This window comes from Rhipicephalus sanguineus, chromosome 8 (assembly GCF_013339695.2).
Source record: "Rhipicephalus sanguineus isolate Rsan-2018 chromosome 8, BIME_Rsan_1.4, whole genome shotgun sequence".
NCBI classification, from domain to species: Eukaryota; Metazoa; Arthropoda; class Arachnida; order Ixodida; family Ixodidae; genus Rhipicephalus; species Rhipicephalus sanguineus.
This window is the reverse complement of record NC_051183.1, coordinates 102,641,068-102,713,156: the sequence shown is the minus strand read 5'-3', so window position 1 is coordinate 102,713,156 and position 72,089 is coordinate 102,641,068.

Genomic DNA, 72,089 nt, shown 5'->3' with positions numbered 1-72,089 from the left:
AAGCCAGAATTATTAGCATTATTTCATCAATATTCAGAATAAATTTTCCCTAACAAAAATTATGTATTCGGAATCACTTTTCTTAGTCATTAAAAAACCTGCTTATTTATTTCTTCATTTATTCCTGTCGCATGACGAAAATTCTATAGTCAGTTTAAAAAATCACTTTTCTTTTTCCCTGCCTTTGTCTAAATGTTTCCACTAACAACAACCGCCGGCTTCATGGCACATGCCCCATGTGGGTGTGATCCAGTATTACCTCAAAGGAGCCGATCGTTTAGCTAGCTAATCTATATTATTATCCTTCTGTGTCGACGCATCTATATATTTGAAGATGAGGGTTTTGATTTATTTTATTTTTGCGGTGTAGTGCCGCCATCTGTAAATGGCACGCGCACTAGAGTACGCCTTAGTGTGGAGTAATGCCAACAGATGTCGTATGTAACGGCAGAAGTGATTGCATTCAGCCAATCGCGTGTGCACTCGTTTCCGTTGTGTGTATTTCGAATAAATGGCCGCTGGCCGGCTCAATCTTTCTCGGGCTTCCGCGGGCTCCGGAGTCACTCACTACTCCCGTTCGTGTCGCGGGCCGTGCCGGCACACGTCGCTTTACGCGTCCGGGCCCTCGCGTCTGACACCGCCCGCCGACACAATTTTATTATCTATTACTAATAAAAAGAGATATGGTTTTTTTATATATATTTGACGGAGCGCCAAATTTTCTATAAAATTGGTAATGTTTGTATTCTACAACCATTCTTATTCTAAAGTACTATAACAGTACATAAAACCACTCAATTCTTGGCCAATCCCCCACAGTGGGTGCGAGCCACGTTAAAGGTGAGCAAGAACAAGAAGCAAGGAAGCAAACGCTTTGCTCCCGGTATCTCCAGGGGTGGCCATCACTTTCCTGTGGACGTCAATCCGTGTCTTACCTGCGACCTCCAGTGGTGTGCCTGGTGCGAAATCAGCTCTTTGGCGCCTATAAGAGGTAAATTCCACAATTACGTGAACAGCCTTCTTTTCCAAAAGGTGCCGCGACGTCGTCGAGGCCTAACGAACGAACGGTCTTAATTCGATACGGAGACCTTCTCTTGTTCTGGAGAAGTCTATCTCGGTGCATTCAATGCGATAACATTGTTTCTAGAATGCGCCGTGCTCACATTCGCCATTTGTCTGCTAGCCGAACACTAGAAGGCTGAAAAGCGCGGTCACTGAATGTTGTACGCCCCTTCCAGAGGTAAAAATGTGTCTCCTGCAAGCAATCGTACCTCGTTCGTGTTTTCTGTCATGTTCAGATGCATGGCATTGCTTTTATTTTACCAAGGAGTAGGCCACCCGCGGTGACCTTTTCCCTGGATGGAACATTTTGGAATTCATGAATTTCCATCTTGACGCTTAGATTTGAATTCCTGATGTGTTTTCTATAGTAATTATTCGCGCATTGTATAGCCCCACAATACAACTGTCCACAACATAGGGCAACCTTGCACTGAAGTGAACTAATGTTCGCTGTAACTAAAACCTCTCGCCAGGATAGTGGGTATGCTCAAGGCTACAAAAAAACACAGCTGTGTCGTAGCTGCATACGTGAATCTTTCATAGGTGCTGAATGCAGGGTGCCACGTAACTGCAATAATTCTTGGCCGAGTGTTCGGCAAAAAAAAAGAGGAAGCCAAGTCCTCTGATACTTGGAGGTGTTTCAAGCTATCCCAGGCGGAGAGTCGTCACATTCGGGAGTTGTTTTGTTGCTTTTGTTTCTTGGCCCATGTTTGATTACCACTTTCAGTCCTGGTAGCTCATGCGTGTATAATATTTGTGGCGCTTCAATACTATTTCGAAAACATTCCTTACAACTTCTACTTTTCAAGTAACTCCCAGGGATCAAATGTATGCACATGTCTACGTCATCGTTATGCTGAAGCGGAGTATTTTCCTGGATGTAGCAAACCTTTTTCAAAAAAAAAAATTATTTTCAAGATGCTTCATCCCCAAAGCAATTTGAGGCGGCACAAAGGACAAAGAAGAGCTAGAAGTGCTTATCCATTCCCGTCTAACATCAGTTTGGTACTAAACTTTATGGCATTCTGTTTCGCACATACGCAGGGTGCTCTACAGTCAACCTTGAACAGTAGTTTTTAAAATTACCCGTGCAGTGTACCACCATTTTACTGTCTAAGCGTGATTACTTCCATATAATGGCATTATTTGTACAAAAACTCAAAATGAACAATTTACTAATTTGCAGACTTTTACTAGGTAATTTTTCAGCTAATTACTTAGGTAACTGAACTGTAATTCACAAATTGTTGCAGGTGTTTGAACAAGTCAACTGTTAAGAACAAATTCCGAGAATAATTCCGAATATGCAATATGCATTTCTCATGTGCGTGGTGTCTCAATAATGTTTTAGGTTGTGTATGTATGATGTAACGGTTGATAAAAACGAAGTTGAAGGACAGCTCCTCCTTATCGCGTGCAAACGCTTATTTCAAAAGTTGTGTTATTTTCCTGCAATTCTTCCTAACAGAAGCACATTCAATCACGGCGCTCTAATATTAAATTGCAATATCTCCTGTGCACTGATTAGCTTAAGCAGTTTGGTCTCCGGACAACCATTATGAGCTTTAATTAGTTTTGGTAAAGCACAGGTTGCAATAATTAGTGGACTGCGTAGATACTGTACTTAGCAGTTTGTTTCCAGCTACTGTCTTTGTCAAACACGTGGGAAACTCTACCGCAGTCCAGTACGAACCGCTGCGACAACAGGGCATCACTGGAGCCGTCCGCTGCACAGAGGCCTGAGGATGGGTAAGCAACTTCCCGGCTGGAGACACGGTTAACTTCGTAATTCTATAACTAATAGAACCGCCAGCACATCAGAATAGTTCATAGGCTCCATTAAAAGCCGCCGTCTTGCGTGCAACCACAAAATGGGACTGGAGGTAAAGTTGGGCAAAAGAGGATCAGAGTAACGCTGGTGATGTATTTTGTGACTCGATAAATATATAAAAAGAAATAATCTTGCGTGGGGACTTGTAGTGTTGAATCCCGATACTAGAACTACTACATCACATACTTTGTTTTTTTTTTGTCAAGGCGTCATATGCATGTGCCTGATAATTTGAAACAGAAATTATTGAAGATTGTTTCATGTAAAAGGACGGGCCGCCATACAAGTTGGAAAATTTTCCAGAGTGCCGGGAGTTTGCCTGGTGCAAACCAGCGCATTAAGACTTTTATACCATTTGCACATCACGGACGGTTCACCATCGATTTCGCCACGGGAATGCATATTTAAGGTGCGGCGTTCGCGCCAGCACTGGCGGTTCTGTAATGTCTTTTATCCTACACAGTGCGACTGCGCGTGCCGGCTGCCCAAACCGCAAACGTAACCACGACGCCATGTTCCCACACTCATTTAGCGCTCAGTCATTAAGGACTTTTTTAAAGCAGATCGGCATATCGCAAAGACATTCCATTTGTTAGCGAGCACAAACGTATGTGCTCGAGAAATTGCACAAACCCCACTGCTTACCACTGGTAGGCTAAAAATGATGAAGCCAACTCACGGGCGGCAAACACCACTTCACACCGTGCATGCTACGCAAAGCGTGCGCGGAAAGCGAGGCAAGGCGCATGTCGCAGCAAAAAGATGTCTGCTGCTCAAATGGAAAACTTTAAAGGTTCATGCACTGAATTCAGGAGAGACTTTCTGTACAGGCATTTCGCATTTAGTTGCAGCACTTGTGAGTGACAGCCTGTGGTTCGAAATTCTGCATCACCTATGTGCCGAATGCTCAACACCTTCGCTGGCGATATACCGCTCATCTAAAAAGTGGATAAATGGTTTCTTTTTCATTTTCATTGCAAAGCGCTGTTGCAAATTCCAAATTTTACGGATGCCATCTGACAACTACATTTTCTGAATATAATTAGAAGTGTCCTTTTCCTACGTTTATATGCTTCCTTCTCTTTCAGAGGAGACTACATTCACGTCTTACGTCACGAAGTCTTCCGAGCCTGTCTCTCTGCTCTCGTGTAAGTGCTCCCCGGCTTACGCATGGTGCTTTTCAGAAAAAAATCTACAACTAGTTCCTGGCACGCCGCTTTGCTTCAAGACGCCCTATTAATGTCCGTTCTTGAATGTTTCCGAGTGCTTACCCGGGATCATAATGATTTGCTGACAGTAACTTTTCAGCCTATTTCTGTGTGGATTGTAAAATGTGGAGTTGCTACTTAGTATACTACGCGTGCCTTACGCAACCTCACTGGGCGTTTATAAAATGTGCGCACGTGTGTGGGCCTGCAACGGAGACCATTCGCTTCCTCATTATTTCTTATGTGTAGTTCCCATAGTATAACCTGCTACGACAAATATAATTACATCGTGACAATGCTATGCTTTCATTCTGCTTTCAGCTTCAGATTACCAGGATTCGTAAGTTATTGTCTTGTCAGGCGTTTAATCTTTCCCTACCAGAAGTACGCAATCTAGTCAGAATAGATCCGAATATCTTGATTAGAATTGTTCTGGTAGGCTTAACTGTGCTTATATATACACCCTTCGTTTATTTCATCATAAAAGCGATTGTCATAGCTTTGGTCTCTTAATAACTGTTCTTAAGAAACGCTACATGCGTGTACAGTAGCAGTGGGCAATAACAGTCACCATGTGTAAACAGCAGTGTTGGACCTCTAAGCCTTCCAACTGCGGCGCGGTTAACATCGAGCCAAAAACACGTCTTGCAAGATGAACCGCTTTAATGGAACTAGAAACAAAAGAGAAAAGAAGAGGGCGAGCCAGCGCTGCTACGTGAGCACGCGTCAGCTCGTGAGGAGCATCCATAATGATGATGTTTGGTCATTTGTAGACGAATGACAAAGAAAAGGAAGTCACAACAGTCTCCCGCGCCGACAGATGACGTTAGTTGGCTTCCAACGGGTAAAGTAGCTGTACGGGCCGCTTCACAACAGAGCCGTCGGGCAAGCATAAAGAGCAGGTCCTGACAATGCTGTCGCGTCCGCTGATCAGTTCCTCTATGCGGGCCAAACTCCACAGTTGCCTTGGAAGCTGTTTATCCCCGAGTAGAACTACGTTGCCTTTCTTCAAATAGTCATTTCTTTTGGCTTGGTTGGATGTAAAGTTCCTGAGTTCATTAAGGTACTCTTTATACCAACGAGACCAAAATGCTTGCAAATCATCTTCTCGCTTGCTCCAAAGTTTCTTCAGTGCATCGTTGGTAGACTCGGTGTTGATTTTCAGTTCGTAATGTGGTAGCGTTGTCAGTCTCCTTCCAACGAGAAAATCTGCTGCAGATAGGGGGTACGGTTCATCCACGTCGTTGAACACGTAAGTCAAAGGTCGAGAATTCACCACGGCCTCCACTTCTGTCAGTAGAGTAACTAGCTCTGTCCGACTGACAAGCCGTCGCCCAAGCATCTTCTTCAAGCAGGTTTTTACAGAACGAACGAGTCTCTCGTAGAACCCGCCCCACCAAGGAGCGTTCGGGCAAATGAATTTCCATTGGATCTTCGAGGAGGAAAAGAAGGCGAGTACGTCGGGGTGTCTTATCGTTCGCCAAAGCTTCTGTAGGTCCTTGGACGCTTTGACGAATGTTCGTGCATTGTCGCTGTACATAGTGTGACAGAGGCCCCGCCGTGATACGAATCTCCGTAGGGCGCAAAGAATATTCACTGTGGTCAAGTCTTCAACCAGTTCCAAGTGAACAGCTCTTGTCACCGCACACGTAAAAAGAGCGATATAGGAGCGCTCGTGGGGATGCCCTTTGATGTATAGTGGCCCCGCAAAGTCAACTCCACTCACGAGGAACGGAGGGGCTTGAGTAGCACGATCCTGAGGCATACAAGGTGAAGATTGCTCAACAGGTTTACTCTGTAGGCGTTGGCAGATGACACACCGTCTTATCGTTTTCTTTACAGACTGTCGTGCTTGAAGAATCCAAAATCGTTCTCGAACTTGAGTCAGAGTGTCTCGAACTCCCCCGTGGAAGACCTTTGCGTGAGCATGATTGATTATCAGCGTACTGAGGTGTGAGTCTTTTGGTAGGAGGATGGGATGGCGGGAACCGTACGAGTCGTCAGCCCTGGGAGCTTTTCCTTGTATCCGAAGAAGCCCGTTTTCGTCTATGAACAGTCTTAACTGCCCAAGTGGGTTTTGTAGAGGGAGCGGTTCCTTGTTCGCGACGCAGTCTGCTTCTTTACCGAAGTGAGCTCTCTGTTCCTCTCGAAGCAAATAGCACTCCGCTTGCTGAATTTCCTCAGCAGACAGCTCCTCAGACCTATGATTTTCCTTCTTCAACCTTTTGGCATAACGGAAGACCCATGCCGTTACTCTTAAAAGTTTGGTGAGGCTGCTGAATCGTTCAATTTCAATCAGCGATGGCAGCAATGGTCTCGTATTAGCAGCATGGGTACTGACCTTTAGTTCAGTCTCAGCTGCCTCGAGCTTTCCGTTTTCGATGTCAATCCTTCCCCCGTACATGGGCCAGCACGTATCAGACATTGCAAGCCATGTAGGCCCAAACCACCACAACTGCGGCTGCCTAAGTTTGAGTGCAGACAAGCCTCGAGTGAGCAAATCCGCGGGGTTTTCTTTCCAGGACAAAATCGCCATCTGGTATACTCAGTCAAAGTTCTGATTTCTTGCGTCCGGTTCCGCACAAACTCCTTCCAGGTAACGGGATCCTTGTTAATCCAGCAAAGTGTAATCTGGGAATCGGACCAAAATGTTGCTTCACCAATTCCAAGGTCGCAATTCTTCACGATGTAGGCGTACATTCGGGCTGCAAGCAATGCTGCCATCAATTTCAGCCTCGCTAGAGTGACCATCTTTAACGGCGCAACTCTGGTCTTTGCCATCAGTAGCATGGTCCGGACGGTGCCACTGTAGTCGGCCGTACGAAGGTAGGCTGCAGCCCCGTATGCCGACTCGCTTGCATCAGAAAAGATGTGGAGTGCTGCCTTTTGGTACGGGCCTTCTCCGCCGGCTGCTAGGAACCTTGGAATACTGAGGTCACTAAGCATGGTTACCTCCTTGCTCCATTTCAGCCAGACAGCCGACAATTTACGTGGCAATGTCTCATCCCAGTCGAGGTTTTCCTTTAATTGTCTTGTAAGAAGATTTTCGCCCGTACTAAGAAATGTGAAAGAAACCCCAAAGGGTCGTAGATTCTTGAAACAGCCTGAAGCACAAAGCGTTTTGTAATCCGATGCTCCTGTATGAACTGGAGGATATCCTGGTGCTTGAACGAAAAGGTATCCGTCTTCTTGTTCCAATGAAGTCCCAGTACTTTCAGAGGTCCAGAAGGTGAGCAAAGAGATTTTTCTTGTGAAGTGATTCCTTGTTCGAAGGCGGCAGATACTAGAGGATCGTTGCTGGCCCACTTGCAAATGTTCATGGAAGCTTGCCTGAAGATCTCAATTATTTCTTTGTGCATCTGGATAGCTTCTTCAGCTGTGTCGGCTCCAATCAGAAGATCGTCCATATATATGGAGCTTTGCAATCGTCGAGCTGTCACAGGATAGAGGGTTTCTACGGACCTGAAGTGGTGTTTCAAAGTAGCAGTCAGTAAGAAAGGACTTGAAGTAGCTCCGAAGGGCACTCTAGTCATTCTCCAAACTTCTATTTCCGGCATTGGGCTGTTCACTTGTGGGGAAGTTTTGAACCACAAAAAGCGGAGCGCATCTCTGTCTGGTTCTCTCAGGCCAATCTGTAGGAACGCCTTCTCGACATCGGCATTCATCGCTACCTTGTAGCGTCGGAAACGAAGCAGTAGGGTCACTACGTCAGGATTTAGATTTGGGCCAGCTTCCAGGTTATCATTCAAGGACTTCGAACCAGATTCGTGAGAGGATGCGTCGAATACGATGCGTACCTTCGTAGTAGATCGGTCCTCTCGTATTACAGCTTGATGTGGCATATAATACAGGGGTCCAAGTGGATGCTTTTCTGTTTCCGGTGCTCTTTCAGCAGATCCTTCATCGAGGTACAGTCTAATAGTCTCATCGTATCTTTTCAAGAGCTCGCTGTCCTTGTTAAGTTTCTTCATCAAACTATGCAGACGTTTGGTTGCAACTGCATAGTTATCTGCCAGGTCAACCCTTTCCTTCCACGGTAGCGCGACTTCGTACCGATTGTCTTTCTTCTTGATGTTGTTCTCGAAGTTTTCCAGCACTGAATCGGCGACCTTCGTTTCTTCGTGTTCTGCCTTGATCCCGATACTTTCAAGATCCCAAAACCGAGTCAGAAGTTTCGAGATGTCTTGCTCTGTCACCGTGGCTCGAAGGACTACGACACTGGCACTCTGTATTACGTTGGTTGTACCAGACAACGGCCCGTGAACAGTCCATCCCAGTCTTGTCTCGACAGCTTTCAGCTTTTCGTGCACAGGCTTCACGGTACCAGTTACTAGATCCCAATAATAGTCTGAACCAATGAGGACCGCAATCTGTTTGTCTTCAACTCCTTGCAGAGAGAAAGCTTGCGTATCCAATTGCATCTTGTTCATTTCTCTCAAAACGTTTTCTTCTGGTACCGGAATGCATTCACTGCATATTGTGTCCACCACCAGCGCATCGATTGAAATCGGAATTTCCTCTTTCGCAGGGAGAATCGATACTCGCACCCTCTGCATGGTTTTCCGCGCGTTTTCACCACCGAACACGCCTACGGTCAACGTCTCCTCTTCTATTACTTCGCAGCCAAGTCTTTGGGAAGCTTTCGCCATAATGAAGCTCCGCTGACTTCCGCCATCGAAAAGGACTCGGTAGCGACCAGATGTTTTGGTTCCTGATATGGTGGCCGTCAGAGTCTGCAGCATTACGACTGAGCTTGGCTGCTTGGAGATTAGATTGACCGATGCAGATAGCACCTTCTCCTTGTCGCTTCTGATCTCTTCCGATGCGCAAACGGATGTTGCGTGCCTTCTCGCACACTTTCTACATTTCAGCCGGCTTCTGCAATCTTTCGCCAAATGGCCCTGCTTTAGACAACGGAAGCATCTTCCGGCTTTGGTAAGCATCTCCTTTTTGAGCGAGAGGCTGATCTCCTTTTTATCACAAATTTCAGCAGAAAGTTTTTCGGAACGGCAAAACAGGCACTTCTGCGGACTACTAGCTGAGCTTTGTAGAGCAGCTGTCATGGAAACGTCTCGTGGATGGCTGGGCTTTAATCCTCCTTTCTCTGGTGTGCGACGACTTCTGTGTATCTCTTGTTCGTCCACAGCTTCCCGACAAGTCAGTTGAAGGTCGAAGAATTCCAAAAGCATTTGAAGCTCGTTATCTTCTGTATTCGAAGAAGCTGCAGCTGATGATGATGCCTTGCGCGCCTCATGAAACCGAAGTACCATGTCAGTCGGGAGAACTCTTAACAGGATTTCTCGCAGCATGGTGCAATAAGTTGTCGAGTTCGTGCCAAGCGCCTTGAGGCTTCGAATATGAACCTGTACATTGTCGTAGAGTTTCCTCAGCTGATGGACGTCTGCTGATGATGACACCGGTTTGAGGTCCAGCAAACCTGGTAGATGATCTTGAACGATGATCTGTTCATCTCCAAAACGCTTCTTTAAAATTTCAATGGCGTCTGCATAGCACTCTTCCGTAGCTTGCAATCCCGATATAGCTGAGGCGGCTGCTCCGGTCACCAGACTGCTCAAGTAGTTGAACTTGTCAGCTGTGCTCAGCTCGCTGTTGTCGTGAACTGCTGATGTAAACTGGGTCCAAAATCGCGGCCACTGTCTGCGGTTCCCGTCAAATTTTAGGAGTTCTAGCTGCGGACGCTTGCTCTTGCCGGAAGGTAACGGGTGAACGTTAGTAGGGCGTGGGGTTGGAGGCGACAGACATTCATTCAGTTTGACGCGTAGGTTCGCTGTCAGGATAACAACCTTGTCGCGGTATTTTCCAGCGTCTAACGTCTCGCTGTCTAACAGGTCGTCTGGCGTCTCTTCAAAAATCGCCTCATCAACTTTCTCTATCTGTCCGTAAAAGGAGCTGATTCGATCGAGGAGTACACTTACAGTAGCGTTCGTGACCTCTCGGTTCTCTCGCAAGTTGCCTTCCGCCTCGGCCAACAGGACATCGAGTTGAGACCGCAGGCTGTTGCGTCGTCTAAGCTGTCGTTCCATTCTGTCGCACGCAGTCGGGGAATCTCGCCGAGATCGCAGGCGCCGCGTCTTCTTAGATGTCGCGGCTCCGTACGTCGATGATGTCAGCGGTGTCTAAAGGTCCCGGGTTTTCGGCACCATGTGTTGGACCTCTAAGCCTTCCAACTGCGGCGCGGTTAACATCGAGCCAAAAACACGTCTTGCAAGATGAACCGCTTTAATGGAACTAGAAACAAAAGAGAAAAGAAGAGGGCGAGCCAGCGCTGCTACGTGAGCACGCGTCAGCTCGTGAGGAGCATCCATAATGATGATGTTTGGTCATTTGTAGACGAATGACAAAGAAAAGGAAGTCACAACAAGCAGTAACCGTAGTAGTGCTCCTTTCTAGTCGACCTCTTGGTCACATTAGTCCGTTTTGAATATTAGACTCAGGTAAAGAAAATAAGCAATGCCCTTGCTGAATATACAAGATACTTTTTTCTCGATATCTCATTCTCATTTGTACATACCAGTTGTACAAAGGACATCATGAGGCGAAGAAGTTGTTATCCTCTAGACATATATTGTTGCACGAATAACTATAGGATTACTGGGAGATAACATAACTGAAACCATGTATTGAGTAGGCAATTACGAGTCATATCATTAGTACTCTCCATGCTCCAGTATGAACGCATAGAAAATTTCGGGCATCCTAGTTTGTGTTGATGTGTAGGTATGCGTGTTCAGAAATAACTAAATCTGTTTCGGTATATTTCCGTAATGCAATTTATCCGTGATTGTACAAAGTGGTACATCAGCTAATATCGAAATGAGCATTTCTTCAGTTATTGTGGCACAGTACTTGTTTCTACATTTCGCATAGTGCACCAACTGCAAGATATGATAGTGGCCATAAGTAACCTCACTTGTTCATTAGGAGCTCAGACGTAATCAATGGGTGCTATGAAAGAAGCAACGGCTTGTGCGCTCTATAAGTATGCTGTTACAAACCTCTCTATTTCTGTTACAGGATTATTAAAAACCGCATTTTTAGAAGTGCGCATCTACATGCTTCTTTAGTGAACTGACTTTCCGAATGTACAGCACTAGTTGAGGCTTATACAGGGTCTCCCAGCTATCACGCAGTACGACTGAAAAAAAGAGGGACGGCGTTACGCGAAGCAAACGTACTGCATATTGTTCCTTGTACACTGGAGTAGCCACTGCTATTTTTTTGCGTTATTCAAGTTTAATTAATTAGTCATAACAATTTGTAACTCGGCAACTACTCAACTAATTGTCAAAATGTCAATGAGGCGTATGTAGGCATATTCAAAGGACACCTAACTGCGCAATTTTTAACGACGTACTAATTACGTGATCATTTTTTCAGGCTGACAAAAACGCCCGCGAAATATAAAAAATAACACGTGAGCACGCTCCCACCCGCAAAAGGAAACCATCGCCCTCAAATATGCTTACTGCAAAAAAAAAACGATTTGCCTGTTCTCCGTTGCCAGAGACAGCGTTCCGCATTTTGGCAAGGGTACAGGTCGGGCGCCAACGATATGCGTGCAATTTCGCTGGGATTCATTCAGTTCGAGAGTACGCCACAATCACTATTCATATCTCACGGCCGACTGTTCTCATTGATAACGCGGCAGGTGCTCTGATTACGGCCTGACTCTGTAAAACCAAGCGGTGCGTTCCTTATGCCGGGGAGTGGCAGATAGGGCAATGCATTTTTTTTCTGCAATTTTTTCCTTGATACTGTCTACCTCATAGGGAGCCTGTTTGACGGCGCTGGTTTCCGACGCGCGCAACAGTCTAGTCACGTGTCACTTTTCATATTTCGCGGGCTTTCTAGATCAACCGCAATAAAATGAGCGCGCAATTAGCACGTTGTTGAAAGTGGCTCAGTTAGTAAACATTTCAACATGCCTACATACGCCTCATTGACATTTTGACAAGACGCGAGTACTTGTTGAGTTACAAATATAATTATGCCTAATTAATGAAACCTCATTAACAAAAAAAAATACCAGTGGCTACTCCAGTGTACAAGAAACAATATGCAGTAGGTGTGCTTCGCGTAGCGCATTTCCTCTTTTTTTTTAAATTGTGCTGCGTGATAGCTAGGACATCATGTATATACACTTTAGGAAGTGAAATGTTGCAAAAAAAATTCACCGCCATATCCACGAAGTAAATGATGTTAGAGGAGCTTGCTCGGAGATGATCGGGTAACCCGCGAAGGCTCCGTACACATTCCTCTACCGTCATATATAGACGTGACAACGTTGTTATATACATTACATCCACAATGCTTATTAATTCACGGCTGGATGCACTATATACATTTTGATGAAATATATATACATTTGGATGAACTATAAACATTATATATACACAAAAGATGTTGTTTTACCAAGTTCAAACAGATTCCTCTACCATTGTATATAAACGTGACAACGTTGTTATATATGCACTACATACACAATGTTTATTAATGTAAGGCTTGATGCTCTATATACATTTTGATGAAGTATATATACATTTCGATGAACTATAAACATTATATATACACAAGAGATGTTGTTTTACCAAGTTCAAGAAGGGCGTCCCTCGATGAGTTCGGGGACTGGTTTCCCTTTAAAGATGATTGCTTTATGATGGATGAACTATATGCATTACATATATAGAAGAGATGTTATTTTACAAAGTACAAGAAGGGCGTCCCTCGATGAGCTTGGTGACTCGTTTCCCTTTAAAGATGATTGCTTTATGATCAATATAGTATGTTACCAAGGGATCATCGACGATGGGACGCAATAGAAAGTTCGAGAAGGCAACGTCGATACAGGTGCCCCTGATGGTGGTGGGATGTTTGCAGTCGTACGATACGCATCGGAGAGCGCAACGTGACATCATCTGTTGGCTGGTTATTGGCAAGGCGAGGTCTTCCCAAGCTGCTGCTGCGTTGCGAGCCCGTCGCGCTGCTGCCGTTCATGCTGCGGAGCGGCAACGAAGAGTGTTTACTTAGTGAGCTCCCGGCGAAGAGAAAGGAAGCCAGCGAAACGAGAGGTGCGGCCCTCGAACAGTCGCGCTTGCGCCGAGCGTGGTGTGTGCCGCCTTGAGCGGCGGCGCCATCTAGTGAGCATTCTTGAAACCACGAGAGAGAGCGCAGCTGCGCCGAGCGTGGTGTTTGCCGCCGCGCCGACGGTCACATAGGTGAGGACAAGGCGCGAGCATAAGAAGCTTGGCGGGCAAGCTCCTAAAAGTGTGTGCAGCTACGCTCGTCATTACATATGGGGGTTTTTATAGCGCCGCATGCTCTTATTCAGCGGTACGGTTGACGTAGTGCAGCATTGTTTGCTCCACATTGTTCATATCTGATCGACATATCCAGACAGGCCAATGAAGGCTGATGAAGAACCAGTCAGCTTCATTACAAAATTCAAAAATATAACTCGACAGAAGTTGCTAGGGAATCTCGGCCATTAGTTATTTGTATGGTGGGCCCCTACGTGGACAATCATTTCTTACTAGCGCTGGGGAAAAATCTCCTGGTATTTGCAGTATTTCGCGCTCTTGCGAGTTTACAGATGTGTGTAGAGTTTAATAAAAGCGCAAAGATTTCTTTCCTCAAGCGTGCCCCTGATCAAACCTATGGTGTGTCGGTTAGTTGTCTACTGTGTTGGCATCTCATTATTACTGGGGCGGCGAAGGGGAAGGGGAGACCTAATTTTGGTTTTCCTGACGAGCGGTTTAAAGCTGGTGGTTACTTTGGAGCCTTGCATGTTCATTATGTGAGAATGGCAATAAGCAACATTGCCCAATAGCTGCGGCCTCGTTATTAGGAGGTGTGCGAGCAATACTTAACCAAGATGAGGGAGTATATACTGAACCAATGAATCTTTGGTACATATTATTGACAAGTGAACTCATTACGCTTGGCATAATAAACGAGAAATTATGGAGTATAATTCTGTTCCTTGGCATGCGCACGTTTTGGCGCTCTTTCTTTTTCAAATTACGTGCAAGTTTAGTTATGCTTTAAAAAAAGAAACGAAGCATAAACTTCTGTGCAGTCACCGCGAACCTAGGGAAATCCTGCTGGCAATTATCATGTGCCTGTGCCTGCTGCTCCTGATAGGCCTACTGGTCGTCCTCGCGATTACTGCCACCGATCTTGGTGAGTACTTGTTTCTCACTCTGCTTGTACGAAATGCACGTGGAAGCTAAGGAGTACAGAAATTGAAGGGACATGGCCTTATGACTACTGATTTATGATTACTCAATTGGACAGAGAAAGCAGAACGGCATGTCTGAAAATTATTATGCAGATACCTAATGTTCATCAGTCTCGGAAGAGAACAAAACGCTTTTCGATAGGTAGCGAGGCGCAGGAAGTGGCAAAGGAATAAGTCTACCTAGCACAAGTAGTGACCGCAGAGCCAAACCATGAGAATGAAGTAACTAGAAGGGTGAAGGGCACATGGGAGGCATTCACAAATCGTCAATAGTAGTTTGCAACTACTCTCAACAGAAAGGAATAAAACCGCTGCATCTTACCGGTAATTACCTACTGCGTGGATATCTGGGGGTTCACGACAACGGTTCAAATTTACTTGTGGGCGACGCTGTGAGTCATTGAAAAGGAAATGATGGGTGTAACCTTAAGGGACAAGAAAAGCCGAGAGGGTCAGAGAACGAAAGGGTGTTGAGGACATCTTAGTCGAAATAAGAAGAAACGGGAGTAGATTGGCCATATAGCAAGAACGGGCTTCTGTGCTGGGGCACTCGGACGGGAGTATAGGCAGTGCTATCGAGAAATTCATATGCGAATGAAATTATCTTATTCGACATATCAACCGCTTATAATTTTTAAATTGTCAAAATGACATAATCATTCTGGCCATTTGGGACGTCCTGAACACGGTCTAATCTAAAACTGGAATTCATTAAAAAAAACGTTAAACAGCATATCCACGGAGTGAATGATGATGAGTGGGCGATACAGGCGTCATGTCAGTTTGACGTCTGTGGTTCCAGTGTTGGATCCACACTTATAGCAGTCACTAAACGTTACATTTGTGTTGCTATAAGGGTGTCGGAAAGACATTTTTTTTTCATTTCGGTTTTAGTTTCGTTTAGCCGCAAAAAGTTCCGTTCCGTTTCTGTTCCGGAGCGGAAAAAATATGTTCCGTAACGGTTCGTAACGGTTTTTACGCAAAAATTTGAAGTTAAGGTAATCATAAAAAAATTGGATTTGCGATATAGCTACTTGCCCTTCTCTTTATACAGTGGAACAGGGGTCAAACACGTTCTTCCCACGTTCAGAGGAGAGGAAGTAACTATACCACGAATTCCGACCAACTAGCACAAACCTGTATACCTTTAAATGTCATAGTATTTATTTTCTCAAAAGTCGATTACGATTTTTTTACCAGGCCCAATACTTTGTGTCAAGGCAGTGAGCATGATCTCAGAAGCAGCACGTCTTGAGTGTACTCTCTGATGTGCGAGACCGCGGTTCTAAAAAAGACATCGCCAGGCCTGCGCGGAACACGCAGCACAGTCACAGCGAAAGCTGAAAGAGCGGTCTATCCAGAGCTCGTTGTAGACTCTCTTGAGGCAACTATACAAGTACACATGCAAGGTACCCAGTACGCCGTAAATCATCGTAACTTTTTTGAAGTGGGGAAGCACCCACTATGCCATTTTCGTCATTCTTCGGAGAATAGGGGGGTGGGGGGTGGGGAGGGGGTACCCGCTGCACATCTGTAAGGAATTAAGTGCACTTTGTGCTGTGACTGATGACGATGAAGGATTATAGCTGAGCCCTTTTTGATGGGTTGGAAGCATTCAACGACCGCCTTGTTGCGCAATTCGCATTTTGTGAAGCCAGCTTGTTATTTTCCTCTTCTGCCACGCTATATTACATATGTTAACACGATTCCCTGCCCGACATGACACCTGTATAGAGTATATTTGCGAAGGAGTGTCAAGCACCACCGTGGTTCTGTGGTAGAATGCTCGGTACAAATCCAATTCTATCCTAGAAAGTTGTTCCTTATATCATTTTTTTTCTTGTTTCACGCGATAGCGGTTACACACACCGGCATGGTGGCGGACGACTATGGCGCCAAACTCGGCTGTTGTGATCTCTCAACAGCTTTCGCTGTAACAAACTTCAGCGCCGAGAATGCGCTCTCCGCGCTGCCTGCCTGAGGTACACGCTCATAGCGTGCCCTGAGATATGCATAACTGCTCACGTTGCACGACCTCAGTTGTGCCGGATTGCCCAGTTTTCTCTTGAACCGAAAAACGATTTAAGAAATTTCGGTTTCAAAAATAATAGATAAAGTTTCGGTTACGTTTTTGTTCCGGTCAAACATATCCATTTTTTGCGTTTTTTTGTTTTTGGTTTTCCTTCCGTTCCGACACACTGATTTCTATGATTCAGCAAGCTATATTCAAGCGTTACTGGACCCTGGATGAATACGCTAAGTTACCTATGATATTTACATCATCGCACCGTAAAGTGCACTTCCCTGCGATGATACCGACGCATGTGCTCTAATGTGAGTGCTGACGTTACGTCAGTCCATAAGTTGCCCTTTAAACGCCAGTGTTGTCGACGTGCCTACCAAGCCCACGATGTGCACACAACACTTACAAAAGCACGTCGATCCAGCTCGTAACGCTTGGCTCGGAGCCAAAAAATGCAGCATATAGACAACTACTCGCTGACGGCTTCGCAAGAAACCGATTCCCACAAAGCGTGGGATCTGCCGAATTTCTAGATGTCAGCAGCGTTTCTTCGTTATTCTTTCATTCATTACTTTCGTCGTTAGTAAGAAAGAGTAATATATTGCCCCTGAACAATCCAAAATTTTGAAGAATCTATTCTTTGGAATCGATGACAAGCCATTATTTGAGAGGAAGATGACGGCGGAAAGTGATGAAATATTGCTTAATAAAGAATGTCGATGGAGGCAATCTTTCGACAAGAGGAGTCCCTCTGAAGAAGACAAGCCCCCTTCTCAGAATATTGGTTGTATCGACAATCTCTGTTCAACCTAGAGCATTGAATGTGTCCTTGTGCCACATGGCTTGCGCGAGTGAAGAGAGCGAAAATGAGAATATCATGGCACGCAACCAATTTTTGCATTTTTTGTTGCAGTTCGTGTTGACTCGGGCGTCACCTCTGCGGGGGACGTTGATAAGGTCATGAAACCCTCCTCATTTCCTCCTGTGGCCAACGAAATCCAACAAACTGTCTCAGCGTCGCGGCGAATGGGAGGCAGTCCAAGGGTCACGGTACAGCCGATGTCTACTGTAACGCCCAAAGGTAAGTACACCTTTTGCGAGTTGCGTTACAGATATTCCAGTATTTACAGGGCACATTGCCGACCAAGCACCCGCCGGCCGTCTTCATCGTCCGAGAGGTGCCTGGAGAGGTAGTGAAGGGGGAGAGGAGGGCTTGCGTGCATCTGTCAGCCACTAACGTACTTTGACCTGTAACCTGCCGGGCATGGTCGCCCATCGTCGCACCCGCCGTATCATTAGAGGGAATCGGCAGATGGCTGATACCTTTGCATGTGTTGTGTTCTCACCGCTCAGTTTGAGCTAAAATGACTGCAAGAAGGTAGTTTCTCTCGTAACCACCACGTTTCCTTACGCCAGCGTTTTGTTAAGCCGGGTCGCATGCTATAGGAGCGAGCTGCTAGCCTTACTTCGTACAATATTCCGATCTGTTGGTATGAGATTCATTTTCTCGCTCTTCCGACGAAACTTCGTCTACGTCTTCCTGTATCACCTTTATCATTACCTCGGCGTTTCAACAGCCAGAAAACTTGCGGTGTCGTGTTATTAAGCCAAACGCGACTGAAGCTGCCCAATTTTTTATGTTTTATCGGAACCTCGCTCAAGGTCTTTCACAAGTCGAGAACAGCTGAGGTCACTGGTGGCGCGAGATGGACATTATCCTTAACTTCAACAACGAGTATCCTTGGTCAGAAAACGTAAAACCGTGAGAAATTCTGGAAACTCATTCATGACAGCAGCGCAGAGTTGAGAGAATGAGTGTGGCGCTGTTCTCTATAAACCTTTGAACTTGGTCTAGCTCTTCACTACACGCGCTGCATGCAGCTCATGGCTAGGTCCGAGTATTCTGCGCCAATTATTTACGTGTTCACAAAAGCAAGATTGATGAGAAAAAAATTTTGGTTGCGTTAATTTTTTTCGTTGCGGTTTTTGTTCTAGCCTACCTGCAGAGGCTTCAGCCATATGCTGAGGATATCCGCGACACGTACGAGGTCTGCTAGCACTGCTTTGCGCGACTCAAGAAAAAAGCCGTCTACATATGTGAACCGCGATGAGGTAGACCAGGCATTTCTTCAGGACGAAGAAGCGATTGATATCTTGAACAGGTGCATCTACCTTTCTGCTGATGCTTGTAGGCGGGGTTGCAGACTGCGAACTGTTAGCCCTTCCGAGAGCATAATCAGCCCGCCGCCACGCACGCCACACAAAAATAAAACCAGAGAACACATTTTTCCTGAATACAAACCGCCACAGCAAAGCTTTTCTGCAGCAGAATAATTAAAACTGCATATTTACGCACAATGCAAGCTGATAACAACCAGCGAGCACACACAGCCAGCGCCATTTTGGCCCGGTACATCTCGTGAACAAAACAAATGAGGACATATGATATTCAAACTGTGTTTTCACTCACATAAGCGCTCTTTGACAAAAGTTTTCGTCAATATTGAGACCGGAGATTTTATTTATTTTTTGAAAATGACCTTCCTAAAAAACTTGATTTTTTAAGTATATTTTTCTCTTTTTACGCCACCTGGAGGAAAACGGTCTTTCGCAGAAATGTTTAAAATGACTTTTTCTATATTTGACAATGTGTTAGAGTTTCTGTGTGAAATCGGAAATGTGCAAAGGCGCTTCGAAGTTAGCAAACTTTGTTTATTTGGGCCGAGTTTGCTATTTTGCAGATACTTTTGTTCCCTTTTGAGGACACCATAAACAAAGCATTGATGTAATTCACAGTAATGCGTGTTAAAACAAGCAGCAAAAATGTTTGAGAGAACGTTTATGGTTCGGGTTAAAGTCGTCCATGAAATCCGAAAATATTGCGGCCAGCAAAAACAGTACGCCCGCGCCGCCACCTTCAATTATTTGTTTATGGTGCGCTGACAGCGGTTTTTTTCTTGTAAGTGAACTTTTTGGTTCCGTGCACTTTGAATATGCCCACATAACACATACAAAGCCCAGACGACACAAACATATCGACAGGACACGCATGTTCGATCTCTCGTGGAATAACCCATCTGGCAACTCTGCAAGAGAATAGTTGCACAATCTACCTCGGGCTTACTGAAAAGCGGACCGCATGGGGAACTAAAGCACCACGTAACTGCGCTGATGGACAACGCAAAATGCACTGAATATTGTGTTCCGTCCGTGTAACAAAGTCGCTTTGTATTTATATTCGGAGTAAGAAGAAATTGAAATATTTGCATTAATATCGGCACTGCAGCAGCGCCTGTTTGTCCAGAAATGTACGGACGTGTAATGTTTGATATGCAATTAACGCTGCATGTTTCGTGTTACGACCCGATTAAGCCTAAGCTTCGAACTGCGAAACACAATACACGCTGCTTATACTTAAATTTTTCGCAGCACATACGATTCCTCTGACAAGCCCCAAAACGATAGCGACTACAACAAAAACAACTACAACGACAGCAGCTGCGACCGCAACAACCGCGATGACCGCGACCTCGACTACAACTACCACGACTACAACTACTACGACGATTGCAACCCCGACTACTACCACGACAACTACTACCACGACGACTACATCCACAACGACTACAACCACAACGACTACAACGACTACGACGTCAACTACAACGCCAAAGCCGACCCCAGGTAAGCAGACTTTTCCGTTGCTTCTACACCTAACTTCTTTTTCACGGTATATTTTTTTCCAAGGCGGACTGCAGTACTATTATTAAACTGCTCAGCGCAAAAAACTGCTGCGCTTGTCCTCGTCGTTTGTATGTGTACCGTGTTAAATTTTTGCGCTGAGCAGTTTAATAATGGAATACCAACTAGCCCAATCCCACACTTTACTTCAGGACTGCAGTACGGATTGAAGCCTTCGAATGAGTGAGGGATACGCGCAGTAGTAGGCAAACAATAATTTCGTTCATTTAAAAGAGCGCATAGCCAGGATCATCCGACAGACTCAGAAATTAGCCACGAGTAGCAAGTATTGTCATTATACGTGTGAATGTGGTAGAATGTAAGATAGGAGAATTCGGGACTCTTACGCACTTTTAACGAGAATGCGTTACTTCGGTATGTTCGCTACCTTCGGCGCGCAACATCGGCTTCCCCTCACGGCCTCTCCCCGAGAAGTGCTTCTTCTTGTGTTAACGCACGCATACATTTTCCGTACACACCAGTCTGCTTCTGACTGGCCTAAGCACACCTCATGTTCGCTGTGGCCTTTGCCTCTCTTTATAAAGACAGGAAGCTATGCTACTTGTTGGGATCGCAAACACAGACAAAAGAGAGAAGTCGGGAAAACCCTAAGACAAAAGAGAGAACAGGAGTCCACTAAAGTGCACACACCACGGTGTCTTATGTGCTCCTACTGCTACCCTGTCTCGACTTCTGCCCTTTCTTCTTTCTCTCGATCCTATTTCCTGCTCACTTGCCCCGTGGGTATTTCTGGTGAGGTGCTCTCATTGAGGGGCAGTTGCTGCGCCCACCGAGCCCCGTTTCCCCCGTCTACAAGAATTACTCTGAAATCCCTGCAGAATAAAGGGAAGTCGTGAATCGAAGGCGAGACGGAAACCGCATATTGGAATAATGGACGAGCTGCGCAAGCACGTTATTGTCTTCATCAGATGGCCATCGGCGTAGGATATTTGAAGGCCGCGTCGAAGTTGTGATTGTGCTCTCATTGAAAGAATCACCACTCAGACACTCAGGCGAGCAGAGCGTAACGGAAAGAAGCGCTTTGTTCCGCTAACCTTTGTGCGTCTGAGTGCCTTTTCCGTTGTGATTGTTTCAATCAGCGCATAAAAAACCTTAAAATGAACCAACTATCCCCAGTCGTCGCTTTAAAGGGAGCGCGCTCTTGTCCGCCGGATCAATTATCCTTCAGCACAACACAGTGAAACCACTTTGCAGCAGAACTCCGTAAGAAGAACCTAGCCCAAAGTAACGATTTCGTGCTCACATTTCATAAGATGGCTTAGGGATCTTGTGCAAATTATTTTTTTATTTTGTAATGTCTTGTTTTCTTCATGTCAAGCATGTCGCCAGCTCGATGTAGGTGGAACTTAATGTCAGCGTACGCGTCTCAATGAACGTCCTCCCGCTTTTTCAACGGTGGCCGTGGATACTCGGAAGATACCGCCATCTATTGGTTCTGGAAAGACTCAATCTGGGGGATACGTGTGCCTGCGGGCAACGAAGTGCGCCAAGTACGAAGCTCTGGGGGATACGTGTGCCTGCGGGCAACGAAGTGCGCCAAGTACGAAGCGGCGAAGGCAGCTTGACAGGCCTGGATACTCAGTCCCGGCTATGTCTGCCACAGCCAATGCTATGAGCTGTAAGACTACATGCATCCTGAGTAGTCAGCCCGTTTCCCATCGTTAATCTGCACCACCAGACGTCTTCACCGTTGCATGTCCACAAGACTCGTACTATCTTTTCTCTTCTTTAGGTAAGCCCGATTGTCAATATGCACAAGACACACGGCGTAATTTTTCTAGCTGAAGTGCACATGGTTTCCAATCAGAATCCTTGAAGCATTTTCAAGGTTTCGGGAAGGGCTGCCAAGGAACGTTATTCAGCCGGTTGAACTCCCGAAATAACCGTTTATTAACATTAACTCACAAAGCGTTGTGAAAAGGCTACTTCAAACAATACCCGCGGCCACACGCACTGGCCCCTAACCTTCGCCCCTAAGGGCCGAGCCCCTCACGCGCACACAGCGGTCCGTCGCCGACTGTCAGGGCAGCGCCACGGCTGCCGCTTTTGAAGCCTGCGAGTGGGCCTTGCGCATCGCCACTGCGCAGAACGGCGCACTATGATAGCCGCCTCGCGATGAGCGTGGCTCCCGCAATTTTAAAATATATCCATTGCCTATCAATGTATCACTAGATGTCCTTATAATCAATGCCTGATATAATTGTTCTCGGATGTTCAAATTATCTGGTACTGTTCCTTCATTGTTATTGTGAGAACTCTCGAAAAGCTGTAGTGCTGTTTAGCATATCTATAAATGGGAATCTGATCCATGTGACGCTCTTCGTAGAAATATTTTTCTGGCTATTCTTCTCTCTTTTGTAACAGTGTCCTGCAGTAGGAAGTCACAGTAACGTTGAATGTTTGTGCGCGTTTGGTTCTTGACCGCCCCTGCGAAATTCCACATGGCTGCGTTACCCGTAACAAAATAAAATAAATAGGCAATACGTATCCAGAAGGGTTGTATGTTTTCTATTGTTTGCAGTGAAGGCAATCATCTGCACCGTAGGCGAGGGAGCCATCTTAGAAGACATGTACCCGCCAGACAAGTACTGCGACTACCTCTTCTACACCAACGTGATCACATCATATGGCCGAATTCACGCCGAAAAGGATCCCGGCAGTTGGCATGTCTTCCGGAGGACTCTCCCGAAGTACAAGCTTATGGAGCTGGGAATTTCATTCAGCTTGCAGTAAGTCATCAACGTCGTTCATTCTTGAAGAAAAGCCCAAAAGTCGTGGTTTCAAACGGGCATATTTGCATTTGTATGAATAGAAACAATGAACGTAGCTGGAGTAAAACAGTTATTCAGTTTAAATGACAAACTTTTCTTACAGAATAGCATTGCAGGTAATTACTTGGTCACAGAAAGAGTATTCTAAAAGGCAGGTTAATATTGCGTTCTTCAATTTCCCTCCACAACGCCACTCCTTAATATTAGTATTTTACATATTTCAAATTGTTTTGTTGCATTATTTTGCTTCAGTTGCTCGAAATCATATTACAAACTAGCAATGTTAGTTGTCAGTTTGCAATAGTTTGCAAGTATATTGCCACGCCCACTTCTTGTCTTGTTTTGATGTGTTCGGGTTTGACCGGCAGAGACGGTTATCAACGCTCGACGCTGTCCGCGAAGTAGTGTTCTAGAAGCATCGCGATTGTAGTAGATCGGTTTGTTAAGATTGCGCCCCGCACGCGAATGTTCCAGCTTTGTCTAGAGATTATGCCGCCACCAGCGATATTGCTGGAAAGTTCGATAGCGACTGTATAAAAGCCGACGCGCGTGACCGCTTGTCAGTTGATCGACGGACGACGCCCTGTTCGCCGCTATCATTGTACAGCGTGCATTGCTGTAGTTCTAGTTCTCATTTTCCGGCCACAAGTTCGGCCAAATAAACAGTTTCATCCTACAAACGCCGACTGCTGTGTTCGTCGACGTCACGACCACGTGACATCTGGTGGAGGCGCTGCTTCATGATCCGGACGCCACCGCGGAGCGCTGACCCAAGCCTAAGCCGCGAAGAAGACGACTCTAAGGACAACCCGGAACCTCGAGCCAGCCGCCGGCAGAAAAACTACCCCCCCCCCAATACGGACTCCTACCGGATAAGCCAAAAGCCACGGCGACAAGAACAACAGGCACGATGACGGCCGCAGCGAACCCTGCCGTGATAGTGATGCAGCCGCCCAGGGAGCCGCCGACATTTCGTGGTTCGCCATGTGAAGACCCCGAAACCTGGCTGGAAACGTTCGAAAGGGTCGCAACATTTAACAACTGGAACGCCGACGACAAGCTGCGTCACGTGTACCTCTACCTGGAAGAAGCAGCAAGGACATGGCTCGAGAACCGGGAGTCCACGCTTCGAACCTGGGATCTCTTTCGTAGTGCTTTTTTGGAGACGTTCACGAGCGTCGTTCGAAAGGAAAGGGCCGCATCCTTGCTGGAGACACGGGTTGAGCTCCCGAACGAAAACGTGAGCATCTTCGCGGAAGAAATGACCCGGCTGTTCCGCCACGCTGACCCCAACATGCCTGAAGAAAAGAAGGTTCGTTTCCTCATGCGAGGAGTAAAGGAACAGCTCTTCGCTGGCCTTATGAGGAATATGCCGAATACCGTCCGAGAATTTGTCTCCGAAGCAGCAACAATCGAGAAAACGCTTGAGATGCGAACACGGCAATACAACCGCAGCCTCTCGACCACAAGCTACGCCGACGTTCAAGCGCTAGGATCCGCCGACCTGCGTGAGACGATTCGAGCAATCGTGCAAGAGGAGCTGCGAAAACTTCTACCTTCGTCGCAACCTCAAGTAGATTCCATCGCCGACCTCGTGCGCCAGGAGATCCAGCATTCACTCGGTGCGCCTCAGCTAGTAGAGCCGCAGCCGCAAGCTATGAGCTATGCTGCTGCAGCCCGCCGTCATGCTCCTCCTCCACGGCCACGCCAAGACGATACACCGCCGCAGTACCGTCGCCAGACGCCGCCGCCGCCACCGATGCCCTACCGTCCACCTGTCGGCCATACGCCGCCGCCGCCACCGACGCCCTACCGCCCACCTGTCGGCCAGCGCTACACCCCGAGGAAAACCGATGTCTGGCGCGCCCCTGACAACCGCCCGCTCTGCTACCATTGCGGGGAGGCCGGCCACACGTACCGCCGCTGCCAGTACCGACAGATGGGACTACGAGGATTCGCCATCAACGCGCCGCGACCGCAGCCAGGCGAACGGCCTCGCGACATCGACGACTACCTCAACGGAACACAGTGGCAAGAACGACGTCCTTCACGCTCGCCGTCGCCCGGCCGCTACATGTCACCGCACCGCCGGCCGTACACTGGCCCAAACCGGGGCCGGTCGCCTAGCCCGTATCCGGAAAACTAAGGGCAGCAACCGATGGAGGTGCGGTTGCTGTACGACGAACTACCGAAGATCCTCCGCCGACGACGACGACGTCGCGACGAAACCTTGAGAACACGACGCGAACCAGACAGACCCCTGACGACGAGATCTTGCGGACCAAAGAAGACCCGACGACGCAACATGGAAGCAGCGGAACAAACCGACGCGGCCGTGACCCGACGCCGAGACCCAACCGCAACGCAAGACGACGAACTAGCGACCTCGACGTTCTCATCGACGGCCACAACGTCACCGCTCTCGTCGATACTGGAGCCGACTATTGCGTCATCAGTGGGCTCTTCGCCACGAAGTTGAAGAAAGTTAAGACCGCTTGGGAAGGCCCCGAAATCCGCACCGCTGGAGGCCATCTGATAACGCCGATTGGTGTTTGCACGGCGAGAGTCACCATCAATAACCGGACTTATCCTGCGATCTTTGTAATCCTACAAAACTGCTCCAGGGATGCAATACTTGGAATGGACTTCCTAAGTGAACACGGCGCCGTCATCGACCTGAGGTCCGAGTCGATAACACTAACCCCAGATAAAGCGCTCCCGCCCCGCGCGACGCCAGGGAACCATGCATTGAATGTGATAGAAGAGCAGGTGACCATTCCGCCGCGTTCCAGCGTCATTATTTTCGTCGGCACCGAAAAAGCTGAAGACATCGAAGGTGTCATCGAGAGCGATCAGCGTTTGCTGCTAGACCGTGACATTTGCGTCGCAAGGGGCATTGCTCGGTTGCATGAAGGAAAAGGAAGCGTGATGCTAACGAACTTCAGCCAGGAATACAGACACCTGAGCAGGGGCACGACGATTGCATACATCGAAGAAATCTTGGCCGTCAGCGATGCGTTTGCCTTTTCAGATTCTGACGAAGCTACGACGACGATCCCTGAGCTACCCTTCGACATAAACCCAAGTCTTCCCGCTCGCCAACAGCAACAGCTCCGACGCCTTCTGCAGGACTACAGGGACTGTTTCTCGTCGTCATCGCGGGTCCGACAAACGCCCCTTGCTAAGCACCGCATCATAACAGAAGAAAATGCTCGACCACTCCGTCAGAGTCCCTACCGGGTTTCGACGCGGGAACGGGAGGCCGTTAAGAAACAAGTCGATGAAATGCTACGCGACGACATCATCCAGCCGTCCAACAGCCCGTGGGCGTCTCCCGTGGTGTTAGTGAAGAAGAAGGATGGGACCCTACGTTTCTGCGTCGATTATCGTCGCCTGAACAAAATCACAAAGAAGGACGTATACCCTCTCCCACGGATAGACGACACCCTGGATCGACTCCACAACGCGAATTACTTTTCGTCGATGGACCTCAAGACCGGCTACTGGCAAATTGAAGTCGACGAGAGAGACCGAGAAAAGACCGCCTTTATAACACCGGACGGCCTGTTCGAGTTCAAGGTCATGCCTTTCGGTCTTTGCTCGGCGCCTGCGACTTTCCAACGAGTCATGGATACTGTGTTAGCTGGCTTGAAGTGGCAGACTTGCCTTGTTTACTTGGACGACGTCGTTGTGTATTCCTCGAACTTCGACGAACACCTCCAGCGACTTCAATCCGTACTTCAAGCAATCAAAAACTCCGGGCTCACCCTGAAGCCAGAAAAGTGCCGCTTCGCGTACGAGGAGCTCTTGTTTTTCGGTCACGTGATCAGCAAGACTGGAGTGCTCCCAGACCCGCAGAAAACAGCTGCCATCGCCGCTTTCCCGCCACCCACCGACAAGAAGGCCGTGCGCCGATTTCTCAGCTTGTGCGCCTATTACAGACGCTTTGTCAAAGACTTTTCACGGATCGCCGAGCCACTAACGCAGCTCACGAAGACCGACGTCGAATTCAGGTGGCAAACAGCGCAAGTCGAAGCATTTCATGAACTTAAACGACGCCTGCAGACACCTCCGATACTTGCGCATTTCGAAGAATACGCCGATACGGAGATTCACACCGATGCAAGCAGCATAGGACTCGGCGCCGTCCTTGTGCAGCGGACGGGCGAACTGGAAAGGGTTATCAGTTATGCTAGCCGGTCGCTGTCTAAAGCAGAGGTCAACTATTCCACAACAGAAAAGGAGTGCCTCGCCATCATCTGGGCTACGTCAAAGTTTCGCCCCTACCTCTACGGCAGGCCCTTCAAAGTTGTGAGCGACCATCACGCCTTGTGTTGGCTAGCTAACTTGAAGGACCCTTCAGGTCGCCTCGCACGGTGGAGCCTAAGACTTCAAGAATTCAACATTACTGTCGTCTACAAGTCCGGAAGGAAACACTCCGACGCCTACTGCTTGTCTCGTGCCCCCGTCGACCCACCAACGCCCGACGACCAGGATGATGACAGCTTCTTGGGAGCCATAAGTACCGAAGACTTCGCCGAACGACAGCGAGCCGACCCGGAACTGAAGGGTCTAGTGGAATACCTGGAGGGCAGGACCGTCGTTGTCCCAAAAGTATCAGGCGAGGATTGGCATCATTTTCCTTGAAAAACAACGTCCTCGTAAAGAAAAACTTCACTCCGGCCCGAGCCAGCTACCTTATCGTTGTACCTTCGGGACTGCGACCAGAAATTTTGCATGCCCTGCACGACGACCCAACGGCTGGACACCTCGGACTTTCCCGAACGCTCGCACGAGTACAAGAAAAGTACTACTGGCCGCGCCTTGCCACCGACGTCACTCGCTACGTAAGGACGTGCCGAGACTGTCAGCGACGGAAGACACCGCCCACAAGACCAGCAGGCTTCCTTCAGCCGATCGAGCCTCCTCGGCGACCATTCTAGCAGATCGGGATGGACCTCCTGGGGCCGTTCCCAACGTCGACTTGCGGAAATAAATAGATCGTCGTGGCTACCGACTACCTCACCCGCTACGCCAAAACAAAAGCCCTGCCCAAAGGCAGTGCCGCTGAGGTAGCCAAGTTCTTCGTTGAGAACATCGTCCTTCGACACGGCGCCCCGGAGATTCTCATCACCGACAGAGATACGGCGTTCACGGCTGACCTGACTCAGGCGATCTTTGAATACAGCCACACAAGCCACCGCCGCACCACCGCGTACCACCCACAGACCAACGGCCTCACCGAGCGTCTAAATAAGACCATCGACGACATGCTGGCCATGTACGTCGACGTCGAACACAAGACGTGGGACGCCATCCTTCCGTACGTGACCTTCGCGTACAACATGGCCGTACAGGAAACGACGCAGATGACGCCATACAAGTTGGTCTACGGACGGAGCCCGGCAACGACGCTCGACGCCATGCTACCAAACGTGACCGACGAGGATAACATCGACGTGACCACGTACCTACAGCGCGCCGAAGAAGCACGACAGCTCGCCCGCCTACGGATCAAGAACCAGCAGACGACTGACAGCCGCCGCTACAACCTTCGACGACGCCACATGGAATACCAACCCGGTGACCGTGTATGGGTATGGACGCCAATACGCCGACGAGGACTTAGTGAGAAGCTTCTTCGACGATACTTCGGACCGTACAGGGTACTTCGACGCCTGGGCACACTCGACTATGAGGTTGTCCCAGACGGCATTACGAACTCTCAGCGGCGCCGTGCGTGACCTGAAGTCGTCCATGTCGTGCGCCTTAAGCCGTTTTTCGCGCGTTAGCGAGCCTAGGGACTATTTTTTTCCCTTTGTTATTGTAATTTATTTGTGTATACACTTGTCTTTTTTCTTCTATGTTCTTTCACAAGCATCGGGACGATGCTTTTTCAGAGGGGGGCATTGCCACGCCCACTTCTTGTCTTGTTTTGATGTATTCGGGTTTGACCGGCAGAGACGGTTATCAACGCTCGACGCTGTCCGTGAAGTAGTGTTCTAGAAGCATCGCGATTGTAGTAGATCGGTTTGTTAAGATTGCGCCCCGCACGCGAATGTTCCTGCTTTGTCTAGAGATTATGCCGCCACCAGCGATATTGCTGGAAAGTTCGATAGCGCCTGTATAAAAGCCGACGCGCGTGACCGCTTGTCAGTTGATCGACGGACGACGCCCTGTTCGCCGCTATCATTGTACAGCGTGCATTGCTGTAGTTCTAGTTCTCATTTTCCGGCCACAAGTTCGGCCAAATAAACAGTTTCATCCTACAAACGCCGACTGCTGTGTTCGTCGACGTCACGACCACGTGACAATATATAGCTTGCCAGTTTGCATGCTGAATTTGAATTCCACCAATAAAAAGTCACAGTTTTGCCTCAAGTGCGAAGCAATGAATGCGATAGCAACAAATCGGAGTGTCACATGATAAAATGGCGTTCAGATCAAAACTTGAAGCGCGCTGCTCAAGCACAAAGGGCTCACGAAAAGAATACACACAAAAAGAGCGCGAACTAACTACTCTAAAAGCTCGACACTTGCTGCGCGCTCTTCAAACACGAAGACGAACGCACGAAAAGTTATATACAGTTATATACAGGACGCACAGGTATATACAGGACGAGCGCGAACTAACAACTGTCACAGATGTTACTTCTTTGTGCTTGAGCAGTGCACTGTAAGTGTCGACTATGCACAACCAACTAGCTCCTACTTTGGCTCTTTAGCTGGAGGCTCACTAATTTTTAAGACGCGGCCGCAGCAACGAGCGATAAGACCATCCTGCGCTGTGTAACTACAAAGGTATCTTTGCGGTGAAAAAAAAAAAAGATGGTTTTACAAACCGCCCCCTCGCGACATAAGCGCGCGCGCACGGGTGACCGCGCCCTGTAGGGCAAAGTACAGGTGGTACAGGTAGCAGGCTAGCGCGCATTGCAACTCCGGCGACAAACGAGTGGGGCGAGCAGGGCGACCACCTCTAAAGCGCGCCCTTCGCGCCATCTCCCTGGGGATAAAGAGAGCACGCTGAAGGGCCTCCAAGCTCTGCGTACCGCGTACCATGCAGCGTTAAATGGTGCTTATGAATAGCTCGCCGTTAGTATGCTAATGGGCATATATGCTCCGTGGCATAGTCATGTAGCGCGTCACGCTGCGGAGCCAGCTGTCGCAGGTTCGAATCCCTGGTCATGCGCTTTGAAAAACATTTATTCTTAATAGTTTTTGTGGCCTTACATATATACATACATGTACATATACGGAACATGACGGTGACGGCAATGTCGACGTCAAAAGCCTGCCGAGAGTGTCCATAAAATTGCGTACGGCCTGGGAGCCTCCTGGAAGTTTGCGACGAACATGCGAAAAGATTTCATGCGGTTGTCACCACCAGCATTTACGTTTCGTGCCCCTTCTTGCCGCAGAATTTGTGTGATGGGTAATAGGTTCCCCATTTACTGCCAAATAAAAGAACAGTCAGTTAAACGTGAGGGATTATCGGTGACGCAATCAGTTGCGCTTGCTTTGGTGCTTTGTAACATGCGCCGTCATGCAATTTCTTCATAAGGAGTGCGATGGCTATATGAAATTTGATATTTGTTTACGAACTACGCAAGCCGATGGATCATCCTTACGAGGAAAGATGAGGATATGCTATCGCAGGGACAAGCTCGGAATATATGATATAACGTGATTATTTTGATCATGCAGTGCCACAGTTGGTTGCATAAAGCAATTAAGGAGGGCTCATGCGCAATCAGTAAATGAAAAACTCACGGGGCCCTTATGCAATCACTTCAGACGACTCGAAGGCGAAAGCCATCGTTTTTAAGTGCGGAGCACTTTAGGGTTCCGGCCTGTCGTATGCTGTCATCGATTGCTGTCGTAGCTTGGCGTACCGCAGCCAAAATCACGAATAGCATAGCCATCTGTAGCATATTGAGCGCGCGCTCACGCCAAAAGAAAAGTCTCCTTCCCCTTGTTCTTCGAACGCCTGGTGATGATATGTGCTGAGCACTTTAGGGGCCCGGGCTGTCGTTCGCTGTCGTATGATGTCATTGCGTGGCGTAACGCGGGCAAAACCACGTATAAAAATAGAAAAAGAAAGGAAGCAATCGATAAATAGAAAGAGGGAGAAAAAGAGGGAAAAAATGGGCAGAAAAATAAAAACGAGCAAGAAAAGTCAGCAGTTGTCCGTGTACGAATACAACCGATGAGCGAAGCTCCTTAAAAATATGGCGCAAAGCACTATGTACGTTTTGAAACTGTTTATTGCGCGGCGCGCCTTGTTTTTTGCGCAACGCGCCCCGAACGCTGCAGGCCTTGTTTGTTTTCTTCTTTTATTTTCTTTTTCTGCGCCGGCGCCGCATCTATGTTGCAGGGAGCTTCGAGGGCGACGGCAGGGTGCGGGCCTAAAGAGCTTCGCTCCTAAAAAGAAATAGAAAAAGAGCGAGGAAGAAATAAACATAAATAAAGAGAGAAAAAAAGGCAAGAATAAAGCGCATCAAAAGAAAAAGAAAGAAAGAGAAAACCAAATAGAAAAAAAGCAGGCAGACCAGCTCCACACTTCATTCAGGCATAGCACTCATAGTGCAAAGCTGCCTTAATTTTTTAACGGTCGCCTTGTAATCCGTGTTTTAGCGCCGCTGTTCCTACCGCTGACATGTACAAGGTGCTCTAACTCGCTACTTTAATATAGACTGATAATGACGTGACTTGTGCAAGGTACTAGTTTTTTGTGATTTATACGCTTATCAGCTCGTTCTTCGATGCCCAGCGTGGTAAAAGCTATAAGTGACGACCGTTCGTTCGCCTTTAAAGGAGCCCTGCAACACCTTTCTTAGTTATATTGGAATAGTCTCATTATTGACGTATGACTCTTCACGAGTCATATGCCGCAAAAATTTTTTTGAATCCGTCAAGTCTAATTGGTGTTACCAAATTATAGAGATCACGTTACGCAGCTTTCTCCCTCAACTCAACGCAGCGAGCGCGCGGAAAGCTGCGCGCGGCGTGAAGGGAGGGAGGGAGGGCGGAGGTGCGAGGAGGCGACGTCAGCGCCGGCGGCATTTTTTTCATTTTTTTCTCTCTGGCGTCTCGGCGCAACCACGTGGTCTGTGGCGCCACTTCCGGTCGGCTCGCGCGGTCGTCGTCGAGCGGCGGAGCCCATGGCACCGTGTATCGCGCGTGCTTGAAAACTGCGAGTCGGTTTGGTAATGTTGGGTGTGCACCTCGAACTGCCGTAGTGTTTTCATCGCTCTGCCAACCATGGACGCAAACTTGCGTGCGCGTTTGGAACGAATGAAGGTGAGATGGGTTTCGACCCACACTCCGATACACCGCCTCGTCGCACTGCTCGCGCTTGAATCGTATTCAACACGGCAAAGCTGCGTGCACCCTTCTCCCAGTGGCGGTACTTCGATGCTGTTTGCTCTTCGAATGCGGGCGCACAGCGAGTGCGGCTGACAACAAAGAACTAAAGACTAGAAGAAAGGATCGTGGGGCATCGGGCCGGCGCGGACCCATCCCCCGGCTGTCTGCAGCTACCGTGAAAATGCGAGTCTGCTTCGGTTGCTGTGTCGCGTTTTCTCGGGAACCTGAGACTACGGGGAGGATACGCCGAGGTACGGCTCGATGACATACTGAACAGACAGCGAACGGGACTCTCGCCATACAGCGAACACAGGTATCCTAAGCTAGCCGGCGCCAGCATCGTTATCGGAAAAATGCTGCACCGCTGCCTCGGTCGGTCGTGAGAACGTGCCGACGATGCAGTTTCCAGCTGACGAGGCAACACTCGAACGGCTGCCACTCTCAACGGCAACCGGCGATGGTCAAAAGCACAGAAATATTCACGATTTCGGCACTGCACGTGGTGAAGAAAACGCAACAACGCAACTACGAGCAGACGAGCTGTCGGTGAGACCGGAAGTGCTAATATTAATGTTTGTTCGGTGTTTTCACGGCATAACACAATATAAACATACATATCTACTTATTGAACTCAAAATCAACAATTAAGGTAATAATGAGGGTGTTATCGTGATTATAACATCAGCCAATGGTGGAACTGCCGACAATCGCGTCATATATTGCGGACTAATACATCATTTGTCGAGAGAAGAGGGAGCGATTTTCAGCTGATTTTGAGAATTTATTGTAAATTCCAGGCCTCTCGCTTCGCTATAATATTTGGCTGGCGTGTTCTCGGGAGCCTCTACTACCGATTGGCAGCGCTTTTTGACCCTGCTCAAAAAGTGTTGCAGGGCCCCTTTAAGGGATGCGGAGGCGCCAGCAATGTTTTTTCGTGATGATGTGTTTGCTCTTCTAATATGCAATTTCGGTAGATCTGTGCACATAAGTTTGTTTACTTCACTTTCTTTATAAACCAATACCAATACTTTAGGAATCTAAATATCTAATTTTGGCGAGAACGTTAAAGGATGTTGACGAAAGTGAAAAATATTTATTACGCTTCATTCATTTCTAATTCATTCTTCAATATTGAAACCAGGCTCCTCTAGGGGAACCGAAACGTCAGTGAATATTTTGCACCTCGGTCGGTGTCTTTTAATGTTTTCCACACTGTTTCAGGCGGACTTTACCCATACCCTCGAATTTGTCGTTCTTCGATCTGGTCCAGATATTCATCACTTCATGCTTGTCACTGCACTGGCAGAATATGGATAGACTGTTTTATATGCGCAGTTCCTTAGGCGTGGAGTAGCGCCGTTTGTCGACCGCGCAAAACTTGCCAAGCTGGCAACGAAGCTAAGAGAGAAGGAAAACAGAATACTGCTATGCCGTGCGACAGTAGGATAGGTGGGCAGGGTGAACGTATAGTAGAGCATAGTGTAGTATATCAAGATGGTGCCAGTAGCGATATGAAGCTGAGGAGGAAGGAGGAGAGACGAGGGTAAAACATGCCCTAGTGATGTAAAGTATAGTACACAAAGGGGGTGGGAAGAGAAATTCAGGGTGAGGAGGAACAATGTAAGGGTGAGGAAGGAAAAGAGCAGAGGAGAAAGCACGTTCATGTATGGTATACTATATCAAGAGGTAGGGAAGGAAAGTGAGGGTGAGGAGGTGGGAAATAAAGAGAGGGGAAGGTAAAGCACAACTTAGCTTTGTATATTATAGTAAGGAAACAGGAAAGGGAATTGCAGGTGAGGCGGTGACGTGAGAGTGAGGAGGGAAAAGTAGAAGTAAAGTATGAGGGGAGAGGGCAGAGCATAGAAATGTATAATATAGTAAATAAAAAAATTTGGAACGAGAAGTACAGGTGAGGAGGAGGGAAAGGCGGATGGGCGAGAGCATAGAATAGCCGAGCATAGTAAAGTATAGAAATGGGGTGGGAAAGACAAGTGAGGGTGACGAGGAGGCAAAAACGTGAGGGGGTACAGCATAGCTTAGCCATGTATAGTGAGAGGGAGTGAAGTGAGGGTGAAGAGCGATAGACGAGATGAAAAAAATTCGGCAGATCCCACGTGCCGTTACATTTGCGTTACATTTGTTACACCTCACTTATCCGCTATGACGGAGAACGCACGCACACTTTACGAACCCGTTTGCATGTGTGGAAGGAATTCTCGGGAGCTCTTGAATTAGGTCATCATCACCGTGATCAGTGAGTACCAGCAGGTGGACAGGACTTGTTACAGCATTCATTCGTGATCGCGGCTACGAATGGTCTAAGCGTACTGAAGTGCGAGGTATAGTAGAGGCTGGTGGAAACCGCGGATGGCTTTTACGAAGAATTATCTCTGGTGCCTTCTGTCCTGGAGGGGGCACTGAGATCTTGTGATGCCATGTCCACATCCAAGCCGTCTCTCATGCCGTCTAAGAACCAGGCGTTTTTGAGTTTTGATAAATCAATGCTGAAGTCACCGGTAATCATGAGGGACATGGTCCTCGTGGCAGAGTTATTGTAGGAAGCATTGGCCCCAGTTTTTGCGTAATCCACATGGTCGACATTGCGGACCACGTGGATGAGTGCATGGTAGCCCAGCGTCTTCCAAGGGTCCTCTGTCTTCAGCTGCCTAACTTTCCTTGTGCCGGCCACTGTGGTGTAGTGGTTACGGTGCTCGGCTGCTCACCCGACGGTCGCGGGTTTGATCCCGGCCGCGGCGGTCGCATTTCGATGGAGGCGAAATGCTAGAGGCCCTTGTATTGTGCGATGTCAGTGCACGTTAAAGAACACCAGATCGTCAAAATTTCCGGATCCTTTCTCTATGGTGTCTCTCATAATCATATCGTGGTTCTGGGACGTAAAATCCCAACAATTACTATAATGATCACTTTTGTACCGTATCAATGTATATGTTCGCGGTTACTGCGTTGACTGAGACTCTGTTATCACCTGTGGCACATACCCGAATAACGGGAACTCTGGTATGCGGGTATGTGCCACACGTGACTGAGGGAAAGGGTTTCTTGACGTACGCGACAGGGATTTTGCGTTATTCATGCCATCACCAGTGCATCGTATTCGTCATACACTCATCCTATGCTATGCAAATTTTTGTATATTACAATCTATGGAGACGACCGGGAGAGCGCCCAGACGTAGGCGGCTAGATAGATAGATAGATAGATAGATAGATAGATAGATAGATAGATAGATAGATAGATAGATAGATAGATAGATAGATAGATAGATAGATAGATAGATAGATAGATAGATAGATAGATAGATAGATAGATAGATAGATAGATACGCCCAAAGTGCCTGAGACTCGCTAAGAAATGCTTCGCATTGAAAAGAGGAGGAGAAAGGGTAAAGCATCTCGTAGCCATGTATAGTATAGCACGGCATAGCATAGCATAGCATAGCATAGCATAGCATAGCATAGCAAGTAGTGTGAAAGGCAAGTGAGGGTGTGGGAAATAATGTGAAGGTGAAGAGGAACGAATGGAGGAGGGAGGGTATAGCATGCTTTAGCTGAGGCCAGTGAAGGAGGGAGGCGAGTTGGAGGTTGCAGATATGCTAGGGAAGGCCCATCAGCACGGCTGTTTCCTCATTCTACGCACCAGTAGTGCGTAGGTGCTCCTATTCACATTTTTTATATATATATATTGTGCTTTCGTACGTCACGCCTGTGCACGAAATTCTATGGGACAAGTGCGAAAAATGAAGACATTATGTCATGCCACAGTCACTGTATTTCACGTTTAAATGCGTCTTATCCCTCAGCACACCGGCCTTTCTCGTTATACCATTAATCGTAGAAGAAAAACACCTCGTGAAAAATAAATAGGCATTGTGTAGGAAAATATTTTACGCCGTTTCACAATTTATACAATTTCAAAAATCGGATCAAGGAGATAGGTAGGTTATTGCCAGCGTGACGAGTGATTAATGAGAAAAAGGTTGGGCTCGAATTCTCGAAGCGCTGCACTAAGCAGGTTTCATTGCCACTGAACAACGGTATTATATCCGTACCAGGGTTATAATATTATCTGGTGTTTAATGTCCCAAAACCATGATACGATTATGTGAGACGCCGTAGTGGAAGATTCCGGAAATTTCGACCATCTGGTGTTCTTTAACGTGCACTGACATCGCACAGTACACGGTGCTCTAGCACTTCGCCTCCATCGAAATACGACATCCGCGGCCGGGTTCGAACCCTTCACCTTCGGGTCAGCAGCCGAGCGCCCTAAACGCTACACCACCGTAGCGGACTCCTTATCAGGGTCAGATTATTTTTTTCTATGAATAATACATTCGTCTGACACATTAATTAATCCGAGACCTGAAGAACAACGCAGAATATCAATGTGAAGTGCGTGGCATTGCTGAATTAATTATGTGCTGTTTCTATGAATACGCAGAAAAGTCACGATTTGATATACCGATCCTTGGGATTCAGTGAAGTTTTCTCTTAAAAATATCTTTAGCAGCGGAACTTTGTTGGAATAGGGACCCTCTCAGCGTGTGTATACACAAAGCTTACTGTTAGTGTGCGGTATTCGCTGTTGGTCTGCCGGATCTGCTAAACATACGTTAATTGTCAACCGTTTGTTGAAGTCTTCTCCATGTAACAATTCTAGCGTATGACCTTTTCCTGAATATGAACCCTGCCCGACAGTTAACAAAGTGAACTATTCTTATGCTCAATTCGTTATTGGCCAGCCGTCTCTGGGAATGATATCCCAGTCATCAGCATTGTATTGAGCTTTTTCTTAAGAAGATACTAACGTAAGACATTCTTTTAAATTGCGGCGCTGGCAATGGTTTCAGAATGCGCTCTGTCTGCAAGTGCATGTTCTTAGGAGGCTTGCTACAATTTCAATTACTATGTGAAAGACGCCTTTGGCTGGCGTCGTTTATTACGGACAGATTTAACGTAAGAACATTCTTGTGAATTCTTATGTTAAGGAAAACTCGATGCACGATTACAAAGAGATCTAACATTTATTTCGTGTAAACAAAGCCCTATGTTGAAGTAGCATCTATCAATGCCGTATTACAGCTCAAACTTCCAATGCAGGAATGTTACGCCGAACGATTTGGACGACGCCTCTAGCGACCTGGACGCACTGCGTAGGGAAGGCATGAGGCACTACGGACTCCTTACCGTGCTTGCGTCTCAAAAAGAATTCAACTTTACAATTTGGTCCATGAAACCTGTGATTAAGGTGCGAATGAGAGGCATCGCTCTTTATTTGTCCATAGTTTGCGCACCTGCAGTAGCTCTACTACACATAAGCTTACAATTTTCTTACCGCAAACGTACTGCCGTCAATTTGCCGTGTAGTAGATAACACTTAACACCGCATCTTCAGGTAGTGTAAATACTGTAACAAATTGCTAATCGATTCATTTACAGGCGCCCCTTGATGAGTTACAAAAGTTAAGGCGGTTATGACATGAACTTTATATTATAGCGTTTTCATCACTCGCCGTAAGGCAACCTGTATCTCAAAAAGAAGAAATAGCACTTAAATTCTCCTCCATTCTTACATACGTAAGGAGGGTCTCGTTCCGACAGACCTAGTGCCGTCAGACAGTATGCGATGGTTTATTGGCCAGCGGCCAGCTCGTAAAAAGATCACGTAATACGTGACGCTAGCCGTCAAAATGTGCCACACTCGCCTTCACGGCTGCCAGCGGTACTGACTAGCACTGCAGGATTTACATGAACAGAAATACTCGATAGAATGAACGGAGGACAACCGCCACTGTAGCTCAATTGGTGGATCATCGAACGCGCCATTCGAAGGTCGCAGGTTCGGCCCCAGCCGGCGGCATGTTCTCTTTTCGTCCACATTATATTTCTTCACATTTGTATCATAATTACCTATACAGAGTTACAAGACTACAACTAACGTCTCCTTACATACGTTGGCATGTCTGTTTATTTTCATTAAGGTTGTGTCTGATAGAAAACATTGTTTCACTTTATTTTTTTATGTTGCAGAGACTGAAGGAGATCCAAGGCGGGGACCCAACCGCGAAGACCATACTCGCCATCGGATCTTACGACTATGCTGGGGGTTTTATCGACAAATTCAGAGATCATTTCATTAACGTGGCGAAGTAAGTATTCTGAAGCGCCCTTCTCTCTCTCCTCCTTCTCGATACTGAGTGCGTAGGACATACACAAGTCACTGTTTGCGAAGAGTTTTACGTACCATGCAGCGTACAACATATGTTACATGAGTAAATTTTCGTACTTAGCGCTATATTTGTGCATACCCCTTCCTAAGATGCGCTCACGAAGAGCAGGGATAAAAGAATAGCGACGCTCTAAACGGAACTAGTTGGTGATGTTTAGGACCCTGCGCTTTGTTTTTTATTGTCATAGATACTATATGGCTACTCTCGGCAGGTTTTTGCCGTTGCCGCCATGTCCCGTATGAAGTCTAAGTCGATAGCATCGCCCCGGGCATTGTATGTTCCACGTGCACGTAAAAGCACGCGAGCGCTGCCGACGAACGCGGCTGAAGCAGAGATGAAGCGAGCCGACCATCTCCGTCGCGCGAAGGGCATATTCGCAAACATCGGCTCCTGTGCGAGGTCTGCCGTCGATACTTCCTCTTGCAGAGTGGAAACACCCCGTCCGTCTTTCGTCGCGCGAAGAATCATGACGGGGTGCTGGTGTGCGGCTGTGTCTCTGAGGTATAAACTGTGGACTTTCATGAAAAGGGCGCGGTCCCGTGCGCTCTATCACAACAGACATTAGCGGAAGGCCCCTATACCCTCGTACATGACGTGCTCTCAACGCTTACTTAGCGTTGAGATGACAGGCAACACGAAAACCACTTCACTCCGGGAGCGGCCGTATTCCTTGACACAAGCGTTTTTGCAGAGTTACACCGCATTCGATCCTAAATTATTTAAGTGTTAGACATTTTTCGTATAATATTCAACTTTGTCGCATTCACATTCATTGTTCCGCCCTTTCGGCTAAACTGAGTTTTCTGCTAACGAAATGTTAACGAAATGTATAGATAGTGTGCAACCAATAACGCATTTGACAGACAAACACTTGTCTGAGGTGAAGTTAAGGCATTCAGATTAACTTAACACAAAAACACAGCTGGTGCGCAAACTCACAGCTGGTTTATTCACACCTTGCGAAGTGTCAAATAGTGTTTATTAATAAGAGAGGTCGGAGAAGGTGAACGGCGGGACGTAGCTAAAAGCAGACTAACAGAAAAAGTAAAACAGAAGTGATGCAAAACTATAACATGTGCCTTCGCAAGCAAGGGTACAATTTCATCTCGTAATATGAAGCGCAAGAAACCAAGTAGCCTAATTCACCGCTCTGCTATCTGCTACGCTTCATTTAGTGGTGGTGAACCAGTTTAGTTTAAATCGTTGGCACATGTGCAAACGTGTGTAACACCCACACGCATATATATATATATATATATATATATATATGTATATATATATATATATATATATATATATATATATATATATATATATATATATATATATACGACTTTCGTTGGTTTGGCACTGTCTATTTTCACTAACGTTTCGTCTGGTGGACAAAGTCTCTTTGACAAAGTCTGGTCCACCAGACAGAACGTTAGTGAAAGTATACAGTGCCAAACCAACAAAAGTCGTAGTCTGTTTCTTTATTCCTGATATATATATATATATATATATATATATATATATATATATATATATATATATATATATATATATATATATATATATGTATATATATATATATATATATATATATATATATATATATATATATATATATATATATATATATATATATATATATATCGTATTTGTGCACAATTGCACTTGGAAGAATTGTTTTAGCAAGTCTGTGACCCGAGTTGTCCCGCTGCAAAGTTAAATTGCCGTTTGCATGATTACGCACGCAAGGCACTGAGCACTGCCGCAAAGCTCCTCCCTGATGTGATGAGCAGTCATTGCTTGCTATCGCCAGCCGGTAGCAAAAGGATAACCGTTATCATCGTTGTCTATGCCTTCGACCCGTTGTCAGATTAAACGCCGCACGCAACTGTCGCGGCACATCGGGGAGGAGCTTTGCGCTAGTGTTCACTATCTTGCCCGCGTAATCATACAAACTGCAATTAAACTTTGCAGCTGGATATCTCGGGGCACAGACATGCTAGAACAATTCTTCCAAGTGGAACTGTGTAGAAACGCGCCTGCCTCCAACTTTCCAATACAAACATGCCCGCTTGCTGCACTTACAAAAGAGTTAATTATTCAATTTTAGTTATTTGGGCTGCTGACAGCGATAATTATTGTCTCACTTTTTGTCCCCCTGGATGCATAACTTATCTGCAAATGCGGATTTCACGTTCTTCCCAGTGCTTAATTTTAACAAAACCATAAATCTTAACTTGAACACCCGGTATATATATGCGAGGATGAAGTTCAATGGGTTCCGTGGGAAATGCAGTTCAGAAAGGACGACACACGTGCGAAACAAGCTTTACTAACGTTTCGGCAGGAGGGCCTGACTTCGTCAGAGTGAAGGCAGGCCTCATTCACGCTGACGAAGGGAGGCCCTCCTGCAGAAACGTTAGTAGTAAAGCTTCTTTCGCACGTTTGTCGTCTTTTATATATATATATATATATATATATATATATATATATATATATATATATATATATATATATATATATATATATATATATATATATATATATATATATATACCGGTTGTTCGAAAGTAAGCTTTTTGGTTTTCTAAAATTCAACACTGGGAGGTACTACGTGAAAACCACCTTTGCAGAGAAGTTATGTATCCAGGGGGACACAAAGTGAGACAATAATGTTCGCTGTCAGCAGCCCAGTTAACTAACATTCAATAATGGACTTTTTAATGAGTGCAGCAAGTGGGCATGTTTCTATTGAAAAGTTGGAGGCGCAGTCGCGTTTCTACGCCGTTCTAGTAGGAAGAATTCTTCTAGCATGTCTGTGCCCCGAGATATATGCCGCTGCAAAGTTCAATTGCGTTTGCATGATTACGCATGCAAGACAGTGAGCACTGGCGCAAAGCTCCTCCCTGATGTGCCGCGGCAGTTGCGTGCGGTATTTAATCTGACAACAGGTCCAATGCATAGGCAAAGATGATAACGGATACCCTTTTGCTACCGGCTGGCGATAGCAAGCAATGACTGCTCGTCTCATCAGGGCGGAACATTGCGCCGATCCTCACGCTCTTGTATGCGTAATCAAGCAAACCGCAATTAACGTTTGCAGCGGGATATTTCAGGCCACAGACATGCTAGAAGATTTCTTCCAAGTGGAACTGCGTAGAAACGCGACTACCTCCAACTTTTCAATACAAACATGCCAGCTTGCTGCACTCATTAAAAAGTTCATTATTGAATCTTTGTTAATTGGGCGGCTCACAGCGATAATTATTGCCTCACTTTGTGTCCTCCTGGATACATAACTTATCTGCAAGAGTGGTTTTCACGTGCTTCCTAGTGCTGAATTTTGACTTTGAGCTTAACTTTGAACACCCGGTATATGTGGTGGTGCTAGCCCTACCTACTGCCTATCAAAACATACATAGATTAGTGTCGTATTCTTTGGGGTGAGTGCATGCGCCTACAACTGCTATATTTTACTCGGTTATTCTAGTATCAAAAGTTGCTGCCAAGGCATGATGTCGCATTCATCCTTCTCTCGTAACAGCACTTTCATGGCTGATATATACATTTCCATAATTTCGACAGGATGGATCGGTTCCAATGTACCTTGTATAGCAGCACCCCCCAGTATGATAACAACCTTTAACCCACATTTCACTGGACTGGTAAGTTTTCTTGTGCCATGTAAGAAGTCACCTTCGCAGCTTATGTTACCATGCTGCTGTATGATAGCGCTGTTGGCTTGTCACATCAATTCTATTGAGCGTCGTATTCAACTGCATAGTGTCCACAATTTGGCAATCTGCATTGTTACTCTCGGTGATTGGCCTCGGTGATCGTACCTCAGTACCCCGTAATTTGGCCTACCCCATATTTCATGTAGCTCCACATAATAATTTTCAAATTGTCATGCACCCAACTCATGCAATTTGTATTGCCCAATAACCTTTTCATTTCGGCCCACACAAGGCTGTTTAGGTGTTCCACCTAAAGCTTTTTCATATTGTTCTTCAGGAACACAAATAACATTCCCCACCCACAAATGTCCAAATCGGCACGGCCCTAACTAGCCAACTGCCAAGATAGAAAGCTTTCCCGCCCAAAATATTTCCTCTTACCTTTCTCCAGCTTTCAAGCAAACCCACCATGAAATTGCTTACTTTCGTCACAAACATACTTTCTGCTTGCACTACAAAAAATTACAAGGTGGTTCATTGCACAAATTTTTATTCCGGCACAAGGGCGAATGTTCAATATTAGCCCTGGTCATTATTTATCTATTGAAACTGCTCCACATTTGTTTCGTAGTGGACTACCGTTAACTTCGCCAGCAGACATATGGCTGAGATTTGTGTATATGTACCACCCCGAAATTTTTGTTTTGTCAGACATTCAAGCCTGTGTTTGTCCACCCCGATGTTTCCGAGTTCACAAAGTATGTGTAATTTTTATTTGAGGAGCCTCAGAATTTTCGGTAGCCGTCACCCTAATTATTTACTTCACGTGGCTTCCACGGTTTAAGTTAGCCTTAACTAAATCGTGATGTTGGCTCATCGCAAACTGAGTCATTTAGCCTAATGCCCATTATGAAATTTCGCCCATCCCAACGTTGTTACTTCCACCTATCTCGAAACTTTGGTATTTAGCCCACTGTACAAGTCTATATTAAGTCCATCCTCAAGTACAAGTTGGCACACCCTCAAAATAATTACTTTGACTGAAACCCAAGTTTAGTAAAATGACCATTTACGAATTTTTTATACTGGCCCACCTCCCAATTCTTTTGTTAGCTTAGCACTACTTTTCATAAATACCGACCCTAAAATATCTAGGCTGGCCGACATCCTTATCCTTCTGTTTGGCCCCACAACCAAATTCTGTATATTTGGACATCCCAACATGTCAAGTCGACACAGCCGCATATTTGGTTTTGGCTCAACTGCAAATTTCATTTGCCAACCAAACAATTTTCGAGTGGTCACACTCTAAATTATATCCAAATTTCAAGTTGGCCAACCCGGAATAATGGCCTCGTCATGCATTTTCAATGGACTGCTACGTAATTCTAGGTGATACGTCTCATGCTTTTCGCTTGACAGGCATGACTTTTGCTATGACATTGCTGTGTGCATGTGAAGTAATCGATGCGCATTAAAGCAATAAGAGAAGAACTCGTAATTTTATGTATCTGAAGAAGTGGAACTGGATTGTTACAATGATTTGGCGCTGTTGTTTTTTCTCCAATATACTTCATTCGTTAAAATCATGATACTTCGATCCGTGTCTTCCTGCGAGCTCTCCAAAATGGACACTCTTTCTCAAAGCTAAAATACGAAATTTCTTATTGCATTGCTGAGTCTAGCAGGATGTTTAGATGGACATATACATGAGAAATGGGTAATTTTTACAGGGGTGCGTTCTCCCTACGCTTGAATTTCTTTGCCTTCGTCTGCACATATTTTCACTTCTATTTTCAGGTGCATAATTGGTTCTCGGTGTCACCGCAAACAGAATTCACGAATCCGTCGATAATAACAGGCCTGTCTTTCGAACTGTCCGTCCTGCAGTACGTCTTGAACAGTACCGCAGTGTCATTACAAGACGCCGTTTACAAGCCATGCGTGTCCGTAAGGAAGGTAGAAAGACGAGTGGTGGGTGCCTTTCAAATTTGTCTGTATTCACTTCTTCCAGCGAGTGTAACAATGAATTGAAGACCGTAATACGGAACGAATTGCATGAACACAATGCATCGCTGCATCTAGGTTTCTGCAGAAACGGACAAAAATGTTGTCCCTTAGCATTTTCAGTTAAACTTCAGTAGAACGTAGTCGTTAAATTGCAGAATTCGCCTGGTTATATTGAAATTTTATTAAATAGAAATTTGACCCTTTTATTTGCCAAGACTGCTTCTTTTTGCATCAGAGGTGCCAGGAGAGTGTTTGAGCATTACGGCAGATTAAAACCTAATTTCAATAGCTTGAAAAATAAATAATTTATTTTATTCTAAGAATCAGTGAAGACTGCCTTATGCTGCGCCAGCGAAGACCTGGTCACAGCGCAGAGCGTCATACGTGAATCGAAAAAAAATACAAGCGAATTGCAATGTTGTAATATGCAATAAGTGAAGCCGTCGTGCAGTTTCTGCCACCATGGCTGGTCATGAAACCCTTAGGTGTTGCCCGAACTAGAGCGACACCGAGGCTATCACGTTCGCATCAATAGCTGTAACCGTGGCCCCTCGTCAATGTAAACTGTGTTGCGCTCACTGCTGAAAATGTGAAACACTATCATGAACGTTAATGTTACTAACAGGACGAGGGACCAGGAAGAATCACAGACAAGCGCTGACTTACAACTGAAGTCTGTTTTGTCTGTTTTGCGCTGTTAGTAACATTATGGATCACCAACTTGCCCAACGAATCGCTCTCCTAAGCTACACTATCATGAAGTTAGAATAAATTTATTTCCCTTCATAAATAGTCCACTCATTCATGTCATGTGACGACCGAACACGCTGTAGCTGCATGACATGCTGCTGTCCCTCTGACAAAGTAGCGATTAGTTTATTGCGATAGCAAAAATATAGACAGTCGAGACGGGTTTTTGCTGTCGCCGTCGCCGTCATGTTCCTCCTGTATGAAGTCCAAATTGTTAAGATCCCCCGCGCATCGCACGTTCTAACGCGGGCAAAAGCGCGCGAGAGGGGGCGACGAACACGGCCGAAGCAGAGATCAAATGAGCTGGCCCATTTCCATCGCTCGGAGGGTGCATGCTATAACATCACCCCGCTCGGGAGGCCTGCCGTCGTAAGCAGACAGGAAACGCCACGCTCTTTTTTAACGAGCATGAAAAGACACATGAAACCTCCGCGCACGGAAGGTGCATTAGGTTAGGAGGTGGGAGGGAGGTGTGTCGCGCGAGCAGCGCAAATTGAACTTTGAATCTAAGGGCGCGGTCGGATCGCTGGCGCGCGCGCTATCTCCACAGCCATCACAGCAGGCGGCTCGTATACCCTTCTACGTGCTGCGCTCTCAACACGAAGTGACTATCCGAAGAGCATCTCTCTCTAGAGCGACCGTATTCTCTTACACCAGCGTTTTGTAGTTACGCGAGATCGGATACAAAACAGTTAGCTGCCAGCCTCACTTCGTATAACACTACAATTTGTTTCTATCGCATTCATTGCTTCGCCCTTGTGGTGAAACTGCGACTTTTTCATTAACACTAGTATGTCATTTACTAAAGGTATACGAAGGTGTTTTAGTGAAACTTTTTTATGTCCATTTCTTTCAGCTTTGCGACCAAACGAATTTCACCGGTGGCCCCGATAACTACCTCGCCTATCCAATAGTCGCGTATGGTGCTACTTCTAATGCATCGAAAGTCCTCGCACTGAGCGAGTTCGATACTTCGTTGGCTGTAAAGGTGAGTACACGCCTAGGATCTTTATATTACTAGAGAAAATACAACATATTTGCAATGATTATTGTGTCGCTGCTTTTATTCTGCAATTTAATATCACCTGCGGTAGATCCTGCCATGGACGAGCATTTTGACGGACAAGTCCTACAGGGTTTTAGATAACCTCACATTTTTTCATTGTTTAGATGCAGCTTGCCTAATAACATATCAACGCATTGTGAATAGTCTGTTAGCATCCTTTTTTCGCTTTTACAAGGACCTGGTTTTCAGGTGTGAGGTGCCTTCCTAAAAAAATGCGCAACTTTCACCAACGAGACAGCTCGACAGGACGATCACACCTACCAGTTCTGCACGGCAGAATACTGCCATTGATATATCGGTGGTATTTTTTGCTGCGCATGAATGGATTGATTCTGAAGGCTTTCGCAAAATAGAAGGATTGTTCCATGCAATGACAGGACGAACGCATGTTGTAACTCACTCTGTGGCCAATCTTTAGCCTGTTTTGAAAACGTTATTCAATCCATGCTGCTTTATTCAGGAGGAAGCGCGTTGTTCGAATTGGCATATGTGCATAAATCACAGAATAAAGAAATATATTTACGGCTTCAATAAGGTAATCTATCAGTTGGTCATTATTTACTGGGACTGCCTTTCAACATGTCTGAAAATAACCTATTTTTTATAAGACCCGCAGTGTGATTACAAGGGAAATATAATGAGGATTTTCCGGTTCTGGTATTAAAATAAATATTGTGCATGCCTGATTAGTTGCGATCTGAAAAATAGGTAAAATTTCTTGATTCGCCCACATAACGGCTGCAAGGTCAGTTTTCACTCTGCCCGGAGACACACGTACGCTTTTCCATATGTAACACTTAATGTCCATATTAATGCACATGTTTATCGTTTCGTACAAAATAAAATATCTCACTCTAGAGTAAACCCAAAAAAAGAAGGCAGAACTCAGAGGAAGGTAGAATCTTCTGATGAAAAATTCGTAGACAGGAGCAGTGCTGGAGCAGACATTTCGACAAGCGGATTTGCTTTCTTCAAGGCTGCAACACAGTTGCAGTCTTGAAAAAGACAAGTACGCTTGTCGAAACGTCCGCTCCAGTACTCTTGTTTACGAATTCTTCAACCCTTAAGAGTAGCGTTTTGTGTGTGCCTGTTCTTTTTTCTTTGGTTTCTTTATTTACGCTTACAGAACCTCGTAATAAAGGCACTAGAATTATATGCACAGAATTTCATCACTCGCAGTTCAGCAAGACCGTAAGGATCAGCGGAGTCTACCGTGCACGTACGGCGTGGCTTCTCTACAATGTTCACAATGTGGGCAGCGGCAACCAATGCGGCGATCCTCCGTTCAACGTCATCAGGCATTTCTGCAGTGACTTGAAAGGCTTTCGGGAACCGATGTGCCAACGCTGATGTGTTTTTTGTCAATTAGAATTACCCAGCTTCCTAATATTATACTACCGAGAAAAAGAAAATATCCAATGAACGTGATGTCGATGGTACTGCTGCAATGAAAGTGTTAGTGGGTTTTACGCCAATGGGGTGGAATTCAAGCTGACAGCGCAAGGGCGCTTTCAGTTTGATATAGATATGTTGCGAATAGTAATCCCAAATTTTCCACGCACCCTGTACGCTCTCGTTGAGTTACGGACCTGCTTAGCATGTTCTGGACTCGAACACATCAAAACTATAACGCTAGGTAGCGCGCATTTTCTGCACAAACCATGAAAGACAAGTCGCGAATGCTTATCGCCTAAGCAATACAATCGATCGAGAAGAAAAAGAACCTGTCTTTCGCCTTGCAACCGTCTTAGGCGAATGCATTAGGGACAGCGGGACTCTTTAGCACTGGGGCATTGTTGTACGTCGTGGCGTCTGCCTACCACGTCTGCTGATAACCACATAGGTGTATTTAGATTGTTGTTTCTTAAAGTATAATTTTATTGATCCAGTATTCTGCTTACTTGGTTGTGACGAAAAATCACAGGGTCCCTTGTGCATTCACCTAAGAAAACTTGAAAGCGAAAGCCTTCTTCTTTTTCTTCTAAATCGTTGTATTAGGGCACCTACATAAACGGCCTGCCATGTAGGCTCCCTAATGTATTTATCCTTTGGAGGGAACACTGCGCAAAAGAACACGGGTACAAGGAAGGCGACGAACACAAAGCACTGTGTGTGCGTCGCCTTCCTTGTATCCGTCCTTGACGCTGTGTTACCTCCAATGTTACACCAACATGCCCAAGCTTCGATGCCAAGTCTTTATCCTGCCTCGCCGCCATTCGAAAGCTTTGTGCACCCTAGCATCGTTTCGCACTGCCTCCAGCATCGGAGGCACCTCACCTGGTTTTGCACTGCCTCCGTGATCAGCCCACCTTTCAACAAGCTACGATTTCATGTGATGACGGTCTATCCTTATGCTACAGGAGCGAAGGAACGAGACTGCTGAACTAGAATCGACACCAGCAGGGAACACGAGGCGCGGGTTGACGTGCCACTGCGAAACACCATCTCTCTTTCCTCCCCGGTTTTGTACGCCGCCCAAAGGAGGGCGCTAACAATGGCATTATGTGGTGTTACGTCACAGGACGCCACGCGAGAATTTGTGACCTCATGATAACGTAACAAATTTTTTTTTCGATCTGTGACTCCATGATGACGTCATACGGTGATATCACGTGATTATGATGATTTTTGTACCACTTGTCCCGACCCCGCAGGACAAGAGACGCCGCCTACGACTCGGGAAGCCGGCAGTCATATTTCCTGTTTACTCAGGCATCTGAAGCTTTCGCCTTAAAAATCGCTCCAGAGGCCTGTTCCAGAACACTCACCTGCTTGACGCCCTCATTTTTGCATTATCGGTTGAAACATGGGGTTCTGCTGAGAATATTTTTTTCCATGGCATTACCAATCAATCGAAATATTTCGAGATTTTCCTAACAGACCAATAATCACTACTCAGGTGCTTGAATGTAACCGCACGTTGCTTCTCCAGTGTACTCCAGCAAGGAAAGTTACCTGCGCCAGAGTATTCCCAGAAGCAAAAATTGCCTGCTCAAATGTACTCCAAGAAGGAAATTTTTGCTGCTCCAAAGTGCTGAAAAGTGAAAATTTTGCTGCTTCAAAAATTTCTCCAAATCTGAAGTCCTCGCTAGCACCATTGTATATTCGTTTTCAGCGAACAGATACTGCTAATGAAACCGCTCAGAAACGAGTATTTGTACGAATAATAGGAAGATCTTTTGCAAATGTAATCCTTCTGGTGGCATGTGTTACCCAGGGCTCACCGTGGGTAATGATGCCCCCAGTAAGCCTTCGCGCCCCAGTAAGCCGCAAGCTACTTGAGAAGCTTTCCGCGGGATATGAACGTTTTTTAATGTTGAGCAGTTGCAGTGATCCACGCGAATTATCACTTCAGCGCACGAAACGCATGCAGTGACGTGCCTCGACCAGTTTTGGGTGCTATCTAGAGCAACTAGCGAAACAGTATGTAAGCTTCTGAACGGGTGAGTCGCTAGTTACGCCAAAGTGTTAAACGTAGGCTAGGGTATAACGAATGTTCGAAGCTTCATATGCTTGATTCGAGTGATCGTGTACATTTTTCAATTCGAAAAAAAAATTTCATTTGATGTATTCGTACAGCCCTAAATTTCAACACATATTGAAAACGTGCTTGTAGAAGGCTGAAGATTACAATCAAAATGTGTTATGAGCCTAGGCGGTGAATAATTTCTTGGAAATAACCCGCAAAACTGCACTTTTTTTGTTATTTATTCTGGTATGGCCTTGGACTTCAGAAAGGCTTCCGCGATGGCCCCGATGACCTCTGCTGCCGTCGAGATCTTAGTCTGACCGGAAAGCGCATTTCTCCGAGTTGAAAACGCGGATACCCTATACTGAAATTATAATTGGTGTTGCACTCACATGTCGCTCGTGTAGGGTCTTTTTCCTATGAAGTTCGACGCAGTGGCGTTGCTCTACTGTAGAATACTCGGTTGTCATGCAGAATGCCTGGCTTCAACTTCCGGCTTTGGCTGTGATTTTTATTCTCTCCTTCCATCGAGACTTTTCACTCATCGTCAAAGCCGTCAACGTGGGCACAGGGTTTTCCGGGACAGAGGTTTCTTAACGCTCTTGCGTTAAGATTTACGAAGTCTATTCTCGCTGTTCTGGGTCACTGCTGGGCAGTATTGAAGATACATGTATCTTAGATACTATCTTAGATACTCGTTGGGTATCTTGCATCTGTATTGCGACACGTCGCGCAAGACTTGTATCAGTATCTGTAATTCCGATACATTCAACAATGTGTCGTGTATCTTAAGATACAAGATACTGCATCGCAACACCACCATGCTAAACAACAAACGTTGGGTGAACTCAGCTTCTCAACCTGACACTGCTTCCACTATAGGCCAGATGATTAAAACTAGATGCAGTGACATTGTCTGATCTTTCCACCAGAGTCCTCTAGGGAGGCCAGGCGACAAGGTCTCCGCGTCCTAGTGAGGCACAGTCACACGGTGGTGCTCGCGCTGTCTCGAAAAAATTAAGCGCGCGAACGTCTACGCCGTGCTTACCTTTGTGTTCCCGTCATTTTTTTTTTCATTTTAGTTGTGTCAGTGCCGTGCTGTGCACTCCACTGCGTGCGGCGTCTTTCGGACAAATTTTGATACCACTGTACAGTCTTTATCGAGGTTTTTCTTGCGTGGTGCTTCTATACAATGTCTGAAGAATCGAGGAATGGGGTTTCTCTGCGTTTCGTGACTTTCACACTTCAGCGATCTGAAGGATCTCGCAGGTGTGATTTTGACTTACATATTAAATACTATTGACTTATATGCAAATGAGATCCTAACAACTCTCGCATCACCGATGGCGGTGCTAGATGTAATAAAAGAAGCGTTTACCTAACAAGGTATATTGGCGTACCGTATTTCTTTCTTCCCGCTATCATTATTCATATAATTTTTATAACCATTAGTGCTTTTTTAGCTATGCTTCTTCTGAATGACACACACTACTTAGGTCTCTCTATTTTTACCGTTTGTTTATGGTAATATGTCTTTTGTTACGTGCTGCCGAAATAAGCTCTCGGCTTTATGCTTACTTTTCACTGTCTGCGCCATTTCTACTTCTGTTTGATTATTTATATTCCACTCAAGTTTATTGCTATGTGAAGGCGATGTTGAGGACAGATGCACAGTAATACGGGGGTACCTGGAGTATACAGTAACAAAAATTCTGGTTGCTACTTTGTAACATAGCGAAATTGAGTTTCCATTGCACTAACGGAAATCATTATAAACCCATCTTGAAGATTTTCGGGGGAAGATTCGAGAAGCGGTGTATACCACATGCACCGCTTTTCTCATGAGAGTCCCAACGAGCTTTTTTGTGATATTTTCCATAGTCAATGAGTTTTTTTCTCGTCTATCCTTGGCAGCTAAGTTGGCGATAATAGATTCCTACTTGTCATACCTATTAGGTTTGCTGCTTCTATCGCGTTTATGTTCTTATTCATTGTGATTGTTTGGTAACCGCCTTTCTATTTTACTTAGATATATATTTGTTTTTCTTTTTAGGTCTGCTCAATTGTTTTGCGGTTAATAATCACCATGTCATGGGAGCTGTAAGTAGCAATAGTGTGAATAGCGGCGGTGTCCTGCGATGCTTTGTGCAACTATACAATACGTTTGGGACATTTCTTGGCTGCACATCTTATGTCGTAAAATAATAAATGTCAAAAGGTTACACGTTAGCGAGTATGTCGCTAACTAGTGTTTTACGGCAATAGATAACTAGAATATGAAAAGGGAGGGCAGTGTTATGTATTTTACGTACACACAATGCGTCACAATAAATATCGTTACCAGCATTGTTGCTGCTGTACACTCTAAATCAAGTAACCCTTAAGTATACCTATAAACGTGAGTAACCGATAAAATAGAGGTTACATCGTTCGTACTTTTGATGTTTTCATTGTTTCGTCTCGTTCTACAGGCTATATTGCCGAAATTGAATCCGAATTGGTGCGTTTATCGGTTACCTCCACTGCTGCCGGCATGTAACTTCTATATTGTAACCCATATGTAACCCATAGATTTTTCTTGTAACCCCTAACCGAGATTCCAAGGAGTCCTAATGAAGGGAGTGGAAGTTCGCAATTTACACATGATCAAAATGCAGGATAAGTTGCCTTCATGCCCGCATGGTTAATCCAGTTGATAAGCACGTGCACGGCTGCAAAGTCACAGATTACGCCTCAAGGTAACTTACTCCTTGAGCCAGCAGGGCGTTATATCGAAACTAGCCAGCAGTAAAATGCTCTCTATGCATAATGACAATTCTTGCAGGGCGATGAATCACAACTCTACAAATAGAAAGCTATAACTCTTTTTCTACGGCATCGTATTTGCTGCCTACACACATTTCGGTTGCTTGTAGTATTTCTAATTACCACATAAGCCGACGCATGCTACCGCAGCTACATATAAAATATTACAAGAAATTTGGTTGGTGCTTGTTCTTATCCCCATATTCAAATCCTGGAAACCGCTTTTCAATTTAGTTTGTTTCGTGACAAACCTAAAGCTCCTTTGGCACATCCGACTTCTTGCTCTAGCCAAAAAGAAAGCATCATTGTTGTTTTGGTTTAGATGCTATGAACTTGGAGATCCCCTTTGCTTTGTTTAATAAGTGCCTGTGTATTCATGGAGTGAGCCCAACCACACAGACTATAATGTACACAAAGTTTCCAGAGGTACAATGCCACTTTGCCTAAAAGCTCCCAAGAAAATTAGTGTGCGCCCAACAGAAGACACCTTTGATTAGCATTTTGTGCAAAGAGCCCTGTAGCCAAGTAGGAAATTTGGAGCAATCGAAATGCAATGATTTATCCGCTGGGCACGTTTCTGGAATGAAATAAAGTTAATTACAAAGCGTCTGCAGCACGTGGTATTTCTCTATATTGTGCAATAACTCGGTTGCCCATTGCGTTCATTCTCGCCAACGCCGCCTTGATGCGCGTAAAAAACCGCATACAGCCACTCCATTGCTACGGGTCCGCTAGACTGATGAAATACCCTATGGTGTGAAGTGGGAGCAAGCACTATTTTAGCGTCCTGTGTGCAATAAAGAGTAATTGTGTTCAGTGTAGTAACACTTGTTCCAAGAGCGCACTCCGTCCTCAAGCTTAGTTTAACTCTCTCGCCGTGTTGTTGTTTAAATATCTCCAGCCGGATCGGAAAGTCCGAATCGTGCTTCAGGGCAGAAGCAGCGGCCATGTTTGAATGTCATCTCTTCGCGTATCCTTATTGGCCTTGAGATCTCTGAGCGGCGCCCTCTCGCTTGTGACGTCAGACAGGGGACTCGGGTGCCGCTCTTGGCGCGCGCTGAGCGAAGGCTAGTCGACGCTACAGCCAGTCTGTCCTGCTCGAGTTATTTAAACATGAATGGGAAAGTTCATAAAGCAATTTGTACTGAATGTTCAAGCAAAATGCCCAGCGAAATCGAGCAGAGCTGCCGTCAGGAGCACGTTCAGTGTCGATTGCTCCTGGTGTCGTCTGCTAGCCATTAATGTGTACATCTGCATGTATGGCGACCATTTCTTTTCGCGACTGTTGAATGGCCGTGGCGCACTCAAAATGAGGTTCCGGCCGGTTTTCAATCACTGATTTCAGCGTTCGGGCTTCGGCTACCGCGTGTGCGTTGAAGCGCAATATACGTATTCCGCGTGCTGCACGTGTTCTGTTGCCAAGCCTGCTCCTTCAATTCGATTCCTTTATTCGGAGTTTTAAACGCGTGACAACCGACGTGTGATGTCATTCAAATCAAATAAATGGTCGTTACAGGCAACAACTTTTAATTAAATCCAAGTTTTCAGCAGCTGCCGTGTAAGCGTGTTGTAAGTAGTTGAAGTTTAAACAAGAAATGAAAAGGTTGAGAGCACGTGTCAAAAGGGGATGCACGGCGGTGATATGAAATATATCTTAGGTTGTGCGGAGTTGTCTTTTCTTTGTTTCTGCAGCATATTTTAATCCCTACGTTAATAAATCAACGTTTCCTGGCTCGTTCACGGCCGTTTGAAAGCATGCTGAACAGAATTAGTGTAATCTCACTAACGCAGATAAATACAAAGCTTTCGCATCAAAAATCGTAGCAAGATGTATTTTCTATAAAATAGTGTAATTTACCCTCAACGATCGACTCCTGATAGGGCGTGATGCGGTCACTGTACTAAAAATACTCGCATGTTTCCCTTATGCGTTTGCCTTAGACGATTCGAAGGCGAAATCCATCTTCTCTTTTTGTTCTGTCGATGTATTCTTCCTTCCCCGCCCCCTTCCCAATGCCTTTTTTACGTAACGTGGTTTTGCACTGCCTCCAGGATCGGAGGCATTGCAAGTTTTCTATACATCACCTAGTTTTGCATTGCCTCCGTGATCGAAGCACCGATCACGGAGGAAATTCAAACCGACGATGTCATCTGATGACGTAATCATGTGACGTGGCGTTATGACGTCACAAATTTGGGCGGTCTGTGACGTCATGAGGACGTCATAAGGTGACGTCATCGTGTGAGGATTTTTTTGCATCACTCGTGTTCACGCTGCCGACTAGTGTCGCCGACGGTGCATTTTCGCGTTTGATAAGGAATCCAAAGCTTTCATCGTAAAATATGTAACCTTGTTACAGCGCGGTAAAAATAGCAATAACCAGCCAAAGGGGACAAAAGAATGATGGGAAAGAGCTCTCTTGCTCCTCTTCCGGGACATATTCGCCAATTTTTCATACTGTTTATCAAGCTGTATTATCGGTTGCAAATGAAACACGAACAGCGAGGAGCGTTCCTCAAGCATTAGGAACTGTATAACGCGCGCCTTCCTGACATCAGTCACTGACAGGCACTCACACCCGATTAGGCAGCACTGCGCAAACGGAAGCATGAATCTGGTTCACGAGCGGCAAACCGCAAGAGCGTATACCTATCTCTAATAATAAGGGTGCGAACTGTACCACGCGCACCACTGCTGGCGCTTGATTGGGAGGCGATAGTACGTGTAACAAGTTTTAATGCGCATCCAACTCGCCCAATCTACGCTAGTTGTCCGCAATAACCCGCTGGTCGATAAATTTATCCATTTAATTTTGTCGGCAAACGTTTTCTGTACTTACTGCGATTGGGACTGTGAACTTTCGTTGAAGTCTGTTTACATGACGCTAACTTTTGCGAATAAGCCGTGAAATTGATTGCGCTTCGTTCCAAAGCAGCGTAGACTCTCTTTAAGTCGATTGGCGGGACGTTCGTGCTTTCAGGTAAGCTATTTCAACGCCATCCAGCCCAGTCAGTGACGCTACGAACTCGGCGGCATGATCCTGACTGCGATGGCTCTGTGTATATAGAAGATACGTTAAATGTCAACATTTCTTAACCTCCAGTAACGCTAGCAGCCATCTAAAGAACTATCATTAGACGAAAATACAGCTAGTAGTCGAGGAACGCCGTGCGACGCGAGCGAACTATAACGAAAATGCTGCTGTTCTAGCAGCAGCCTAGCAGACGACAAAAGCAGAATCCTCGCATTTGCGTCACCGATGGATGGATGGATGGATGCTACGAGCGTCCCCTTTATAACGGAGCGGTGACAAGAGTGCCACCTGGCTCGACAAAAAAATCTTTCCTGTTTTCTTTTTTTTTGTTGGCCTAATGCCTTTACATCGATAAAATCTATCTTACTACCGGAAAAAAATGTAAATTCTCAGCCCAGTTCTCTGCCCTTTACGTCAGATTGTCCTCGGTGGCTCAGCAGGCCAGCGCCGCCATAGGTGGCTCACCAGGCCAATAGCTACAGTACTGCGTGTCGGCAAGTATTGCAAAGATGGCGTCGTGAGCGGTGTGTTTTGTGGGTTGTTCGTGTTTCCTGCATGATTTCGCGGCCAAATTTGTGCCGTTTGTGTTGCGTGCGCGTCCGATCGTGGCAGTGACGAACCGTGAAGAACCGTGACTTTTTCGGAACAGCGCGATGCCGTTACAAGGATGCATTTTTTTAACTGTGAGCGCTTTGTTCTCAATTCAACAAACATGCGGTGCACGGAAGAATTGACGAACTTGGTAAGTACTTTCGTTTCATTTCGCGTTCGTTCTTTGTATAGACGGACTTCTTTTACTGCGAAAGCACTTTGTACCCTACCTATCGAGATTTTGCAGATATCAGGAAAGAACATGGCGCTTCAGCTGGACTCACTAGAGGAATTAGTCGCCGGTGGTATTCGGACCCTTCGTCGTTTCTACGCATGTGCCTAGGTCACTCGGGCTTCGCGTTCGTTGCGAGTGTCGGCAGCGTGCTTGTCACGCTTGTATGTGCGTAGCGATCTTTGACATTCCAACCGCTTTTCGGCGTTGTCCGCGACCTTCGAACGTGCTTTCGGATAATGCCACGGTGTTTGGTGGAGCCAAACCGTATCATTTTTTAGGGGCGAAACTCCTTACGCCGTGGGTCAGTCCCTCCTCCGTCGTAGCCACCTCGTCTAAATCGTGAAGTGATCACTAGATGGCATTGGTGGCGCTCGCTCCATAGAGATACAGTAAAACCTCGGTATACAATCACGGCTCCTACAAATTTTGGGGTGATACGAATTTTTGTGTGGTCCCGACCAAGGCCCATTTGCCTGCAATGTATTGAGTACGGTTGTTGCGAACTCAATTTCACCCCGCGACGTTTGATACGAACGCACTGCTACAGCAGAGCTACGAACAGGTGCTGTCTGCGATATCGCAGAAGACGCGGCAATTCGCGCGGTCGCGGCAACCCAAGCGTGGGCTAGCGCGGGCATGCGCGTCGCGCCGCTAGCTGACCATCAGCGGCACGTCGTAGCCTCCGAGATTGTGCGCGCAAATCTTAAGGCCTTAATGCGCCTTCGTGTGTGTTCACGTTTACATTACAGATAACGTTGGCGCAGCGTTTCAGGGGCGAAGCTCCTTAAATCGGCACCCGTCCATCCCCGTCGTAGTACGTAACCAGTCTTAACGCTAGTACCAGATCTTGACCTCCAAGGTGATGCCGGTGGGAGATTTCTCCTGTGCGTTGTTGAACAATAAAAAATTCGCAGCGTGCGCGTTAGCTAAAAGCCGACTTCTTCTGTCTCTCATTCTCCATTAGCAGCCATTGGCATGTTCCAGTAGGAAACGTTAGCAGAAGTAGAAGTGTAAGTGTTAGCTAAAAGCCGACTTCTTCTGTCATTCCCCATTAGCAGCCATTGTTTACCTCGAAGGTATTGCCTGGTGAGATTTCTCCTGTGCGTGATTAAACAATAAAAATTCACAGCGTACATGTAAAATTAAAGTGAGCTGCAAGTCGCCATGACTCTCATCGACCCTTTAGTATAAACCGGCCCGATCTCACGTCGTTGATGATGTACTGGGCGTGAAGCTGCGCGACGCCGCCGCCAAGATCCTGCCGTAAGAGAGCTTCGCCCCACTCATCTTCATTCACCCCGTGTATATGCTGTGGAATTTTTTTTAGGGGCGAAGCTCCTTATAGCGGCACCCCTTTCGTCCCATCGTAGTGTGTAACCAGTCTTAAAAACGGAAGGGGCGTGCACACATGAAGGATCCCTAAATACAATGCGCTGCGACAGTACGTGATATGTATCGCCCTCTCCTGTCCTACGCTTCCCCCTCTTTCTCCCCTCCTACGGTCCCCCCCCCCCTATCTTGCCTCGCGGCGCCGACGCAGGCAGCGTCGCGAGGAAGCGTCGCGGCAGCGTCTTGACTGAAAAAACCGACCGCTCGCGCTGCACAACCGTTCACTGACCACCCCGCATATATAGGCACTGGATTTTGACCTCCAAGGTAGTGCGTGTGTGCGATTTCTCCTGTGCGTGATTAAACAATGAAAATTCACAGCGTACATGTAAAATTAAAGTGGCCTGCAAGTCGTCATAACTCTCTTCGAACCTTTAGTATAAACGCGCCAGATCTCACGTCGGTGATGATATACAGGGCAGAATTCACGGAAGATTCACGGTTTACCGATGAACCTCCGCAGCTTCGCCCACTCATCATCATTCACTCCGTGGATATGCTGTGATTTTTTAGGGGCGAAGCTCCTTAAGGCGGCACCCGTTCGTCCCTCGTAGTCGTAGTCGTAGTCCGTAACCAGTCTTACGCTTTGACCTCCAAGGTGGTGCCGGTGGGAGATTTTTTCTGTGCGTTGTTGAACAATAAAAAATTCGCAGCGGTAGCTAAAAGCCGACTTCTTCTGTCTCTCATTCCCATTAGCAGCCATTCTTTACCTCCAAGGTAGTGCCTGGTGAGATTTCTCCTGTGCGTGATTAAACAATAAAAATTTTGTTCAAAACGCCGTTTATTGATGAAATAAACCAACGAAAGACGCCAGATGTTTTGTAAAAGCAAAACGGAAGAACGCCAGATGTTTCTAAAGCAAAAGGAAAAGACGCCAGCTGCTTAACGAAAGACGCCAGATGTTTTCTAAAGCAATGGCTTTCTAAACAATGAAAATTCGCAGCGTACATGTAAAATTAAAGTGAGCTGCAAGTCGTCATAACTCATCGAACCTTTAGTATAAACGTGCCCTATCTCACGTCGGTGATGATGTACTGGGCAGAATTCACGGAAGATTCACGGTTTACCGATGAACCTCCGCAGCTTCGCCCACTCATCATCATTCACTCCGTAGATATGCTGTGATTTTTTTCTGCTTCACCGCGTCGTCACATGCTGCTGTGCTCGAGGTAGCGTGGTGGTACTTTGCTTACACACGCCTGCCACATAGATGCGAGCCATTTCCTCGGAATTAAACATTTTATGAAAGGGACCGAAAAAAGAAGCGGAGGGTCTTGGCAAAGGAGTTAGGCCTCGCAGCGTCAACATGCACCATTGTTCGGGACGCGGACACCTGCCAACACTCCGATTTGCACGGGAGACTGCCGAATTTTGCGCAAACCTCCCAGTTGTGCGGGAACGGCCGTAAATCTGTCGAAAAACATCCCCAACACCAACGAGATAAGAAAAAAAAAACTTCATCTATCGCATGCAAAACGCTCCTTAAGTGGCTTTCGCCGCCGTACTTTTATATTATGCGGAAAAGCGTAATATTATTTGGAAGGGGCTACTTGTTCATTAATATACACGTGCGCACGCGCCTATATTTACCAGTACAATTATGGTCGTTGAGCTCCAAAAACTTTACTTTCAATCATGGAAATAAAATTGACGCGGCCCTTAGACAATAAATGCAAGTGTACGCCAGCTGTCTATTGTTGCATACTAATTTTTCATGTTTTCTGGTGATACGAATTGCGGATGATACGAATATGTTTGGTGACCCCGCGAGATTCGTGTCACCGAGGTTTTACTGTACATGGTAAAGGCTAGTGTGACGGTATATCCCTGGATGGCGCTAGCGCAGCATAGTTGACGAATTAAAATACCAGATGGCGCTGCGGCGCTCGCTCCATTCAGATATATGGGAGCGCATAGTGTGATGAGCGATCACTAGACCATTGGATGGAGGCGATCGTTCGATATGTTTCAATGCAGTGCGATGGGAGACCGCTAGGGGCGAGAGCTATAAATTGCGCTCGCTCTTGGCGCGCTTCCTCTTTCGCTCGGAGTCGCTGCGCCTTATGGAAGACAAGGTGGCGGAGCGGAGGGCACTGAAAGCGGCAGGGGCGTAGCCAAGGGGGGGGGGTTGGGGGGTTCAAACCCCCTCTGAAATTTTTCAATCTTGCTTGTGCATATATACACGCACACATACAAACGCACGCACGAACATACATAAAGTATGGTTGAACCCCCCCCCCCCCCCGAAAGAAATGTCTGGCTACGCCCCTGGAAAGCGCCTGCAGCGGCTGGAAAGCGCTCGCAGACAGAACCCGGAAGTGAGAGCCCGAGAAGCCAAAGCTGCATGGAGGTGCCGAGAAACGGATCCCGACGTTCGAGCCCGCGAAGCAGAAGGTGCACGGCGACGCCGAGAAGCGGATCCAGAAACTGTCGCTTAAAGCCGCCATTTGGAAGGGACAACGGAAGCCAAACCTCATCTAAGAAAATGAATAAAAGTTATTACATAACCTCACACACTGGTTCTCACGTCTTTTATGATGATGTAATGGGCGAATTTTCACGGAAGAGGCGTGAACCTCCGAGGCTTCGCCCACTCATCATCATTCACCCGTGGATATGCTGTGATTTTTTTCTTTCGCAGTCCTCCCCATCGCCCAAATGTGTCGAGGCTTGTCAGCGTAATATAAGTGCTGCTATTCGTGCGTTAGTGGAGGACGTGCGCTTCACAGGGAAGGTGTTTTATGTACTGAAACTGGGGCTCCCTCGCGGTCCCAGCAATGTGAACATTGCCATTCTTATTAGTCTTTGTAGCAACAGTGCTTTAGGTGACCCTTATACACAGACGTGAAGAAGATGGGATAAACCACGCAACTAGTGCTTTCGAGAAAAGGGGTTAACTAAAGTGCAGCTTGCCGTTCACTAGGGGAGAAGGAAGCGGCGAAAAAAGCGCGGCACATACCACGCACCGTGGGAATCGATGTAATGCGAAGCAGGTGATGGGAAGGTGGCTATGCCGCATTTCCTACATTCAGCCAAACGTTAATAGGCGGGCAGGCGCGTGGACAGACGGCGGCAACTGCGTAATAGCATCAGTGACACGCAATATCCTGCAATCACTCATAGATACTGATCGTCTAGAACTAGTCACAGGCATGTTACATCATAGGGAAACTCGGTCTGTCACTACCGTTGTGCGCGGCCTTTGATTTGCTGCAGAGATGTGCGGGCATCAATGCAAGATTGTCCAGTCCTGTAACGATGTAAATTATCGTGAAATTTGGCAGCATCGTTTCATACTACAGGCGGCAACCGTGCTTGCCGCGTCGTCCTTGCACTAATGTAAGAAATCTCAGCCAGCGACAGCGGCGCACGGCGAGGGCCAGAGCGCTGTTTAAGGACCGCCGTCGCGCATGCATTGTAGGGCTTTTGTGCTCTGCACGAGAGGAAGCTGCGAAGTCAAATTCATCGGTTACATGCATTTTTCCTCGCTCATCCCTCTCCCGCCCGCTGTTTAAATGGGTACCGCATTTCGCTGGGTAATCGAGTGGCCTCCATTCCCACTTGTAGACGGAGTATTTGTCCGCGTTGCACGAGCTCAGACATGTCGACCACGCCTTGACGTAACCAACAGTTGCGCTATCGGTCTCGGTTTTATTCAAGTAAATACTGTCCAGAAAATGTCTCTATTGTAGATGTGTAGGGATGTTTTGCAACAATGTACTGTCCTTATTTCAGGAATTCGTCAAGTGGCTCCCAATTTGCCGGCATTTTCGGCACGTCTACAACCGCTTCTTGAGGGGGCACCGCTTTCACAAAGACAGCACAAACAGCTATGTCGCCAGCTCCCGGGTGGAAATGACACTCTTTCTAGCATGAGTTCTCTTGCTCGCTGACGCTAAACCTACCTCAAAATGTGACATGTTTGTGTAGTTCACGAGCTTTTAACGAAAAAGCAGTTCTGTGCATACTGATACAAAATGAAGTGCACGCATACTTCAGTCATTCACCTGCAGTGAGAATGTTAATCACCAAAAGCAGCACGGCCCAGTATCATTGAATGTGCAAGGCCCTTGGTGATGCTCTTCTGAAGATTTAACATCTGACGTGGGATGAGCCAAAGCCTGAAGAAAACAAGAAGCCAGGTTTATATAGGTGTACTCATATTTATAGCAGCGAATTAGTGAGCACTTTTTCATCTTATATGTCTTACATGTCTATGAGGTGTCAGGTGTTTATATATCTATATATATATATATATATATATATATATATATATATATTCAATGTTGCGTATTGGAGAGTGCATTCATAAGGAGGCTATCATATTCAAAGAAGGTTCGCAAGCACAGCGCAAGAAGCGCAGACTTAATTGTGTCAACACCCTAACCATCTATCACAAAGGAAAACGCTGCCTCTAATCTCCAGGTTTGTTTCTGAGCACATTTTAATTGATCATCAAAAGGAATGTCATGCAAAGACATCTCGTTACATCCGATTTCCAGGGAGGGGCACCACCATTTATGCATATAATTAAAATCTTTCCAGGGCCTAAGCTTTTTCAGTATGATTGGTACATCACTTGATATGAAAAGAGTAAGCACCCTCCTCATGGAGACATTCCCACAGCACCGCTATTAACTCATGGACCCTGCCTTGCAGTACTACTTAGTGGAGGCAATAGTCAGTTGAATTTACTAATCTACCAAAGTTATCTAAGCACAAAACATGGTTGTATGAAAAGAAGCAGGGTGCAGCGTCTTGCTAAGAAGCCAACATTTTGTACGACGATTGGCCTTGCAAAGGCAACGTCCACTTCGGTTCCTTAGCCTAGGCACTCCCCTTCAACTTACAGTGTGTTGCTATTTGTGCCATTTTGGGATGGAGCACCTTGCAAGGCACTGCAGGTGTATTTCTCTTAAGGAATCTTATGGTCGGTCAAAGTGCACATTTACGAAATGATACACATAAAGCAGAGGGTCTCCATTAGAACTGCAAAAGAATGAGAGACCGGACGGGTGGTTAAGGAAGCACAGGACAAAGAAGGTGGTATGCAAATGCACAAACATAAATTATAACCTTCATTTCTATAGGCAGAAGACAAAATCCGGAAGCAATAAAAGCGGTGTAGAATTGGAACATGAAGCACATTTTGTTAACAGATTTCACTGAACTTTGATGTGATTGCTATTTCATGTCCGGAGTTTTTGTGAAAAAATTGCGCAAAATTTTTTTCGTGAAATTATCAAGTGAATTTTAAAATTTCCGAATTGAAAATAGGCCATTATGTTCTATGGAAGTTTTTGTAATGACGATTGCTTAATAGTTTTTGGTGTATGAGCTATTGTATTTATTTCTCAATGTTTGCACCTGTACAGCTGATGTTTGTGAGGTCAAATATCGATTCAACCATCCCTTGCTCAATGTTATATTTCCTAATTTTCTAAATTGCTCTCTTGCATTTGTGCATGGTGGTGTAAATGCGGTTTGGAGCTAAAATAGTAGAACTTAAAAGCAAGCTGACTGTGGTGGTGCAAGTTGACTGGTGTGGAGAAGTTGACTTCTGTAGGGAGCAGGAATGCAATGCTTCTCTTGCGCAAAAAGTTGCGCTATTTGTCGAGAGGGTATCAAAAGGACTGCTTTCTGCCCTTCTGAATCATCTCTTGAGGATTCTAAGCAAGAGAAATGTCATTTTGGTAGAGTGCGTTTCACGCTGCTTTCGGTGTTTTCAGGGATAGCCGAGAAGTGAAACAAAAGTAGCACATCTGACTTCAAAATGTTGCTTAGATCCAAGCGTTGAAGAGCCCCTTGGCAGCTGATTTTGTATTTCAGATATTCTTCGCTTCTGTTGTCATGGGCAATGTATTGAATTTGTCTGTTTTGCTTGCTTGTTTATAAGCTTCACAGAATTTTATTAAGCTATTTATGTTACAAGCGCCATTTTATTTAATTTGTGAATTTTATTAGGCGATTCTGTTTTACAAACATGCAATGTACATCATCTTCCCTTCCTTGATCAGGGCTAGCATATTAGTATATGTACTTGACTTTGCGCAGGAATCGATCTAGTACTGCAAATGCAATTATCTAGCACCTTATGTGAGCTTTTTTGTCATTCTCCGTTGTTCTACTACTATAACAGCCTCTGACAGTTCTACGATTACGTGATAGATCCTAGAACCCTAATTTTTACACAAAACTTGTTGAACGAAATGTTTTTAATTAAGAATTTCGTGCCTGAGAGTACTCCGACCTTGAGAAAGTTTATGCAGTTTTAAAACCAACACCCTATTTTAAAGGTTTGGGTGCATACATAAATAGTCATGCAACAAAATTGCCTTCAAGTTCGTTAAAAATGTCACTGTTACCCCGAAATTGCCATCGGCGCTTTGCAATATGCTTTCACTTATACATTCAGTAACCTGGAGCGCGGAAACAGAAGAAACGACGACAAAGAACTACACAACACGAGCGCTCACGAACTCCAGTTGTTAGTGAGCGCTCGTATTCTGTAGTTCGTCGTGTGCTCCCAGTTCACTGAAGGAATATGTAACAACTAGCCCAATTATCAATCCTTTTACAACTGCTTTGACTTACCTCTATTAAATTATTACAGCCAGCCTAAAATATCTAAAAAATGCGGCTGTTGCACGTCTTTTTCGCCATTGCGTGTGTACCTCAGGCTCAATTTTCTTTTGTGCTTGTAAGGTCACAAGTTTTGCTTGGAAGTCGTTTTTTGTATACAAGTATTACTTAGAACTGGAGGGATTTCCGCGTTTCGTATATATATTGTCGCGAAAAAAAAACGACAAAGAGGAAACTCGGAGCGAACTGCTGCTTACTTTCGGCCACAACAGCCACTAACTTCATCGTTCTGCTATATATATATATATATATATATATATATATATATATATATATATATATATATATATATATATATATATATATATATATATATTTAGCTGAACGAAGAAGTTAGTCGCTGCTGTAGCCGAAAGTAAACAGCAGTTCGCTCCGAGTTCCCTATATATATATATATATACAATCGATAAAGAGAACTTCTTCTGGCTCCCGTAAAAAAAACTGTGAAAAACTTTGTAGTGTATTATAGGAAGCAAAACAAATATTTATTTTACCCTAACAGTTTCGGCTGACGGTCCAGCCTTCTTCAGAGGATGTAAGTGAAATGAAACGGCCATGGTCGAACCCGCCGCACAAGGGCCGCCCTCCCAATTAGGGGCCAGACAGTACTTTCAAAATAAGCAAAAAAAGAGAGAAAAAATAGAAAAAGAAAGAGAGAGCTATCGAAGGAAGCAACAGTGACAAAACGAGGGAGGGAAAGAACAGCGGCAAGAGAGGGGGAGAGCCGCCGGAGGCGGGCGAGGTGGCGGGCTATGCCAACGCCACCTAGTCTAGGTGGCGTTGGCTATGCCCGTCTTATCTTTATGCGGTAGATAAAAAGCGGTGTGAGCGAGGGACGAAGGAAAAGTGGAAAAGCCAATTCTCGCCTCTACATATCACACACACGGCGTCCAAGTTCGGATGGCTCGGCTGTGAGCTCGCGGCGCCAGGCCGTGTACACAGGAGAAGAGGTTACATACGACCCGCTCCAGCTGTGAGAAGACTCTGGTCACGATACAAGGCTAAAAGTGCGCCCGCCCCCCCTTTAAAAAAACAGAAAAAAAAGAAAAGAAAGAGCGGAGCCGGCTGATACATGTGGTAACGATTGGGTCTATTTTCCCGCGCTCGATCGTTTCCTTAGCGTCCGTGTTTCTACACAGTTCCACTTGCAAGAATTCTAGCATGTCCGTGCCCCTAAATACCTGGCCGCGAAGTTTAAGCGCGGTTCGCATGATAACGCACGTAAGACAGCATACAGACTGGCGCGAAAGAACGCCCCGAAGTACCGCGGAAGTCTTGTGCGGCGTACAGGCAAAGACAACGATTACCGTTTTATAACAAGCTGACAATATCAAGGAATGGCTGCGCGTAACAGCACCGAGGAACTTTGCACCGACCCCCGCTGTCTTGTATGTAATATTGTCCGAACCGCAATTAAACTTTGCAGCCAGATATCTCGGACCACGGACATGCTAGAAGTTTTTGTTTCATGTTGATCTGTGCTGAAAGGAGACTACCTCTAACTTTTCCACAAAAACTTCTCCTCTTAGTGCATGTTTTCAACGTGCCCGCTGAGTGCGGCCAATAAAAAGTCCATCGTTGGATTTTAACTGGAAGGCTGACAACAATAATTACCATCTCACTCTGTGTCCCCATGACCACACAACTTACCGAATGTCGCGGGATCGAATCCCGGCCGCGGCGGCTAGATTTTCGATGGAGGCAAAAATGTTTGAGGCCCTTGTACTTAGGTTTAGGTGTACGTTAAAGAACCCCAGGTGGTCGAAACTTCCGGAGCCCTCCGCTACGGCGTCTCTCATAATCGTGTCGTGGTTTTGGGACGTTAAACCCCAGATAATATTATTACCACACAACTTGCAGGAGAGGCATTGTAAGAAAATCATCAAGGTTCAATTTGATCACCGCGTATAGATCTAGAATAACATATTTGCGAATATATCGAAGTATCTTAAGATACAAGCGCAAAGTATCGTATCGGATACAATTATTGCCGCAGTATCCTGCGTCTGTATCTCAAATACTTCGTGCCTAAGTATCTCGTATCGTATCGCGATACAATTTCAAAGTATCTTTGCCCAACCCTGCCACCGGCATGTGGGCGACGGTTTCCAAATCTGAAAAACCGAGTTATCGCGCGATATCGACCATGCGACACGTCGCGCGAACGGCGCCCGTTTTGTCGCTCATAGCATCGCTCGTCTCTGTGCAGTGTGTTTTCGCGCATTTGGGGTTTGGCTTTCACAGTCTGCGTGCTACGTTATCTGTGCAGTGCACGCACTTTTTTCTTGATGCTGCTGTTGCTTTTTGAGCTCGTTTTTGAAAATGTCATAGTGGCCAAGTGTTTTTGCACTGCGGAAGAATGGGCAAGTGCTTTGTGCCCTTTTGCAACTGTCGAAAGCTGTGTGAGAATATTTTTGATTGGTTGACCTTGTATTTTAATGTATGACTTGTCTGGTACATAACGCTTTGTGCTGGCAAAATTTACATGCCGTTGATTATTTCTTCACTCGAATAACTTTTCATACAATCACGCAGTAGCAATGCCTACTTATTTACATTAAATGTGACAAGTCATCGTGCAACACCGAATCGTATACCGTTCTCGCGAGCTTGGTTGCATAGCTTCTTCACAGTGACAGAGAAGTTGTACCTAAGATTTACTTAAGTTCTTCAGGAGCAAGGACCTGTTGGACCGGGACGTTCCTTTAGTAACGTGAAACCTGCTCGCTTGAAACCTGCTCGATTTTACGAAAGCATAAGTTTTTGACGCTTCAGAAGTCTAGGATCAACGCATAAGCTGTGAAAGACAGAAAAAAGGCGGATATGCAGAGGAGTTCGACAGACCAAGATCAGCGAGCTTTTTTTAAAACTCGCTGAACTCGCTCATTTAAAATAGTTTGGTTGGTCAAAGTAACTGGTGTGCGTATTTTAATATTTCCGCGACAGTGAAATGCTCACAAGAATGAACGAATGTCGCTTCCTGGGCGATTGCGTTCTTAAGGGGTTGGACTGTACGTACATTGACTAATAAATGTTCGATGTTCTCTCTAGCGATGGTGGTCAAGCAGTCGGTTTCAAGGAGAAATACGTGACCGGCCCATGATTGATGAAGTTTTCGTCTTTTTCGTAGCTAACCTATTATACAATCTGTGGCAGAAAGATTTGGAGCTTTCCTGAATGAGTGAACAATCTTACTAGACGTGTTTCACAAAGCTAAGAAGGGGCAGGACTGGAACGCAACCAAACACGAAACAATGTATCGGCAGATTGTTCAATAGGTGTAGTATTTCTAACCATAAAGCTAGCTGCATATTTTCCATCCAGCACCATGCGTAGACAAATGAACTTCAAATGCATCAACGTTATCAAAGAAGTACACTCGGCCACAAAATAAGACGGACCATGCAAGTGCATGCCAAATTGCAATCTCCGCCCTCTAGTGGAGGGGCGTCCGCTGTCGAGAGCGTAGCTTTGACCGCGCAATCGCCAGAGCAACGCACTTCACAGCAGACGGGTCGCCACTAGACTGCGCAGACAGTAATTTTGGCAAGCGCTCGCGTGGTCCATATTATTTTGTGGCTGACTGTACAAATACACGTAACTATTTTCCGTTCAATAGGTGTGCACTTCAGTTTCTAACCACTGCATTAACCACTGCAAATCAACAGAACACCTTTCCATGCAGTCGGGTCTGTTTTCATGCAGGGAAGTCCGTCCGCCTCGGTGGTGCAGTGGTTACGGTGCTTGGCTGCTGACTGGAAGGTCGCGGGTTCAATCCCGGCCGCGACGGTCGCATTTTGATGGAAGCGGTGTGCTAGAAGCCTGTGTACTGTAAGATACCAGTGCACGTTAAAGAACACCAGATGGTCGAAATTTCCGGAGCCCTCCACTACGGCGTGCATCATCCTCATATCGTATTTTTGGCTCGTGAAACCTCAGATATTATTATTAATACTAAGGAGGTGCATTGTGATTGCTTCGATTAATCGAATTCGGCTAGGCCTCTCTATTTGACGTAATCTGGCTTGAGAATCTCTCGTTAACTATCACGGGAATGACTCCTCCGCTGTTTGAAAACTCTTTATTTCATCAGGAAAAGATTATTGTTGAATTGGTAAATTTTCATTACAAATTTATGTTGATTATCCTAAAATTTTCGCAAATGAGTCAGTATGCACACGACAGATTATTTCAGCCCTCCCGCTTCTTGACTTATCCCAAGAGATCGTTACCAGCCATTCATGGAGAATATCATTCGTAGCATCAGCTGAGATCACATTTTTACATTTTCATAAACCGCCGGCTATCGGCCATTTCCTACTAAGTACCACTAAGCACTCAAACTAATGTTTCCTTTGGGGATTCTTCATTGTTATGTAGTAGCAGGAACGTCTGCGGGGCCCTCTGGGTATCCCTGGGTGACACAAGCAGATTGCTTTGATAATTCATTGATCAGCGCTATTCTTGCCAACCCAAAATCATAGCATTATTTCATCATTATTCAGCATTTAGCTTTCCTAACAAAAAAAAAACATGTATTCAGAATCACCGTTTTTAAGCCATTAAAAAACCTATTTATTTATTTCGTATTAAAAAATTCGATATTCCATTTAAAAAATCACTTTCCCTTTTTCCTGCCTTTGTCTAAATGTTTCCATTAACATCAACCGCCGGTTTCTTGGCCCTCCCCCCATGTGGGTATGAGCCAGTATTACTATGAAGCCAATCGGTTAACTAGCTAATCTATATTATTAACCTTCTGTGAGGACACATGAATATATTTTAAAAATTAGGGTATTGATTAATTTTATTTTATTATCTATTACTAATAAAAATAGCGTCCGCTTTTTATATATTTCATTGAGCGCCAAAATTTCCTATCAAATTTGTAATGACTCTATTCTACAAACTCCCTTATTCAAAATACTGTGGCAGTATCTAAAACCACTCAATTCTTGGTCAATCCCCCAGATAGGGTGTGAGCCACAGATGAAGGTGAACAAGAACAAGAAGCAAGCCCATTGATATATTTTATTTTATTACTATTTTTCATATTTGATCAAGCGCGAAAATTTTGTATCAAGTTTGTAATGTTTTGCATTCTTTAACCTCCCTTCTATTATAACATTTTATAAAACCACTCAATTGGTCAATCCCCCGCAGTGGGTGTGAGCCACAGTTGAAGGTCGACAAGAATAAGAAGCAAGGAAGCAAACGCGTTGATGTCGATATCTTCAGGCGTCGCCATAACTTTCCTGCGGACATCGATCCGTGCCCGACCTGCTGCCTCCATTGGTTGTGCTTGGTGCGAAATCAGCTCTTTGACGCCTATAAGAGGTAAATTCCACGATTACGCGAACAGCCTACTTTCCACGATTACGTGAACAAATTCCACGATTACGTGAACAGCCGAGGCAGTCGTCGGTAAGGCCTAACGAACTAAGGGTCTTTGTTCGATATGGAGACCTTCCCTTCTTATGGGGAAGTATATCTCGGTGCATTGAACGCGATAACGTTGCGGCGAGAATGCGCCGTGCTCGCAGTCATTTGTCTGCTAGCCGAATACTAGATGGCTGAAAAACGCGATCGCTGAATGTTGTACGCACCTTACAGAGGTAAAAATGTGTCCCTCGCAAGGATTTCTACCTCGTTCTTGTTTCCTGTCATGTTCAGATGCATGGCTTTGCTTTTTTTTTTACCAAGGAGTGATCCATTCGCGGTGGCCTTTTCCCTGGATGGAACATTTCGGATTTCGTGAATATCAATCTCGGCGCTTATTTTTGCATTCCTGATTTGTTTTGAACAGTAATTACTCATACATGCTATATTCCAGCAATACAGATGTCCACAACACAAGTCAACCTTACGCTGAAGAGAACTAATGTTCGCTGTAACTAAAACCTCTCAACCAGGAAAGTGGATATACTCAAGGCTACAAAAACGCAGCTGTGCCTTTGCTGAATACGTGAAGCTCTTATAGTTGCCGAATGCAGAGAGCCATGCAACTGCAATAATTCTTGGCCACACGTTCGGCAAAAAAATGAACTTAAGTTCTCTGATACTTAGAGCTGTTTCTGAGTATTATCACATTCGTCAGTTATTTTGTTGTTTTAGATGCGGAGCAGCTCATGGCGGAGTTCAGTCCGGTGGTGTTCGGCGTTACCTCCCTTACTGCGCATGCGCAAACCCTCTCCACACACTTCCTCTCCACATACCTACTTTCCACTCCATTCTCGCGGGCCTCATTTCTCCTGCGACAAGTAGGCAGCAGCGACGCTTCCGGTGTCATGACGCGGCACGAGCGGCCGATGTGTCAAGGGGCGCTCGTGCTCTCCTTCCCTCGCTGAAGAATCCCACGACGACACCAATGATATGGACTGCAGAGAAGCAGACGCACATGATCCTGCGACTTTGCGGGAGTCCAATACCTCGAACGCCGGCAGTTCCACGCAGCGGGAGCTGGATGGAGACTGGATTACAGTGCTGATTCTATGCCAGAGCAAGGCACAGACTCGAGAACGCAAGAAAAAAATTACACCATCTAAGACTCAAGCTAAGCACCTCCCTGCTGCTTCGCATCCGCACATGGTTCCCTTTAGCGGGAGATGGTGTATTCTTTTTTATTTCTTGCTCCATGTTTGGTTCATATCTGGTGATTCATACGTGTATATTATTTGTGGCGCTTCAATTCTATTTCGAAAACATTGCCTACGACTGCTATGTTTCACGTAACTAGCAGGGACCAAATGTCTGCACATGTTTACGTCATCGTGATTGAAGCGGAGTATTTTTCTGGACGTAGCAAACTTCCTGTCGAAAACAAATATTTTATTTTCAAGTTGCTTCATCCTGAACGTAATTTGAAGCAGCACAGAGGAGAAATAGCAGCAAGAAGTGCTTATCCATTCCCGTCTAAGATCAGTTTGGTACTAAACTTTATGGCCTTCTGTTTTGCACATACGCAGGAGGCTCTACTGTAAGCCTTGAACAGTAGTTTTTAAAATTACCCGTGTTGTGTACCACCATTGTACTGCCTAAGCGTGATTACCTCCATATTGCCATGCCCACTTGTTTTATTTTGATGTTTTTTTGGGTTTGACCAGCAAGGACAGTTATCAACGCTCGAGGCTGCCCGCGAAGCAGTGTTCGAGAAGCTTCTCGATTGTAGTAGATCGTTTCGTTAAGATTTCGCGCCGCACGCCAATGTTCCAGCTTTATCGAGCGATAACGCCGCCACCAGCGATATCGCTGGAAAGTTCGATAGCGCCTGTATAAAAGCCGACGCACTTGACCGCTTGTCAGTTGATCGACGGTCGACGCTCTGTTCGCCGCTATCAGTGTATTGCTGTAGTTTGACTTCCAGTTTCCCGGCCATTAGTTCGGCCAAATAAAGAGTTTCATCTCGGACGTGCTGACTGCTGCCTTCTTCGACGTCACGACCACGTGACAATATGTTGGCATTATTTGTACAAGAAATCCAAATGAGCCATTTACTAATTTGCAGACTTTTGCTAGCTAATCTATCAGCTAATTACTTAGCTAAATAAACTGTATTCACAAAATGCTGGAGGTGCTTCAACAAGCCAACTGTTAAGAACAAATTCCGAGAATAATTCCGAATATGCGAATTGCATTCCTAATGTGCGTGGTGTCTCGGTAATATTTTAGGTTGTGTATGTATAATGTAACGGTTGATAAAAGCAAGTTGAAGCACAGCTCCTCTTAATCGAATGCGAACGCCTATTGGAAAAGTAGTCGTGTTTACCGCAGTTCTTCCTAGCAGAAGCTCCTTCTCCAATCACGGTGCTCTAATCTTAAATTGCAATATCTCCTGTACACTGATTAGCTTAAGCAGTTTGGTCTCCGGATAACAATTATCAGATTTAATTTGTTGTGGT